This window comes from Numenius arquata, chromosome 2, assembly GCF_964106895.1.
Source record: "Numenius arquata chromosome 2, bNumArq3.hap1.1, whole genome shotgun sequence".
NCBI lineage: Eukaryota > Metazoa > Chordata > Aves > Charadriiformes > Scolopacidae > Numenius > Numenius arquata.
The window spans coordinates 95,940,812-96,012,900 of NC_133577.1; the positions used below are offsets into that span (position 1 = coordinate 95,940,812).

The 72,089-nt window shown below is 40.9% G+C and overlaps 1 protein-coding gene across 3 annotated transcripts; it reads right to left on the reverse strand.

The window, feature by feature from the left end:
* Positions 1-3,395: 3,395 nt before the first annotated feature.
* Positions 3,396-15,645, reverse strand: RXYLT1 (ribitol xylosyltransferase 1). Of its 3 annotated transcripts, none has more exons than XM_074168792.1 (6): positions 15,491-15,645; positions 14,860-15,030; positions 13,768-13,870; positions 7,852-8,166; positions 5,534-5,704; positions 3,396-4,408 (listed from the first exon to the last, which is right to left on the reverse strand). In XM_074168792.1, exons 1-6 carry the CDS (start codon positions 15,633-15,635, stop codon positions 3,991-3,993), a joined length of 1,323 nt encoding a protein of 440 aa, XP_074024893.1. In that variant the 5' UTR covers positions 15,636-15,645; the 3' UTR covers positions 3,396-3,990. The 3 variants fall into 3 exon arrangements, with proteins under 3 accessions (XP_074024893.1, XP_074024892.1, XP_074024891.1); XM_074168791.1 differs by having other exon boundaries at positions 14,860-15,033; positions 15,488-15,635; XM_074168790.1 differs by having other exon boundaries at positions 15,482-15,635.
* Between the last annotated feature and the right edge of the window lie 56,444 nt (positions 15,646-72,089).

The following is a 72,089-nucleotide window of genomic DNA, read 5'->3' on the forward strand; positions in this document are numbered from 1 at the left end:
TCAAACTATTATTTAACTTACCTTTGTGGACACAGGAAGCAAAAACCAAACAGCACGAAGTCCCGGGATCCAATGTAAACTGTACATCATCCTTTCAGGCACATTCTCATCAGGTCAGCTTTTTTTTTGGGGGGGGGGGCTGATTCATCAAACCCTTTGTGTAGGATTCACAGCACTACATAAACATTAAAATCTGTCTTAGCTACTGGAAAATGGCAGTCCCAACACGTCTTAAGGTAGCAATTTTCTTGGAAGCAACAGTTTCTTAGGGCACGGTTGGAATTGCATTTGAAATACATGTCTCTCCCAACGTCAGTCTTCATGAACGCGCCAAAGTAAGCATAATCTTGTTCAACTGTCATTCCTTTCTCCCATCCCAGTAGGAAGAATTCCTGGAAATATTTTAGGACTCCAAAGCACAGAAGCTGCTTCTGAGTTTGCCCAGCGCTCAGAGGTTATTACTAACATGCAAGGTTTGCCAAGAAGTAACTGGATTTTGTTTCTGTGGTTTTGCAAGTGTTTTGGTGAGGGCAGTAAGCCAAGAGAGAAACCGGTGATTCCAGCACATCATAGCAATCCTAATTCATACTTGCTGTGAGAAGCCTTCTAGAAAACTGTCAGTTTTACCACTCTTTATATAAGTTGCAGTCATTGAAAGACTGTATCTAAAAATACCAGAAAACCTAACTACTGAAATACACTATCACAACTTAAAATGTCCAAGAATGGTAAGCAATCAGCAGCCAGATCTTTTGCAAGGGAATTCCTTACCTACAGGATCACCAACAGTTACCAAGACGGGGTACGTTCCTTTGGAAACATCGCCCTCCAGAATCCCGTGTTATAAGCAGTTTATGCCGTGTGTTCACAGCCACTCTTAACTGGTTCACAGTTACGTAGGAGAGACAGAGTTACACTAAATTGTGAAAAGCTAGATCTGTTTCTTCTTAGAGCAAGGCAAAAAAGCTTAATTTTTGAAGTCCTCATCAGCATGAAATACTGATAACGAAACTGGTAGAGTTATAAATTCCACATACAAATCTAAGTGGGATGCAAAATACTGCGCAATTAGCAATCTGTTTGTAACATTTGATGTTACAATTTGCATTCTTGACTCGAGACAGGCTTGGTTCTGTGCAGAATTCCCTCTCCGATGGAGACAGCATGTGTGGTTGTAAGAGGCCTCAAATCCTTGTTCCGTGCCCTAGAAAGCTGTACTTCACCGTCCCAGCCTCGAACCAGAGGGCTAACGGCAAGAACAGAGCATCCATTCTCCTCTCAGGATTAAACAGCTGAATTGATTCTTCATCTTCTGACAGTAGATACTACCTACTCTCACCTGGACATGTCATGCAGGAGATAAACTACCTTTTCCACCAGCGGCTTAACTGCTTCCCTTCTTTTAAACCAGTTTCCTCTACCACTTATGAGACCTTGTCTTTGATTTCTTGCACCCCTCACTGTCTTTCTTCCCTCAGTCTCATGCTTTTTTGCTAAGGTCCCTTTCTTTGTCTTGCTTATCTCTGGATCCAAACAGGGCACCGAGCTGAAAATTTTTCCAAATGAGGAAAGATTAGGAAATAAAAACAGGAGAACTACAATTTTCCCCACAAGCCGGACAGTGGAATAAAGAAATAATTAAAATACTAGCAACCTGCCTAATGTGTTAGCGACCCTCCCTTGGCTTCAAGATGTTTTGCTCTCTTTGCTCCAGTAACACTGGAAACAGAACACAAGAAAAAACTTCTAGCACCAATTCCTGTTGGACTGAAGCAGGTGAATTTGAAGTGTCAAGAATTGGTTAAATATAGATAAAATGCAAATTTTATTTATCTCTTTGAGCTCCAAGAGCAGGCAAGCAGCGGCAATGTGAAACTCTGATAAAACTCTGGTGCATGTCTTGACCTTCCTTAAGAAACAACTGCCTAATTATTTGGAAATAAAGTCACAGGTTTCCTTAGAAACGAACACGTGAATAGCAGCACGCTGCTTCTACTTGATGACCAAGTAACACACTGAACTCTTTTTCAGGCTGCGACTTGCACACCATTAAGATTTTGTAGGAGCTACAGCCTTTTGTAAGAATCTAGGCTGACTGGTAAAGACTTCTCTCTCTCAGCTGTTTTTTGCGGTTCCTCGAAATCCTGCAGGAGCGCTGAGTGATCTGCTGACCACAGGCTGAAAAACGCTGCTCTAGATCATTGCTCCACGCTTGCCTGTGTAGAAAGATTCTACTAGATGGAAATCACAGCAATGACACTGCACTACTGCAGATACTCAAGCTTCCCTCTAAGTGCTGTGCACTGCTGTGCAGATGGCTACCTCAGCATGGAAATTTACGGTAAACTGGGTCTAAGAAGGTCCACCTCTAAGCAGGGCTCATCAGCTCAGTGCTGAACTGTCGTAGCTGCACTTCCAGTCTCAGCTGAATGGAGAACATGTGCGTTGCATTGCAACGGCATGTGTGATGCTTCAGATAAAATGGGCCGACAGTCACAGGAAATTCATGTTAGACATACAGTTCAGATTATTTGGATTTAGATTATTTGTCTTCTGAGAGCATCTGCTAAGAATATGGACTGCAAGCTTCTAAAAATCCTGGTATTCTGAAACACACCTTATTCCAGATCTAGACAGCCACTGTGAATATCATCCACTGTTAGCAAACTAAAACACAGTGGTTTTATATTTTAGGTTTGTGGGGGTTTTTTTGTCTTGGTTTTCAGGTGGTTTTTTTGTTTGTTGGGAGTCTTTTTGTTTGGTTTGTTTTTTTTTTTTTCTTTTTTTTTTACACAGAAGGGATGCAAGAAAACTGAAAAAAACCCAAAGAAGCGCTCTTGAATGATACATATTCCAGAATGAGGTAGTATCGTTACACAAATTAATATTACTGAGAAGTACAGCTGCACTGGCTTTTGAATTCCTGCATGAGAATGAACCCATATGGCATGCTGATATTTGAAGACAGAAAACTGGCTATTATACCCCCTTCAGTATGCCAATGTTGTGTACGCAGTAACTGCCCAGCCAAACATGCTGGAGACAACAGCACACGCTCACTTCCGATGTACAAGAACAGGAACAGATCCCTTTGGCTGCATTTAACAAAACCTGCTGAAACTGTTTGTTGTCCATGTAGTACCATAAACATGCAATAATATGTTTCTGCCATCTTTTGGAGTTGACAAGTTCCAGCAGATTTTGAGAAATCAGGTAAGCTACGAGCAAATTAATGTTTAAGGCCTGGTGTTCAGAATGTGCAGCTGTAACTGCAGGTAATGAATGCTCCCGCAGCAGAACTGCTAGAAAGATATGTCCCAAGACTAAATGGAAATCAAAGAAAGCAATTTTGATATCTGAAATTAAAAGGGAAAACATATTGCTATGAAATATTTCTAAGAAAGAGTTCTCTATTTTTACCTTGAAATACACATTTTTATTCCACAGTGTTTAATTAGCTTTATGGCCACTTTCTTGGAAATAAAATGTCAATCAAGTAAACAGTTCACATTTTCAAAACAAGCACTTACCAGGACGTATCTTAATGATTGTGCTAAACCTGGCAATTTTGCTATAATCATACCTGTCTTCTTTAGTCTACATAATAAATTACTCTGTACCATACAGCTTTCATTCTTTTCTTTTCTTCAAACACAACAGTCATACTCATGTTGGATTTTAACAAGTTCACATGCTCAAAGGTATTCTCATTAAAAAAAAATTTATCAGGTCACACATCAACATGGAAATTGTTAAAACAGTAATAAAATTGTTGTCATCCTTACAGACTACCATCCTGCAAAGTCAACAACCTCTCTGAAAATTGCTAAGGATGGAGGGCCAACCATAGCTCTTGGCGAAGCTAGCACAATTCTGTTGACTTCAAAAGGAATGCATCTGCCCTCTGAGACTTCTTTTGTATAAAAGCTTCCTTGGAAGGTTAATGGAAATTAAGCTTTCAATCTATTCTAGATTTTCAAAAGGGACAATTTATCCTTTATCACTGGGCAAAAATGAATTTTCCAAAGTATTAATGAATTTCTGTCTCATCCACGCTTTGAAGTTTCGATACCATTCCATAAGCTTTTTTCTCCTTTGAACCTTTTCTTGTAAGCTCATTTTTTTTTCTTTCTCTAGAACAGCGGGAAGCTCTTTCCAGTTTTTAATAAAGATAAATGGAGCCCCCATGGTTTTTAATAATTGTAATGGAGCACTGTGGTACATTGATGAATTTCCGCAATCACCCGGTGTCATTACATCTTCTATAACAGGCAGAGATCCATATGAACAAGCTTCATAAATTCTATAGCATTCTGTATTTATTCCCACTGGGCACAATGTCAAGTCACTCCGCAGCAAGGCATCTTGATAGTTTTTGAAACTTTCATTTGTTTCTTGAGGCTGCCACCTAGGAAAGCAAAGGGGTTGAAAATTAACACTTTTCCCATGGCACTGCAATGAAAAAAATAGATATATGCTTTAATTTAAATCGTTTATAAATCTGAAAATGTCGTCAATTTAAAAATTTTATATTACACACACAATCAATAGGCCTTTACTTTTAGTCTTAAATATTCTTAAAGAGTCTTCTAAAAATTTATTGAAAATGTCACCGTTAAAAATAGATTGTAACACTTTTTTGATATGGTCCTTTTAGGAAATTATTAATACTCAGAAGTGTAAGAGGCAAATTGAAACTCTATTTTAAATCTTCTGCATGACTCGGATGACGCATATGTCAATTTACTTCACAGCAGAGTTCAGAAATAGATATACAGGGAGACACTCAATGGACTTTTTAATGAATTTTTTTTGGCCTTGAATACTTTAAATCAGTAGAGGTCTGCTCTTCAAAAGTTAGGATGTAAAGCAACCTGTTAACCTGAAACCATCTACCTGAAGCGCCTCAGAACATCTGTGAGATAAGAGTTTATGTCACAGATACAATCCACATCCTGAGATTCTTCATCAGGGTAGCGGAGGTCTCCCTAAGCACTGCTGTGCCCGCTGCCAAACATTTTACAGCTGCTGCTTGACAAAATTAAGAAATACAATCAGAACCCTACTCCTGTTAGTCAAAAGATCTGTTCCACCTATTTGAAATAAAAAAGGAGACGTGCTGTACACAGATTAAACCCACTCTCTCATCCAGAACTCAACAAAAGACAGCTGTCTCTTTCTTCTGATAACACATCAGTACGCACAAGGTGCAAGACAAACATTTCTTCTCCCACCATAATCAAAGGCATACAAGAAAAAAAAGATGGTCTTTATATGTAGCATACATAGGAGATTTTTCTATGTATTAAAAAAAAAAAAAGTGCTTTACGTGAAATATAGCAACAGAAAGGCCATTATGTTATGAAGACCTATATGAAGAGCCTCGCCACTGTTCTTTGCCGAGACTCGGCAAATCTCCATGATGATTGGTTACTTTTATTTGTACTATTTCTTTATCAGTCAGGAAAGGATTGGTAATAATGAAATAGGCAAAAAAGTCTGAATATTTTCACAAAGTAAACCAAAGTCTTACTGTTCTCTGGCTGCAATCCAGCAAAGTTTATCAAGCCCATCCTGCTTCAGAATTTCCATTAGGGTTTCCCTGGAAGAGTTCTTATAAACTGTTCCTAGGAAATTACATACATATGATCTCGGATCATATAGCATTGACCAGCTGGGTTCTACAACTGGAAAATTTCTGTAGCTGTAAAAACAATGCACACGTTAGATAATGATATCTTTTATGTCAAAGGAAAAGCATTTTGCACCATTTCATCTTTGCTGCAGCAGATTCTAAGACTAAAAGCACCTATTTGTTGACAATCCACATCGACAATGACAGATGGACCCTCAAGTAAACCAGTGTAAGTCCTATCCTAAAAGTTGGGTTTTATTCCCCTTGTTCCCATCACTCTCTTCACAGATGTTCCAGAATACTTATGTCTTCTTTCGACATCAGAGATGCTATGTGTGCATGTTACAAAATGTCCTTGAGAAACAAGCTTTTTCAAAAGCAGCTGTTCTTGGTGCAACCACTAGTTTGGACTGAAATGGCCAGGTTAATGGTAACTATGGAGTTTAAGTCCCAGCTACCTTAGTCTCTGGGCACGCTTATCAACTGAAAATACCACTGGTAACCTCTCAAAGGAAAATGTCACTGACCTGGGTGGACTTCATTAATCTAATCTTTTGGCTACTAAACAGCTTGTCATACAAGCTATTTAACTTGCCTTTTTGGACTCAACAAAACCAATGTAATTGGTTTGCAATTGTCAATGTAATGACAAAAGAATATGTCATTCTTTTAGACGTGTTTTCACTACATCCAGTGTTTTTCTTTTTTTGTCCAATTCCTTAAATCTTACATCACTTATTGTGGTCAGCATGACAGCTAGTGAAACACTGCTTCAGCTGAATGGCTGGAACTAACTTTTTTCATTACATAAAGTTAGTATTTTTTCTGGAACAGATGAATGTTAGAAAAGTTTCTGCTCCTATGCATTCTCAAATTAAGACAGATATTCCTTCTAATGCTATTATTTTTGATGGACCACTGCTCTATTCCCCTGTTGCTTCTTTTTTTTTTTTTGTAAGAAAACCTATACCCTGATCCAATTCTTTACTGGTTTCAAAAGTAGTCTCTACTTTATTTCAGAATGATTTCTTCATCACTATTAATGGCTCTCTTTCTTCACCTTCCCAAATTTTGATAGAACAGTCCTTTCGTAGGTTCTTCTACATGATTAACTTTCAGTAAACCATTTTTCCTTCATGCCAAATATTTTTGCAGGATTCTACATCTTTACCTTCCCTCTTCACTGGGAAAATCTGCCCAATTGCATACCTTTAACCATAATTTTGACAACTGTTGGCGTGCAAGGGCTGCAGAACCACTTTCTGATATCTGATCTATCTTTCTCCACCCAGCTCTGCACTCCGGATTACTGTTGTTAACTGTTGTTGCTTTCTATTATCTGTTGCCTTAATCTTTGGCATCCCAAAACTCAACTTCTTTTTGCTTAGGAACTTCCAATGCCACCAATTCTCTGACACTATCAAGAATCCAAATGTAGTGTATTTCAATCACACTGTGAGCAAGTTAAAGCTGTGTATAAAAACTCCACACAGTTTGCTAACTGGCTAAATACAGGATATTGAATTCAAATTCAACCGAAGATATGAAAATAACCCTGTATTCTTTTCATCTGATATTACACCATGATAAGTAGCTAAAACACCATTAAGTCTCTTAACAAGGAGTAAGCTGGAAAAAAATGTATCTAACTAAATCAAAACTTATGTACTCCACAGAAATAGTTTGAGCAGTAAGTATAACAAAAACGTTTTTGTGAGTAAGCAGTTAAGCCGGACTACAGTACTGTGATATACTACAGGTATGCTAATTTCAAATGTCAGGCATACAATTTCCTTTTGAGAGCCACAACAGGGTTTTAAAAAAAACCAATACCAATTCCAGTAGTTGGAACCTAATTACATAGATATCTTTTAAATTCCCACATCCCTGGCACATATTACATCAGCAGTTATGATAAATCTCAAGAGTAAAATTCCTGAAGAAAAAATAAACAAACAGAAAACCGCACAAGACACAGGTTCATTTTTTTTAAAGCTCCCTAAATCTTAGCATTCTTTTTCTCTGTTATCATTTTCATTGCTAAATACAATTTCCAGAGATTCCAATGCTTGATTTAGAAAATCATTAATAGGATCATGTTCTACAATTTACTTACTATAATTGGTTTGGGTATCAGCAGTAACATTCAGACGTATTTTCCATACCTCATGCATAACAATTATGTTTCAATTGTAATTTGTGTCTATAGCACTTACGTAGCTACTCCTAAAGGCCACTGGAAAATATCTTCTTCATTTACCAACGCATAGTCATATGTAACAAAGAGCAGATTTACGAATCCTCCATGTGTTTTCAGGTATGGCTGAATCCATTCATTCTTGCAGTGCTCATTTCCAAGCAGCACAACCGCTACATGCTGGATTTTGTGAGTCTGAATTAATGTTTGTGCGTAACGCAACCACTGAGTGGCGTAAGTGATCTTTGCTTTTTCTCTTCCATTCAGAACCAGCACAACATTTTCAGCTTCAACTGAGAAGTAGCCAGGAACTACAGATGGACCAGTGACGAAGCTGCAAAAACCAAAATACAAACAGTAAACACCCTTAAGACAAATTATTGACCATAATCCCTTAAACATCCCTACTATACAGTCTGTACTCCAGAGATATTTTTTTCTTCAGTAAAGTAAATGCAATATACTGCAAAATAACTGTGCAACTGTAACCATTTATGTTGTTAGTATCTACAGCTATAACACAGGAATAAGGCTGCCTTCATCTTTACTCAGGAAAAAGGACGGTTAGACTTAAATGATAAGGTATTTTGTCAATAAATCAGAACCGCTACCATATTCAAACTGAGTAGAATCTAGAACACAAGAGCTACGTATCTAAATGTAAACTTGCTTGTGTGACTCAGGTCAAACTTGATGCTTTGATACAAGCTAGTTAGCAGAAACGTTTTAGGTAGAAAACTGCATGTCTAGATCTTGCATGCATGTATTTATTTAACAGAGGAACTTCAATCATGTAGCAAAATTACTACATCACTGATCATTTACAAGTATCTGGCAATAGCCATTTATGAACTACAATGAAACAAATCAGTGTTTGCCAGCTTCTGCTCTTCAGTTAACTGCTGTGTTAACAGACTATTGACTGAACACAAAGGATTAGTGATCACACAGCTTGGGAAAGAGTGGAGGGGAAAAAAAAAAATAGCGACTCTTTTTTTTCCCCAGGAGTCAACAAAATGTTAGTTTTCTAGGTCTTCTACATTAATGCATTTTTTCAGCCACCAGTTAAACTTAATTTAGAATGAGCATGAGTTTTAACTCACGAAGGCTGAGACTGACAGCTAGTTTCAGGGCCTCATGAGGAAAAGAAAATTCACAGAAAAAGCTGTAAAATCTACTCCAGTGAGGATATCTAAAGCAGACTGACCTCAGGCTAGCATATTCTAAATGTAGCTAAGCTGACGTACTGCTGGCTCAGTGGGAGTGGCATATTTTGGAACCAAGATTCACGAGACTCGCGGTTTGGAATTAAGACTTTTAATAGAGTGAATGTAAGTCAGGTCAAGATTTAAATCTGAAGTTTAACAAACAATGAGAAAAGATAACTGGGACTCATAAGAGACAGCACCTTGAGCATCAGAATGCCTAAAATAGTGAACAGGATATGTAGTTGATCCAATGATCACCTTGTAAAAAGAGACCTGGGGAAAAAGGTTTTTCTCTCCGGACATTGTGCTGTGAGGATATCAACTTTATAGGAATAACAGGATGTACAAATGGGGAAGAAATGACCTAGGATGTCGGAAAATATGAAGTTTAACAGCATGAAATTACAGTGGGGCAAAAAGAAACACTATGGAAATCTCACACTTGAATAATAAAAACACAGTGCTAAGGCTGTACTATTAATTCCCAGTCTGAATACAACAGGGACTGGGAAATGTAAGGGAGATTACAGAAGCTGCAAAATTAAGACAGTGGTACTAAGAGATTTTCACTACTCACAAGAAGGCTAGATCAATGCCTCATCAGGCTGACATGTGGAAGATTGTATAGTAAATGACTTGCTTCCTATAAAGTCTTTTTTTTTTTCCCCTCACTAGTCTTAGAACCAATACAAAGAGATGCTACATCAGACCGAGTCTTCCTGAGCTTATTCCAAAGGTGTTAGTCAGACAGCTACTCTGTAATAGCAATATGATTAAGTTTAACATTGCAGCAGGAGAGAACACACCAAATGCATCCAGCATACAGATACTTGATATGCAATAAAGGAATTACTTAAAAATGAAACAATAAAGAAAAGAACTCTGAAAGGAGTAGCCCAAATAATAAGAAACTTGCAAGCAGCTTATAGGCTGTTCAAAAACACTGTATAAGAAGCCCAGGCACACTGTGTGCCTCAATCCAAAAAGGAAACACCACCTCCCAACTCCCCCAAACCCAAACGGCATAATAGAAAAGTTAGAGAAGCTGTCAAAATGCAAAGGTCAGAATTGAAAACAATAAAAAACTTGCCCAAACAAGGAAAGCAGCAAAGCTCATAAAATACTGCTGATAAAATGCAAACAGAGAATGAAGGCTAAAAAGTAATCTGAAAAGCACCTTATAAAGGGATATTCTGGCTGACAGGTAAAGGTTCTTTAAATATATGAAAACCAAAATATATAAAAATATATAACGAAAGGAAAACTATAGAACTGGAGAGACTACTTGAGGACAACAGTTTAAAAAGCATTTAAAAAGAGACGACAAAGCCATAGCAGACTTCCACGCCTAACTCATTCTCTTCAGCAAGAAATACAATGTAAAACACCACAAGTATTATATCAAATAGAGAATGTGGACCTGGATGGCATTCACTTGCAAGTTCTCAAGGAACACAAATATGAAAATTGCAGAACTGCTGGCAAAGGTATGCAGCTATTGTTACGAAGTGACACTGCCTGATAGAAAGGGTCTACCAGTGTCACTCCTGTCTATAAAAACAATTTGAGAGGACTGTGGCGCAGAGAAGTATGGCTTACCTCTCTGCAAGAGTCTATAATAAATAGTAAGATCATTGGATCTTACCAAAAGGTATGATCAGTGATCACATATGGGGTAAACACTGCTGGAAATGAGTAATCCTGTCTCACCAATCTAATGGAGATCTATGAGCATGTCAATAAGAATACAGATAAAGGGGATCCAGCAGACATAGTCTACTTGGATTTTCAGAAAGCTTCATCAAAGGCTATTAAGGAAACTAAATTGCCACAGGCTATCCTTGGTGGAAATCTCTGCCAGTTAACTTTGTTGTGCAATACGCTTTCATTCTGGCATGAATCAAGATGCAGAATCAAGATCAGTTTGCGTAAGGAGGACAGGAGAATGGGACTGAAGAGCTATTGAACAACTGGGGCTAACGGGGACTGGGGGAAGGCAGCGCTGAATGTTAAAACAGAGAGGTTGTGACTCTCAGTGGAACAGAAATTTAGGAATGCTCTTAATGATAAGAGATAAGAAGTTTGGCACTCCCTGCTCCACAACATCCTCCTAGATGACAGGAGAGAAGGACGTGATTGCCTCAGGCCAAGGAAAGTGCTAAAGCCTGCTCTCCTACTTGTATGAACGTGCCAACCTGTCACTAAAATCCACAGCCAGGCAGTTTCTTCTCCACCCGTGCTTAATGTCCCTGCATTTCATGTAAAGTTGATACTTTTTGTATTCTTTAGGCAGCTTATTTAGTTAAAACTTGAAGCCATCAAAATTTGCATCAAATATGTGTATTCTCCATCCTAAATATACAAAATGGGCTTATTTATGCAACTGTGTTCAAGTGATATTTTGGCATTTTTATGTCTTTAGATTTTACATTCTTTAAAAACATTCACGAGAGCTCTATGTTTTAACAATCATTCGACTTACAACAAAAAACTGCAGAGCAGCACGTATTCTCCAAATATGTCACCTCAGCTAGTTCCCTCTAGCCTCATCTAGTTATCAAATGGAGATAATTTACCTCAGCCAGGCAATAGAGAAATCAATAATTCTAAAAATCTTATAACCAGTGAGCAGCCAAAATCATGTACTAATTCTTCCTTACAAAAAATACAAAATAGCATTTCCAGTTTGACTAAAAGTAGAACTTCAGCTATTTCATTTCAGAAACTTAATAATGAAAATAACAGTTATATTTGCATATTTTCTATACTTTGCACAAGTTCCTACTAGCCTGTCAAATTTTAGCCTCTGTTATGTTGGTACTAAACTTAAACTTTATGTTTTCATAGGACCTAGCACCCAAGTTGGTTGAAATAAAGACTCTATTATCCCTGGTTCCTCTAAACATAACAAGAAGATATTTAAATATTAGTATAGAAGTCTTTCTCTGAGAGATGCATATACTCTAAGTAACCATGAGAGGTTATTATTCATCTGAAACAGGGACACCAGAAAGAAAATAACTGTAATCAATCAAGTGACAGACTCATTAAGTGCAACAAATTATTTTCATATTATAAACATGAAAGCAAGGGCTTGAAAAAAATCCTCGTGTCCATAGCAAGAAGACAATCTATCTGGTAGAATGTCATTGATTTCTACAGCTTCTGAGATTTTAATTCCGGAAACAAAAAAGTCTCTTCCCACCATGGTAACAGTACGGGACTGCTCCCTAGTCAAAGAAAGTATTGTATCCTTTCTCCAAATCCATGAATGGAAAGCTCTATTACTCTCTCAAGGAGACTACCACAATGCAGTAGCATCATTCATAGCTGATTCCCTAATCTTGTAGGAAAAGGTTATAGTTGCAGACAAGGAATACAGTTTGGTTTTCTTTTAAAGAATATGTCATTTTGTCTCTTTCCTTAGATGCAATACAGACACTTTAATAATTGCTATGTTTAAAACAAGCCAGCATTTCTCTCTAGAAAACATTTTTTAATCACTTATGAATGTGATGCAGGCATTACTGAAAAGATTCTACGGCCTGTACTATGTACACAGTCAGATACACTGATAAACAATTCAAAGTGCTAAAAAAACTTCTGTGACCACTTAAAAAAAACACTTTTAATTCACAATCACATATTTACTTCAAACATTATCTGCAAATTTCAAATAGAACCCCTGTCTTATTGTGCGAGGAAAAATACCTTTCTGAAGCAACATATTTTTTAGAACTTAAATTCACTGAAGTGTGTCATTTATGCTTTTAAATAAAATTTTTTTAACAGGTGGGTCCTGGTGCAAGTGACTAAATGTTGTGAGAGAGCTACAACTGCAGACTGGCAAACTGGCCAAATAGATGAAAAATCCTTCAGCTTTCACTGTATCTTTACAGAAAGGCTTAAAAGTGGTATTGAATAGGACCTTGGAGAAAAGCTAAATCATTCACTATTCACTATCATTCACTAAATAATATAAATCATTTGACAACAGTTTTAGAACATGCATGATGACAGATCAGAATCCTTTTTTAAAGCAAACAATGCTTCAAGTGTCATCTTCCTTTAAAAAATTCCATAAAATTAAGCTTTGCAAGTCACGTACTTAGCCAGATGCTAGATCTCACATGCTGGTTTTGTTATAACTAGAAACAAATATGATTTTAATACAATACTACTTATGAATGAATGAGTGAAGTCCCTTTTCCCTGAATATAACAGAAACCAAATAGCAGGAGACATCTGCTTGGCTCACAACCCCAAGCTTCTTTCAGTAAACCGTCAGCCCCAAACCCCAGTTCTTAGACCTTTCTCAGGGTTCTATTTCTCCCACTCCTGAGGTCTCTTGGCTGCCTTCCCTCTCATCATTTCGAAGTCTTTCCACACTTCTTTCAAATACACAAATCTTCACAAAACAGCAGATTAAATTACTCCCTGGTTTTCTATTTTTTAATAGCGACAGGTTTGGGTTATAGTTTGCTGGTTTTATCAAGTATGTGTTTCCATGAATAAATGTGACATTCCTTGTGATAATTTTGAACGAGAAGTTGTGTGCATATTCCTCAGTTATCAAAACATAACAAAATTAAAGTATTTGCAACTGATATTTGCAACTCTGAGACAGACAAAATAACGCACCTGTGCATCTTACCATATTCCTTAACTTTCCAATGCATCATTTGTTAAAGTTAACACAACTGAAGTCAACATCATGCAGTTAGTACCTGAAATATGTTTTTCCTGCTTTTTGGCTTCCTTCTCTCCACTGTGCAGTCACATCAGCTGGCTGAAGGTGCCCTTCAAAAATATGTTGCCACAGGTAAAGACCTACATAAATGAAGATATGATGGAGAATTTAAATGCATGGACCTTGCCTACTCTACACTCCCAGCAAATAAAGTATTTCTGGGAAGTGAAAAATCATAACAACATAAGAATTTGGAGAAAAAACACATCAGAGCTTCCTATACAATGTGAACATTGTTTCTCAAATTTTGTATGACTTGGAATTAGTTAAGATGAATTTTTCACACATTGAGGCATTTAAAAACATTCTTTGGCTGTCAAAATATGAGTAGATGAAGATATACCATACTACCACTTTAGTGGTAGTCTCCCACAACTTAAAAATAAGCAAGCATTAAACAACATTTTAATGACAGGCAGAGTTCTCTGAAGCTTTTGTGAAACACACCAAATTTTTGTGATAGAATGCATCACCATGTAATATACCAATGTGTTCCACAACTGGAAATTTTTTACATTTTCAAAAAAGCTAAAATAAGAACAATGGTATGTCTTCATCGGTAGTTAAAGAGCTTGAGAGGACCTTGGCCCACAGTTTATGTAGAGACGGTGTATTCTACAATAGAAGAATTTCCAAGTTCATCAGTGGCAGTACCTCTGAAGCACAGAAGATGCCTTATTTCTCACTTTACAATACTTTATTTCACAAAGTGTAAATGTGACAAAATAAATTTTCTGTTATACCCAAGTAAGAGGCCTGTCCTTGTGTTGTACTGTAAGCAGGACTGGATTCAAAAAGTAACTGTGTTTCTCTGCCATTTGAACCATTTTCTTTGACAGATGAGAAAAACAGCCTTGAAAAGAACTGATACAAAGAAACTGGAAACTAATTACTCTTATCTGGTATTAACAAAATTTTGAGTAACAGCTACCACTTCCTTAATGCTCTTCATGTACAGATACCCATATTATCTTACCATACACATAAATTTCAGTTATTAAAACCATAGCAGAGAAGTGCTGTATCAGAAAGGCTGAGGGATTAACAGACATTGACTGCACCTGCTTACCAATTGCTGCTTTGCCCCAAATCTGTACTCTAAGACTGGTTTGTTCTAGGTGAGATCGTGCATTTTTTATCATCTTAAGATTAGCTTCGTATCTCTGCTGAGAAGCAACCAGCTCGCTCTTCTCGTCCCCTTCCCATGGATTCCACTCTTCGTTTCCCACGGCAACATGATCTAGGAAACCCCAAAGGCGTAATCGGCATGAAAAGAACAGATTTACAAGTTTAGAAAGCGACGGATTTTCTTCAGAATGTCAAGCAGCACCTGACAAACCCCTCCCGCCGCCGCCGGGCCCGGTGCCTCACAACGCACCCGCGAAATGGCCGCCGCCAGCGGAGGCGGGGAGGGGAAACCTCAGCTCCGGCCCCGCTCTCCCCTGAGGGGCTGCCTCCGCCGCCTCCCCCCACCCCCCGACCGCTGCCCTCGGCCTGGCCCAGGCTTTCCAGGCCGGGGACAAGCAACGCGGGGAAGGAGGGCGCCGAGGCCTCCCTGGCGCAGGCAGGAGCTGACAGACCGCGCCGGCCCCGCACGAAACCTGCCGCGCCCCGTCCCTGCGGTGGGGGCCGGGCCGGGCCGGGCCGGGCCGGCCTGCCCGCGGCAGGGCTTCTCGGAGCGGCCCCTCCGCCCCTCTCACCTCGGGGGCCGCGGCGGTCGCGGTGGGGCGGGCGGGGGGCGGCCGTGCGGCGGGGCCGGAGGAAGACGCTGTAGGCCGCGTAGAGGGAGAAGAGGCCGTAAGCGACGATCAAGGCGGAGCACAGCCGCTTGCGAGTGCCCCGCATGCCGCCCGGCGCGGGCGGAGGCCCTGGCGGGGAGCGCCGTGAGGCGGCGGCGGGAGGGGCCTCCGCCCGTCGCCCTGGGCTTCGTCTTCTGGTAAAGAGGTTCCGAGGTCTCCCTATCGTGACCTGCCTCTGTCCGAGCAGCTCTCCCCGAGCATTGCTGTTACATCCTCACGGTGAATGCGTGAAGACACTTGTCCCGTGGTGGCTTGAACCCTGGAGCCGAGAGCTGAGTCCCGGCCTCGTCCCCTTCATGGGGTGCCCTGGCAGGGTCTGGGCATCTCCTGCCTGTGGCTCGGAACAGCCACTTCCGTGCTGTGCTCTCATCCTCCTCCCAAGGACTTCCAAAGTCTTTCAGAAATACAGAGTCGATATACCCTGAAGATTGTTTCATGAGCATCGGACAACTTCAGGCTGTCAAATGTACATCAATACACATCACCTTTTGATATATGCAGTCCTGGTGTGGGCCAGAGCTGCCTGCTTCTGCGATGAGCTGCAAGGTGGTGTGGTGTAGACCGGATTGTAAACGGACAGATGAGCAGCACTGTCAAGTTATGGGAATTATATGTAACGGGGAAAGTTGTGCACCAGCGGAACTGAGCTACGTTACATGGTGTTAGAAAGTTGTACCTCTCTTTAGGCTATTCATGAGTCCTTGCTAAGGCTAGATGTTACAACTTCTGTAAAGCCTCTACCAGCATGGTTTCAAACACCGTGATCCTAACGGTAGCCAAAAGCACAGTGACCTTCACCTACCCAAAGCAGAGAGAGAGTCTAGCAAGAGTATAGATTATAACACAACGCACGACCCTGCAGCCTGCTAGGGATCTGAGTGGTTCTTTTCTTGATCAGGTTTTTTACCCTTATGAACACTAAACTTTGCTCTAAACCTGACCTAAAATTTATTTGATGGACCTCTGCTTGCTCCAAACCAAAAGGTAATTAGTTGCCTTAGCAGGCCTTCTGAAATTGGCTTACAATCAGTCCGCTGCCGGATCCTAAATCTAATTTAATAACCTCTACACTCACTGAACTAGAATCTAGTCTGATGACCCACAGTGGCAGCATTGAGTCCTTTATTTTGACATCCCTTTCTGATTGCATGCATTAGCCTGACTCATCACTTTCTTCCAGCCCAGCTCTTGATCCGAAATGTAAACCCAATTTAATAGAATCATGGAATCACAGAATGGTTTGGGTTGGCAGAGTTGGAAGGGACCTTCAAAGACCATCTAGTCCGCTCCCCTGGCCATGGGTAGGGACATTTTTCACTAGATCGGGTTGTTCAAAGCCCTGTCCACCTCAACCTTGAACACTTCCAGGGATGGGGTATCCACAACCTCTCTGGGCAACCTGTTCAACCTGTCTCACTGCCCTCATCGTAAAAAATTTCTTCCTTATGTCCAATCTCTTTCAGTTTAAAACTGTTGCCCCATGTCCTGTCCCTACAGCCCTTGGTAAAGAGTTTCTCTCTGTCTTTCTTACAAGACTCCTTTATATATTGAAATCCTACCCACTTAAAACTTGCATATAATGCAAATCACTCTACTAGCGGTAATCTGTTGCAGAATTGCAGGTCAATACACTTATTCCTGTTAGGCATTACGGCCACTTGGCTTTGGTTATAGTGATTTATAATTCTATGGAAAAACTGCACCAGATGAACGCTTTCAAAATGAAGAGTTGAGCTTCTCTCTTGCCTTTTTAGCTTAGTGTATCTGTGTGAATGCACAGTGAAGTGGTACAGTCACAAACTTCGGGAAGATCCGAGACATGATGTCTGTAGTGGTTGATACTAAAAGAAACTATTTTCAGCTTTAATTGCAGTCTGTTTTCTAGACTGTATCAGTAACTGGATCTGTGTGCTGGGTTGCAAAAATTCATAGAAAACCTATGTACAAAGACTCTGCTATTTAATTTGAAACAGAATGTGATAATGAAAGTACGATAAACAAAGAGCCAAAAGGAAAGAAGAGAGTAATAGGAATGAATTAAGAAGGGCAAAGAAGAAAGTAAAATGTTAAATCCATTGGGAACACAGGTTTCCCATTGCACAGCTTCACTGCTTTGAATGATGATTAGAAAGTGTTCTCTTCTCCCCACACAGGTGCAGTTAATTTCTTATAAAAATGACAAAAGAGGGTTGAAAAGAAAAAGTCAAGAAGAATTAATCTAAGAAGAGTTTGGATTATAGACCATTTCATAAATGGAGTGTCTTCAAAGTCTGCATTTGAGTGTGTGCACTTCAATAAAAATGCAGAAAGCGAATGTGATTTGGAACAATAGTGATCATTGCTCAGCAGGTCTTTCACAATAGGGATGATATAGTCATCTTATTAACAGCAGAGGAGAAAGGCATACCAACCAAAGTGAGGTAAACAGGCAATAGCAATCAAAGTCTTGGAACAGCTGTAATAGATGGCAATGTTTGATCATTTGGAAAGAAATTCAAATGCAGAAGTGTGAGAAGGAAGAGCGTATACTTCCTGAGCATAACATCTTAGTCTTACATTTCCTACCCATATTAATTCATTGTACATTTTGCAAGTTGCATTGGCCAAAACAGGATGGAAAAAACTATATATAATGTAAAAAGGGCATTCATTTTATAAAAAGAACATTGGCTCCTGTTCAAAATATCCATCCGATTCAGGACAGACTCAAGTAAATGATTTTCCTATAATGAAAATTCAAATCACATAGAAACTAGTGGGACGTAAGAATATATTTCATGTTAAGAATGTACTAAGGTGGGGGCAGGCGCTTAGGGGATGGACTTAACAGAATACCTACATGAATCGAAATGTTAGAGTAGGAGCTTTGTCTAGGGACTATAGAGGTAAAACTCATAGCAACATAAAAATGGAAGGAACCATCTTAACCATGGAGTTCCCTGAAATCATGGGAAACCATGCAGCAGCCACCAAATTTAGGGAGTGCCTGTACTTCATTCACAGTGTCTGTGGGGACGTACAAAGGCTTAGCTTGGAATGAAGGCAGTAGTTGCCAGAATCCCTGCAGAAATTTTTTTAGGTGTGTAATTGCTGCTCTATTAGTCCCATTTTCATTAATTAAGAAGTTTGCAGGGTTTCCTACTGCCACCTGCAGAATGTAGTAGGAAGATGCTGTTACTTTTTCTTTCTACAAAAGAAAAATGTCTCCTGTTAGGCTGCACCATACAAGGCTGAATGAAAGGGAGAAATCTGCAGGAGGCAATTAAAGACATGAAGCCAGAGAGAGGCCTCTCTGCTGGCTGCAGATGACAGTGCCCATTCCTGGGCTTTCACAGAGGTTCTCCTCTGGATAGCTCTCTTGTAACAAGAGAGGTAACAGGACTTGGTGCTCGTTACTGCTCTATTAATGGAAATACTTCTTTGAGTACACCCTGACATCATCCTTCAGGCGGAATCAGGCTCAGGTTAACTTCACTTTTACTTGAAACTAATTACGGTGACTGAGCTGTGACCTCAATGGGGTGACTGCCTGGGGCAGAGAGGTGGTGGTAGGGAACTGTCGATAGTGATGTAAAATTAAGGGTATTCACCTCTTTTTTTGGTACAGCTGGCTCAATAGGAGGGTGTCCACCTGAGGCCTTGTAGCTTCTTAGTTTAAATGAGAACAGCCACTTCCTGAGAAACTAATGCACTGCAGGAGCATCCAAATAAAGTGGTTTTTTTTTTCAGCCTGATGAAATGACAAAACCACCTGCTGTATTTAGGTCTTCTGTGTTTTTCTCAGGTACAAGACATACCTATCTGAAGACATTTTTAGATATCAAAGGGTTCTCTTTCCGTATGGCACGTATTAAGTTTAGAGTATCTACAGGCTGTTGTTTGTGTAGACTCCTCCCCTCCCCTCCCTTCACCTCTTCAACAGTCAAAACATAAATGCATTCAGAACATTGTGGCTCCTCCTGTAACACAAGGAAGGGATTCATAGATGCTGTTTCCAGGACTGTTTCACGTCTTTCACATTTCTGAACATCTATGTCAGGACCAGGTTAGACCTTTCCAACAACCCAAAGGAGTTTGATGTTTGCCATGCCTGCTTTCAACTGTTATTCCCCTTGTTCCTGTAACTGTTGCGTCTCCAGTATTTCATTAATTCAATATATAATGAAGGAAGGCAGTAAAATCAATTCCCTGCTCCTTTAAGATTTTTTTGGGTGTTCCCACCCAGACAAAAGCTTTATGGATTATTTGCTATTGCAATGGGCTAATTACACTTTCTTTCACATTCTTTTACAATTTTAAGTATGAATCAAAGGTAGAAAATGTGTTAAAATATTTATAAACACAACACATTCCAATACATTGGCCATTTGCATAAATCTTCAAGGTTTTTCAGTAGTATAAAGATTGCTTTGTGAATGGAAGGGATTTTAGTATCTCCTCCCCCCGTTTTTGCTTTGAGTAGGATGAAGACACATATTTGTATATCACATTCATCTAACAGGTTCCAAGGGAAAGAATTTATTCTTATAGGAAGAACTGTAGTAAGTTTTATACTAGCAGGAATTTTGGCCGTATTTTAAAATAAAACTATATTAGCATATCACTCTGTGGAGTGAGTCACTCTGAGTTTCTGTATCATATGGCTTACATGGGAAAGAAGGATCATTTAAAGTCTACAGTGTTAATTGAGGTGGTTACAGTGCCATTTAAAAATCACTCAAACCTGCAATTTCTTTAAAAATTAATTTCCGGAGGGCAAGCAATGTAATCTCTCACAGAGGAATTCTCGAGCTGTAGTTTATGGTTCTCTCTGACACAGGAAGAGTTGTGCTTCTGGCACTTGATCAGACTTTCTCCTATGATATTCATGTATGGACCCCATTTACATGGCAGTTACACAGGTGATACAAGAAGGAACATGGAGCACTTGGCAAAGGGTGGCCGTGTGTGACCTGCCTGAGCAATTTAGATGAGCTGCAGTTTATTCACTGCCTGTATCTGGGGACTTATAGGAGACAGGGCAGCTCTGTGGGAAAGTTACTCTATCTCAAAGACTTATAGGCTGACTATCGTGGATTTGCAGTAAGCTTCATTCAGTGTAGGTTTGGAAATTTCAGTGAGCTATATGTGGAGAAATATTTCATGGAATAGATACATTTGTGAAATTGCATTCATATCTGGCCTGGCACTTGATCAAAGTTTCTGGATTTTGGGACCCAATACTTCTTTGTTTGGTGACCTCAATACTGAAGAGGTTAGCCTATTCTTAAGTTCTTTTTAAAATGGCTTTTTAAAATTATTTAGAGCAATTTTTAAAAGCTGGAGGGAGGCTAGAATGGTAAGCAGTGGAGTTTAGACTCTGGTCTTCAGGAGAGCAGACTTCTGTTTGTGTAGGTTATTGCTAGACAGAATCACCTGGGAAACTGCCATAATGTGGAAAGGTACCTCACTGTGGCAGGCTAAATTTTCAGGAAAACATACTGAGCTCTCAGAAGCAAACTATCCTGTTGTGCAGAAAGACTGTAAAATTCAGCAGAAGGTCTTCTTGCCTACAAAGTAAATTCTTAATGAACTGAAAACCAAAGAAGGAGCATTCAAGAAGTAATCAATGATTCTGTGCCCAGTTAGTGTTTGGTAATGAGCAAAATGACCCAGGGATCCATGACAAGGACTATACTGTTCAATTTCTTCATTACTGACATGAATGATGAGACTGGACAGCCAGTTTCTCCAGGAGAATGCTGTGGAAAACATTGTCAAAGGTTTTACTAAAGTCCAGGTAAGCAATGTCCACAGCTTTTCCCTCATTCACTAATCTCATGATCCAGTATTCAGTGATGCCCCACCTTGAATACTGTGTTCAGTTTTGGGCCCCTCACTACAAAAAGGACATCAAGGTGCTGGAGCCCATCCAGAGAAGGACAACGAAGCTGGTGAAGGGTCTAGAGCACAAGTCTTATGAGGAGTGGCTAAGGGAGCTGAGGTTGTTTAGCCTGGAGAAAAGGAGGCTGAGGGGAGACCTTATCATGCTCCTCAACTACCTGGAAGGAGGTTGTAGAGAGGCAGGGATTGGTCTCTTCTCCCAAGTCACAGGTGATAGGACAAGAGGAAATGGCCTCAAGTTGCGCCAGGGGAGGTTCAGATTTTTACACTGAAAGGGTTATTAAGCCTTGGAATGGGTTGCCCAGGGAAGTGGTTGAGGCACCATCCCTGGAGGTATTCAAAAAGATGGGTTGACATAGTGCTTAGAGACATGGTTTAGTGGTAAACTTGGCAGTGTTAGGTTAATGGTTGGACTTGGTGATTGTAAAGGTCTAAATAATTCTAACGTTCTATGATTAGCTGTTGCTAATTGGTCAGAGTCTGCTGTTGCTGGGATGTGATTTCACTTCCATGAAAACAGACACAGGGGTTGCACTGTGTCTTACCCCACACTTCGTTGCCAGAAGCTGACTCAATTGAAGGTCTGTTGGGACCTAAACGCAGGCTAACAGAAGTTGTGTTTTTGCTAGTCTCAACCCTGAGCACAGGGCTCTGTTGTAAAGATTTCATTTCACTCATCCTGATTTCAGTATGCCTGGTCTCTGACTTGGAAAAAAGTAAAATGGAAAAAGTTAGGTGTTCAAGGTCTTCCTGCCTCCTTGTTTTAAGCATTCTCCTGAAGTTGCTGTCTTTACATTTAAATAAAAATCTTCTGAACCTGATCTGATCTGAACCATACCTCCCTTAGGCTTCTTCCAAGTCTTGCTTACTTGTCCAGAAACTCAGATTACTGTTTGGCTCATCTGGGTTTTCTCCAAAGGCCATGAGTAGCAGAGGCTGGAGACCTTTCATGGGGTGTTAGCAGTCCCATGAATTTTGCTACTTCTGCTCCATCTCTCCTCCAGTGTGTTCAAAGATCAGAACTATTATTTTAAGTTCTTCATGCTGGACAGTTTGAGTAATGTTTTATGTGGTTGCGCATAAATCCAAACCCACAATGTATAATCTTTTCAGGAGATAATCCTTTATCAGCGGATGTGGAAGTGCTCAGTCAGCCATCACAGCTCTAAAACATGACAAAGAGCACATCATCAAGGAGTGCTGTCATGCTGCTATGGTTTGAGGGATGATGTGCTATAACAAATGCATATTATCCCTGATTGATATGAAATATATAAAAGAGATCTGCTTTTAAAGACCAGGTTGGTGAATTAGTCTCAGGAAGAAAGATTATCCTTGAAATGACCTTTCCTGTATCTGAAAGCATATAGTTTCAGATGTAACTATAGGTGTGTTTGAATGCAACCACATTCTCAAAATGAAGTGTCATTATTCCCCAACACTGATGTTCTCACCAGTGCCTGTTCACTGTGCAATGAACCTTTCAACGGATGCAATGAGAATAAAGGCCTTGTGGAGCATTGAGCATTTAGAGACCTTGGACTGGATCTGCAGCAGAGATCAAGCTGCACTTTCTTCATCAGGGAGGGTGGGGAAGTGATGATTTGGTTCATGTTTGAGCAAGGAATTAAAAAGATGTCTAAGCATCAGCTTGTCTCCATGTGATTAACAGCAACTTTTAAGATAAGGCAATCACCTTAGAGTTGAAGGGCAATTCTGGTACCGAGCTCTGGTACATCCGTTCTGCCACTGCTAACAAGTAATTCTTTACAGAGCCAGCTCTGAGTGTAGGCAAAACTGAGTTTTGCTGACCCCAGGAAGAGGACAAATTAACAACACAGTTCAATTTTGTATTGGCAGGAGAATAGCTCCTATACCAGTCTCCCAAAACAGATCCAAGTAGCAACCCAAACACATTATTTAGCCACAGTAATGACCCTACTTTTTATGTGCCTTGCCATTGCCAATACTGAGTATTCTGCAAAAGGGTGGCATCCTGCCAGCTGGTGGGAGAGGAAATGAAAAAAAGAATGATCAGGCACCTTTTTCCTGTGCAGGGAATATTCCTTCTTCAGCTCTGGAGCAGGTTACTGTCTGCACAGTCTCTCCCCAGGCTGGAGCACAGCCTGGTGCAGATGGATACCGTAGCTGTCCGTGCTTCCTCTCATCAGCTGGTTAGAAATCATGGTATCAGAAGAAGGTGCTCTTGTGCTAAGTTAATATTAGGCAGGCACATAGCCATTAAATGACATGTCAGTGTTGCTGGCATGTTGAGACTTGGTTGCTGCTGCTGGTTGAGTGTGCTTGGTAGCACACTGAAGAAAGTGACTTTGCCACCTGGGTGTCAGCTTTGGTTATGCTGGTTTGGTCCTCTGCTCCCACGCTGTTAAGTGGATGGATATGTAAAGTGCAGCTCCACTGTCATCAATATTCTAGCTGAAGTGCAGAAGTCCTCATGGACAAGGTGTATCACATGTTCAGTGTATTTACACTACTGCTGTATCATAAAGTGCATGGAAACCATTTTATGCCCGCTTTCTTAGGAGGTTAGAAAATGTTTCTTGTAAATGCCCATATAGAATTATCAATATAAGGTACTTCTCCTTTTTGGGTGAAAGCAGTCGCAATCTTATTATTTTTAAAATATGACACTGAATTGTTAATTCATAAGTTAATTCATAAGTAACTTTCATGACAAGCAGAAAGGAATCTTTACACTATACCAAAGAAAATACTAATACATCATATAGTTAGAAACAGAATGGAAGAAGACCAAACTGTGTGATCTGAACATAGAGGTAATGACTTATAACTTGTAGATCAATGAAGAAGGAAGTTTATATGCTTAGTAAGGAGCAGACACCCATCAAAGGATTGTAAAGGATAGATCTAGATGTTATGATTCAACAGGATGAAACTTCACCTATTACAATTATGTCAAAGGCTCAGGAAGCGTAGTGCCTCCATGACTGCCTGTGATCATAATGCTCCTGCTGTTCCCTTTGGCCTTTTCTGCCAGCGTCGTTCATGGTCTCTCTCTTCTCAGGGTACAAAGGCTCATGTTCCTCTTTAAAGCCTAGGAGACTGTGCTTCTCACCTGTGAACATCTCCTTAGTCCCTGACCTCTTTCTCAGAATGATTTCCCCTGCAAGAAGGAGACAGGAACCATATTCTTTTCCAACTTGTAGACTTTTGTATTGAATAGGAAGAACTGGTCTTTCCTATCATTTATGATTTCTCTGTATGGTTCCATACAACAGCTGTTTATCAGGTTTCATCCCCTCTTTCATCTTCTGCTGCCTACCATAGCATGAATTATTGTTGTGCATGCACTCTTCCAACCCTCTTTTGTGCCATGTGAACAATCAAGAAGATATTGTACATGGATGATCTTTCACTCAAATGTTTTATTAATTGAGAACGGCACATGTCAATTAATTAAATCTGTTCATGAATCTGACACTATCTATGAGTACTTTAACAACTTTTAAAAAGGTGGAATAGTGTGAACTTTTTAACGTGTTTTAAATGAACAGTTATAATTTAAAAATAACAGTGCAAAGAAATAAAATAAATTACCTTCTGGAATGAGATTGCTTAATTCTGGGCTTAACAAAAAATCAATTTTGAAGAGAAGCTATTTGTGTGGTTTTTTTGTTTGTTTGTTTGTTTGTTTTTTCAATCTGCAGTGATAAACCAGAAGAAAATGCTCTGAGATAAACCAAAATAAACTTCTTCCTTAAGCCTGGTAGCTTCACTCCTCATGTGCTAGTTGGGTTAGATACCAAGAAGAGTTACTGTCACAGGTTTGCTTGGGTTTCATGTTAGTGGTCAGCCTGAAGGTGGTTTAAATGAATCTTGTTTAGTTCCCACTGTATAAGTCTTAAGAAGACACACAAAATCAGTTAGTTACTGCTTCTTAGCTGAGAAGCAGCAACTTTCAGCGGAAGAAAGATCATTTTTTGAAACACTAACTCATCTTTTTTGTGATTGTGAGCATTGCTCTCAGTTATTTATACCAGAATTACCTAAGGAAATGCAGCTGTGCCCTTCTTCTTATGTATGCAGTCTAAATCAAATCCTTTGTGTTTGTTTTTTCTTCCTAATTTTTATATTTTTTTTTCCTACTAGACATGGAAATAATGGAAGCCCTAGGCTTTCTGAATATATCCCAGTAGGAAGTGAGTTAGAAGAACTAAAATAGAAGCTAATTATGAAAGCTGTAACAAGTAGTATGGTTTTATATTTAGAAGACACCTTTTTATTTCTAAGCATCTGATTTTTCCTGTTGAGCCCTTTCATCCCACTGAAAGGTTTTAATTATATGGCAAATTCTTTTAGAGTCCTCAGATAGATAATAAACAGAAGACTATTAAAACTGCTCTTTAGCTTCAGAACTTCTACTCTTCTGAAACTTTGAAAATGAATCTGTAACGGAATTAATTTGCTATTTTCACAGATTTGTATGATACTCTTATTATTGACCCTTTACATGACCTGTTTTACATCTACGGTTGCTTCAGAAGTGGTTTACTTGTCCTCAAGACAGCCTATGTGCTGGGCTGAGAAACTGTGTGAATTGTACTTTGAAGGCCTGCTTTAAGCAGGGTAATTTATTGTTTGTTAGGAGGGAATTTCAAGAGATGTTATCTTTGCTTATCATCCTTTCAGATGTACTCTGCCAAAAGGAAACAAATCAAAGTGACTCCAGTGTTTATATTCTGAATGGCTTCTATTTATGCAATCTCATAGTTCCCTAATGATTAAGTGAGTTATGGGGGAAGTGGAACTGTTTAAATCGGAACAGAATGTTTGTCTTTTAGTATGGGGGCTCTGCCTGTCTTCTCTGTCCATCAGGTGGGGCCAAATCCATTCTCCTTTTGAAGCTGCTTAGGCATCCTGGTGTTATGAAGGTGCTGATTTTTTAACGCTGCATCTTTTGTACCAACCAGAGGTAACAGGATATTTTCTTTGCAAGGACCTCATGGGTGCTGCTGCAGAACTTGTCCCTTAGGCTCCGTTGACACCAAGAAGAAGATCTGATTGAATGAAGTCACCTGACACATTTCTAGCAGTTCAAGGAGAAGTTTTTGCTACATCTCTGTGGCAGCCTCCTCACAGGCTCTAGGAAGTGGTTAAACTGCCTGTGTACATACATCAATGTCTTCAGTTTTCCTAAATCTGAAGTCCAGTTCTGGTCCTCTGTGAATATTATGATTATCTCACTCTCTCCAGAGTGAGACCCTAACCCACCACCAACTGTGGTGTGCTTAGACATGTCGATAGTGCTGTTCCACTTTTTACAGGCAGCGAGATACACAGCCGGCACATAGCATCCTCCAGAACAGGAATAGGATGAGAGTGAAAGAATATGTACACTGATTTCTAATCCATTAAAATGAGTTTATGTGTCAATATTGCATACTTTAACATATGTTTGATCTACTCATTTTGTATTTTTTATTGTACATATTTGATCCACCTGTATATATTTGCTCCATTTTAAAAAGCCATCAGATGGGTGTGTCCACAGCTCACTGTGCAGGGAAGTAGGCTGTTAACATAAGGATATTACCTGTTGCCTTAATGGACCTAATACATATTAAAATACCCACATTTGAATACAAACTTATAATTATTGGTTACAGAATTTTCAATTGCATATGGGGGTTGCCACATCAATATGGCTGACATTGGGGGTGCTTGCACTAATTCAGAAAGGATGTTTGCCATTTTCTGAGAGATTAATTCAACCAGAGGCTGTACCACTCTTGGTGGGAATATCCATAAGCTCTGCTGGCTTGAGCAAATACTTAAGGAGAGTTAAATTGCATGATGTAAGGTTCCTGATGTCAGTGCCTCTAGTCTGAGGCCTCTACAGGGAAGTGGTCCAGAGAGGAGACGCAGGGCCAGCACTATTGTCAAGGGAGAAGCAGATGAATCTCATATGGTATTTAGGGAAATTTCCTATTCCTTCCTGATTTGGAAGTCCTTGGGACTTCTGAGAACAGCATAGTTGCAAATTTGGTAAAAGAGCTGCTCGATGGTCATCATAAAAAATTAAACGATCAAAACCCAAGAAAATGGGATAGCAAATATACAAGCTACCCAGCCAAGATAGAAAGCAGAGGGAAAGAGACTGTGTTAGCACTGAGTCTTCTAACACATTGTGTTGAGGGTGATCAGGAATTTATTCTAACCTTTTTAAAACTTTGTTTTTCTCTATATTCAAATGTCATTCAATAAAAGAAGAAGAAAATCCCATTATCTCAGTCACTGTCTTGATCTTGACTGTGTATCTGGTCTGCCTGCTAGGGCACCATGACCTGCATAAGAGAAATCAGCAGTGTTAAGCATTGCTGCAACAAGAATAGTAGTTGACTTTTTCTCAGGATATCCCAGAAAGTGATATCTGGCATATTTTTTTCTTTTTTTTATAAAAGTCATATGGTACTTTGTACATATGGTACATACTCATTTACTAGGATTGAGAATAGTGTGGCCGCATAAACATAAAAAATTTCAGCTTGAAGCTGACAGAGAAGTGACATGGGCCCAGCTGACAGTGTCCTTCAGTCATTGCTGGGACTTACTGTTTTAAATCCCTTCTTATTTTCCCATTAATTTTATAGCAACTTCTGTTTTCAAGATAGCAGTTTCTTGCAAAAATTCATGCAACCAATAAAATAACTTTTTGAACATTTCCATTATGATTAACGCTTTATTTTTATCAATATTCAATAAGATACAGTTTTCTGAGAACTCTCTAGAGTTGTTCATTAACAAATGCGGTATAGCATGAACACCATTTCTTATGTTCTAACAGTAAAATGAATAGAGGTGGTTTTGTTTCTAATTTTTGTTCATATGAAGAAACTGAAGCAATACAGCTTACTCAATTTGGAATGTTTGGTGATACAGAGTACAAGTTGGTGATGTTTTTGAATATGATATCCTCTGCTGGAATATTCTGTGAAAGAGAGAAATCTACTGGGTAATAAGAGAAACAGAGAGAAAGAAAGATAGAAAACGAGAGATATATTTTTTTTTCTTTGGTTTACATCATGTTTCAGTTCAGTCCCTTGAATGGCTATAAAGTGTGTTGGGACTGCAAATTCTTGCCTTTGGTTCTATTGTGTTTTACATAGTATGATGTTTCGTAGTATTGGCTTGTTTGCTGTATGTGTTACAATATGCTTCATTTGAGGTAGAGAAGACCTCTTCTGAATAACTGTACAGCAATATGGCAGATGAATTTCAGTGCCAATAAGGGCAGTTAATGCTTTTGGTTTGAAAAAGAAAGAATCTCTGACAAGGGATGCATAGTGCTTGTCTCTGAATTAGTTGTTATGATTCATGGAGAAAAGATCTGGAGTTATTGCAGTAGTACTCTAAAAACATCAATGTAATGCTCAGAGAAAGTCAAAAAGGCCTCACATTAGAGATGATTAGGGAAGAAGTAGAAAACAGAACAATAGCGTCATTATGCCACTGAGTAAATAAACGGTACACTCACAGGAATGAATCTGTGCAATTCAACTGTTAATGATAAAAAATATGGGACTAGGAATCTACCATGATTCCTCTCGGGGTATCCGCTGGCCTTTTTATCAACATCATTTTCAGGCTCTTGTTTAGTGGTGCCCCCCTGCCGTGGCAGCAGGAATCATAGTACGGCAGGGATAACGTGCATGCAGAGGGAGTGCTGCAGGAAGCTCTGTGGAGACGCAGAAGCCAAATAGATATTGGCTGCCTCTGACTGCTACAGGAGCCTGGCTGACTAATTTCAGAGTAGCAAGCTGTCTGTTTTGGCTGCTGGTGGCTGTCTGCAGCGTAACTTTTGAAGTGGATTCTGAACCTCTGAAATACATTGATTTTAATCTGGTAGTGCTCCCAAGTAGTCAACCGAGGGTGTCTGCAGAAAACTTCTGCAGAATTTTTTTTTTGTTTAATGCTGAGACCACTTGCATAGACAAACATGACTAGGTAAAGATTTGTTTGTTCTGTTTGATGCTTCTCTTAAAGGAAATTTCTGTTTGCTAAAAAGCATTTTTAAATGTTACCTGTGACAAGAGTAGCTTTTTAGACTGTGACCTGCCTAACTTGCTCATTCCAAAAAAAAGGGGAGACTGATTTGAGGCAGTCTATTTTGTAAGAGACCCCGGAAGCAGATCAGAGCATTGAGGTTTCCCTCAGGCGCTCCTATCTAGGGGCTGACCTGTTTTTTCAGACTTGCTTCATGCGAGGAAGGCTGAGGACAGAGTCCACAGCAGCAAGAGCTGCTAGTCTTGGGAGGAAAGACGGAGACCTTATGCCTGTTGATGGCTTTCTTAATCAGATGCTGAAGTCCCACCACAGGCATTCACTTCCCTTCTGTAATAGTCCTACAGTGAACTCCCCAAAATAGTTACCTTACTGCTCATTTATTTATTCTACTTAAAATTAGTCTTTGTGGTGTCTAGTTGCTATTCTAAGCAGATTGCAAAGGTAATTTTATGTAATGAACAGGATTTAAAACTTGGCTTCCCAACATCTCCCTTATCCACATGTCCCACCCTTACACTGATGGCATCTACTTTAATATATGACCTCTAATTCAAAATTTAATTCACACATTCCTCCATTCCTGTATAAAATTTTGGGAAGACCTCTCTTGCAGTACATTGTAAGGGTCAAGATTGCCTAGGTATGGATCAGACAAAGGAAAGAAAGAAAGGAAGAAAGGAAACGTCACACCCATTTTTAAAAAGGGAAGAAAGGAGGACCCTGGGAACTACCGACCTGTCAGCCTCACCTCTGTGCCTGGGAAGATCATGGAACAGATCTTTCTGGACGCCATGCTTGGGCACATGGAGGACAGGGGGATGATTCAGGACAGCCAACATGGCTTTACTAGGGGCAAGTCCTGCCTGACTAACCTAGTGGCCTTCTATGATAAAGTGACTAGGTCAGTAGGCAAGGGGCGACCTATGGATGTAATCTATCTGGACTTCTGTAAGGCCTTTGACACAGTTCCTCACAACATTCTACTTGCCAAATTGGAGGGATACGGATTTGATGGGTGGACGGTTCGGTGGATAAGGAATTGGCTGAATGGTCGCACCCAGAGGGTGGTACTCAATGGCTTTAAGTCCAGATGGAGAGCAGTGACTAGTGGTGTCCCTCAAGGGTCCGTCCTGGGACCAGTACTGTTTAACATTTTTATCAAAGACATAGACAGAGGGATTGAGAGCACCATCAGCAAGTTTGCAGATGACACCAAGCTGTGTGGTGTTGTCGATACACCGGAGGGACGGGATGTCATTCAGAGGGACCTGGACAGGCTGGAGAGGTGGGCCCAGATGAACCTCATGAGGTTCAACAAAAGCAAGTGCAGGATTCTGCACCTGGGAAGAAACAATCCTCAGTATAAATACAGACTGGGGGATGAGGTATTAGAAAGCAGCCCTGAGGAGAGGGACTTGGGGGTGCTGATGGACGAGAAGCTGGACATGAGCAGGCAGTGTGCTCTTGCAGCCCAGAAGGCCAATCACATCCTGGGCTGCATCAAAAGAAGTGTTGCCAGCAGATCCAGAGAGGTGATTCTGCCACTTTACTCTGCTCTGGTGAGACCTCACCTGGAGTACTGTGTGCAGGTCTGAAGCCCTCAATATAGAAAGGACATGGACCTGATGGAGCGGGTCCAGAGGAGGGCCACCAAAATGATCAGGGGGCTGGAGCACCTCTCCTATGAGGACAGACTGAGGGAGCTGGGGTTGTTTAGCTTGGAGAAAAGGAGGCTCCAGGGAGACCTCATAGTGGCCTTCCAGTACCTGAAGGGGGCCTACAGGAAGGCTGGGGAGGGTCAGTTTACAAAGGCCTGCAGCGACAGGACGAGGGGCAATGGTTTTAAGTTGGAGAAGGGGAGATTTAGATTGGATATTAGGAAAAAATTCTTTACCATGAGGGTGGTGGAACACTGGAACAGGTTGCCCAGGGAGGTGGTTGAGGCCCCTTCCCTTGAGATATTCAAGGTGAAGCTTGACGAGGCCCTGGGCAACCTGGTCTAGTTGGGGGTGTCCCTGCTGACTGCGGGGAGGTCAGACTAGATGACCTTTGGAGGTCCCTTCCGGCCTGGACCAATCTATGAATCTATGAAAAGATTCACCTTGTCAAGTATCCTGCCAGTGGTGAAGATCACTGTGATGAGACATCGTAAGACCCTGCAGTGGGTAAGACCCTATCAAGTTGTCTGCAGTACTCCACAGGCCACCCTGAAGAACAGCATGCAGCTTAGCTTCTTCCTGAGCACAAAAGCATACAAGTTCTTCCTGAATTCAGCCTCAGCCCAGACTGCCTGTAAAATACAGCCCTTGCAGCAGGAGTGGCCAGGGACTTTCGTGGACGGACCCTCTATCACCAGACTATCTGATGTTGTCACCTCCAGGACAGGTAGGCTCTGCATCGAGCATCAGACACATAGAATCATCGAATCATAGAATCATAGAATGGTTAGAGTTGGAAGGGACCTTAAAGATCATCGAGTTCCAACCCCCCTGCCATGGGCAGGGACACCTCCCACTAGAGCAGGTTGCTCAAAGCCCCATCCTGGGGTTAAGCCTGGCCTTAAACACTTCCAGGGATGGGGCATCCACAACTTCCCTGGGCAACCTGTTCCAGTGCTTCACCACCCTCACAGTAAAGAATTTCCTCCTAATATCTAATCTAAATCTCCCCTCTTCCAATTTAAAACCATTACCCCTTGTCCTGTCACTACACTTCCTGACAAAGAGTCCCTCTCCGGCTCTCCTGTAGGCTTCCTTCAGATATTGGAAGGCTGCTATGAGGTCTCCCCGGAGCCTTCTCTTCTCCAGGCTGAACAACCCCAGCTCTCTCAGCCTGTCTTCATAGGGGAGGTGCTCCATCCCTCTGATCATCTTTGCGGCCCTCCGCTGGACCCGTTCCAACAGGTCCATGTCCTTCCTGTGTTGAAGACTCCAAAGCTGGACACAGTATTCCAGGTGGGCTCTCAGGAGCGCAGAGTAGAGGGGTAGAATCACCTCCCACGACCTGCTGGCCACACTTCTCTTGATGCAGCCCAGGATTCGGCTGGCTTTCTGGGCTGCCAGCGCACACTGCCGGCTCATGTTGAGCTTCTCATCCACCAACACCCCCAAGTCCTTCTCCTCAGGGCTGCTCTCCAGCCATTCTCCGCCCAACCTGTATTTGTGCCTGGGATTGCCACGTCCCAGGTGCAGGACCCTGCACTTAGCTTGGTTGAACTTTATGCGATTTGCACGAGCCCATCTCTCAAGCCTGTCCAGGTCCCTCTGGATGGCATCCCTTCCCTCCAGCGTGTCGACCGCGCCACTGAGCTTGGTGTCGTCAGCAAACTTGCTGAGGGTGCACTCTATCCCACTGTCCATGTCTCCAACAAAGATGTTGAACAGCACTGGTCCCAGTACCGACCCCTGAGGAACTCCACTCGTCACTGGCCGCCAATTGGACATTGAACCATTGACCACAACCCTTTGAGTGCGGCCATCCAGCCAGTTCCTTATCCACTGAGTGGTCCATCCATCGAACCCATGACTTTCCAATTTTGAGACCAGGATGTCGTGCGGGACAGTGTCAAACACTTTGCATAAGTCCAGGTAGATGACGTCTGTTGCTCTGGCCTTGTCCACCAAGCCTGTGGCAGTATTGTAAAAGGCCACCAAATTTGTCAGGCACGATTTGCCCTTGGTGAAGCCATGCTGGCTGTCTCCAATCATCTCCTTATTTTCCGTGTGCCTTAGCAGAGATTCCAGGAGGATCTGCTCCATGATCTTGCTGGGCACAGAGGCGAGGCTGACTGGCTTATAGTTCCCTGGGTCTTCCTTTTTTCCTTTTTGAATACTGGGGTTATGTTCCCCTTTTTGCAGTCAGCGGGAACTTCGCCAGATTGCCAGGATTTCTCAAATATGATGGAAAGCGACTTAGCAACTTTGTCCACCAGCTCCCTCAGGACCCATGGGTGGATTTCATCAGGTCCCATGGACTTATGCACCTTCAGGTTCCTTAAGAGGTCTCGAACCTGATCTTCTCCTACTGTGGGCAGTTCTTCATTCACAGAGCCCTTGTTTTTGCCTTCCGTGACTTGGGCAGTGTAGTTAGAGCCCTTGCCGGTGAAGACTGAGGCAAAAAAGTTGTTCAGTAGCTCAGCCTTATCCATATCCTAGGAGAATATGTATGGGACAATACAAGAGAATATATATGGGACAATATATATGGGACAAGTAAGGAAATGCTAGAAGTGCTGTAGAGTGTATTCTCAAATCGCCTCTGCATTGTCACCATGTCATGACGTACCCTGTGACAGACAAGAGGCAGCAGCAGCTAATTTTTCTCCGAGGCCACGCACAGGGCTGGTGGTTCTGTACAGCAGAGTGGATGTAGCTGCATGATCCAAGGTGGCAAACCTCATTAACCTTTTAGCATAAAATGCCCATGTGCCACCTTCTTTGTTGCTGTACCAGAGGCAGGTGCCTTCAGCAGCCGTGGTGGCTGCAGCTGCCAGCACGCCCTGTGAAGACTCAGGCAGATGTGCACCACCAGCCTGTCATCAAGGATAAATGCAGGTAAGCAGAATTTATCTGCATCTAACTTAGCAATGTAGAGTTTACAGCTTTTCCTGTACATCAGGCACGTCAGCCTCTCTCCTTTGTGTACCACCAAGCTGTGGAAGTTGCGGGCTGGTTTAAATGTTAAAACCACCATCTTTCATTATATCCAGAATCCAAGTGGCAGCTGGCCCAGCTGACAGGGCACAGGGGCCATGCACTTCCAGTGGGGAGCATCTGTTAATATATAAGACAAGACAGACAAAGTCTTCGCCAATAAAAGCTATATACTAATTTCAAATCATTATGCTGATCATGAGGAGACTCTCTGTGGAGATATTGCAGCAGCACGACACCAAAAGCTTCCAAATTGCTTTTCATTTTTGCTCGTGGTGTTAATAAACTGTAGGAGCACTACCATAGGCTACTGGGTGAGAAACAGGTAGCGTTAGTATTTTTAAATAGATTTTCACAATTGTATACTTTAAGGTCTAATTATGGAGGGCTTGTTTTATTTACAGGTATCAACATCTGCTAGCCTGTCTAGCCTGTCAGCTGTGGTCTATACTTTCTGTTTTCCAAATAGACATTGAATATATAAAGAATACCAGCAGGATCCTCTGCAATACCATTTTGACCTTTCCACAAATTAGATGAAGAAACATTATCTTTTTGAGAGCCTTTATGTAGAGAACAAGAAGCTTTTGATAATAAATTTTGAGACTAATATTCACACAGTCATTAAGTGTTGATTGAAGTACAAATTTCTAGAAATACTGAACATGTAAGGACCTAAATGGCATACTAATTAGATGGCGAATGTCACGGGAATGTTTCTGGGGTGGAGAATCTGCCCCTGTATTTCATGATACAGGCTGCTGTGTGCCTGCTTCTCTATTGCAAACAACCCAGACCCAAGCCATCCCCATGACTCTCTCATCGATACTGTCCACTCGAAAGGTCCTTGGAGATCACCAAGCTGGCTGCAGAGACAGCACCTCTGCACATGAGGTGACGGTGAAGGACAAGGCAGGTGTGGCAAATCCAGGCCCCCAGTCTGCGAGGCTGGGTGTTGATGGAGCAGAAGCATCGCTGGTTACCAGCAGCTGTTCCTCTGGCTGCTGGGTGGGTGAACCACAGCCAGTGCTTCAGCCTCAGAAATGCTGCCTGCCATTTCTGTTATTGCCATCTGAGAACCCCCACTGTCAAAGAGGTAGACTTCCCTTGCTTTTGTCAAGGATTTTGAACCAAATTTCTATTCTCTGTTTTCTGTCTCCCCACCCTCTGTATCCTCCAACCTGCCACATGTGTTTAGCATCATCAGACAAAAAGGGAAATGGCAAATACACACAGCAGCCCAACACAAGATGTCTTGAAGGAGCAGGCTTGCAATGCTATCAGCAATTTCAGGGCCACACTTCTTCTAGGAAGACTTATGAAAGTCCCCCTTGCAGGTGGGCCTTTGCTAATGTATTACAGTGATGCAGAGTCCCTTAATTAATCTTGGCTGTGAAGGCATTGGCTGCTGATTACAGTTCCTTGCTGAAAATAGACTTGCCAGGACAGCCTGCCAACTCCACATCCCTCACAGTTTGCAAGTAGGCTTAACTGCTGTAGTTGCAAATCATCAGCACTCATTCACATCCTCTCATTCAGGAGAGGTAAGAGGATTATTATAAGATGGAAAGATCAAGTTACTGTGGTTGGGAAAAGCGTCCCATGTGCCTACAGTGTGAGGCACCACAGCGCACACAAGGCACCGAAGGAGGGAAAGGTGTCTCAGAGGAATACCACAGACAGTAGATATTTGGGACTGAGACTGCTGGAAATGTGTTCACATTTTGGTTTTACACCTTACATTGGATTTTATACTGTTACAAAGGCACTTCCTAATTCTTAACTGGCAGCTTGTGTAGGCTTTGGCTCACCTTGATATAGCAGTTGATTCAACAATCTGTTATTTCTATACTGTGTTGTCTGTCACCCGTTAATTATGAGGAAATGAATTACTGCATCTTACCAAAAGATTTCATTGCGCTATCATAAAACACAGAATCATTCATCAAACTAAATTATATGGGTCCCCATGAGTCAAAACCCACAAATTGAGAGATTTATAGTTAAATGGATAGAAAGCACAGATAAAGCCTTTTGTCAATAGGGACCCATAAAATTAGTCAGGAACGTTATACTCCCTGCATATTAGAACAAGTCTCTTCCCCCCAGGCACCTCTACACTATTAAAAGAATAACGTGCTATGCAAAGTAGTTAAGTTAAGGCATATCTGGTGAGTCAGGCCAGGATGGCAGAGCAGCCTGGTCTCCCCAGCCTTGTCACAGTGCTGCTGATGCATGGTGTGACCCTGCACACTGATACAGCAGACATGTCCACAGCACCTTTGGGAAGCATTTTCTGATTGCCTCGCAGACACTATGCAGAGCCCAGCTTGCAGTGGCCTCGTGAGGGTGGCTACCAGCCAGTGGCCACCTGCCAGCTCTGCCTGACCTTCAGCTTGCTCCACGCACCCAGTGCATCCCTAAGTGCTGAGCAACAAAAGGAAATTTTATGGATGCAGAGCTCTGGGGGCTGGTCCCTGGGTCAGTTCCCAGGCCTGTCTTTCCAGCAGGCATGGTGTCCAGAGAAGCTGTTTTTCCAGATTCCTCTCTCTGCTCAGCTCCTCCAGCTTTCTGTGGATTTCACCTCGGTTTCCTACCTTTCTTGCACACAGACACATGCATGCCAAGAAGATCATGAAGTCCATCCAAGATGGACATGAGCAGGCAATGTGCACTTGCAGCCCAGAAGGCCAATCACATCCTGGGCTGCATCAAAAGAAGTGTTGCCAGCAGATCCAGAGAGGTGATTCTGCCACTTTACTCTGCTCTGGTGAGACCTCACCTGGAGTACTGTGTGCAGGTCTGGAGCCCTCAATATAGAAAGGACATGGACCTGATGGAGCAGGTCCAGAAGAGGGCCACGAAAATGATCAGGGGGTTGGAGCACCTCTGCTATGAGGACAGGCTGAGGGAGCTGGGGTTGTTCAACCTGGAGAAGAGGAGGCTCCGGGGAGACCTCATAGCGGCCTTCCAGTACCCGAAGGGGGCCTACAGGAAGGTTGGGAGGGTCAGTTTACAAAGGCCTGCAGTGACAGGACGAGGGGCAATGGTTTTAAGTTGGAGAAGGGGAGATTTAGATTGGATATTAGGAACAAGTTCTTTACTATGAGGGTGGTGGAACACTGGAACAGGTTGCCCAGGGAGGTGGTTGAGGCCCCTTCCCTTGAGATATTCAAGGTGAGGCTCAACGAGGCCCTGGGCAACCTCATCTAGTTGGAGGTGGCCCTGCTGACTGCAGGGAGGTCAGACTAGATGACCTTTGGAGGTCCCTTCTGTCCTGGACCAATCTATGAATCTATGAATCCTTCCCTTAGTTTCTGCACCTGCAAGAGCTCACGGTTACAACTCTGCCTCTGTGCACACACAGGGATGTGCATCATGAAAGTCATGGGTGAAAGCAGGAAAGGTGTAGGCCAGTGATACACTGGGAGGGACTGGACCATGCTGAGGTATGATGAGGGAGAGTGATCTGTGGTAGCAAAGCACTCTTCCTCCGCTCCAGTGATCACGTAGGAAATCCAGTGAGAAACTGCGTGATGACAGAGAAGGATGGCAGCTGCCCAACGTGAGTTCATTCCTGCACTAGCTTGCATGGCACAATGCTGCATGCTGGGTCTGAATATTTTTACTCCATCAAGGAACTAGCTGGTAAAATGGCAATGCTACTTTTTCTGTTTAAAAGATAATAGAAGAACCCAGGAATCGACACATTTAAAACTGAAACTGTTAGATTACAAATTCAGACTCTTGATAACTAGGGAATACCAGAATTTCAGAAAAATTTCCTACAACCTCATGGATTTGTGATACATACTGTACCTTTATTTCCTCATTGTGCATCATTTTCTCATAGAACCTTTAGAGGACTGACTGCATTGGCAGGGTATATTCTAAGGATGAACTGGGGTTGCGTACTGAAGGGGACTGTTATTTATTATCCCTGCCTCCTATGCTACAGAAGCACAAAGGTCTCTACTGATCGAAGGAGGAGATTTCAGAATAGGAAAGATTGATCTCACAATTAAATCTTTGAACGTTGCCATGTAGAACTGGGTTTGGATGCTGAGTTCCTGCAGTTCTCTATTGCAGGAATCGTTTGAAATAATTTTTCATCTGCAAGTGGTCATTAACTGTGTGATCTTCATTTCTGAGCTTCCATGTGAATTGCTAGGGTTGGATTTGTGAAAGTACTGAGCTTTGAAAGCCATGACTGATGCTGGTAGGAGCTGTGCTTTAAATATGTGAAGTGCTCAGAAGTGCAAGGTATTTTGAAAGATCAGGTACAAGCCTTTCAAATGGTGCATTCACAATTAACAGGCACTTTCAAATTTAATGTCACATTGATGCTTTTACCCTAAAATGTCAGCAATTTCACTCCTCCATCTTGAACTGACCTGCTGTACAGATTAGTGTCAGAGCAGCACCCTAACAATACAGGAAAAGAAATTCTGTGAGAAAAAGAATATTTTATAACCATATGAGGTTTTGAATAATGTACCATAAATAAAACACAGGGTCTCCACTCAGCAATGCAATGAAGCAACGTAGTCCTAGATCCTAAGTTCAGAGACGATAGTATAGCACTCTGACCTCCGGTGTAGCACAGGTCAGGTCTTCCCTGAATTAGTTTTTGTTTGACTAGAGCATGTCTTTTTAAAAGATAGAAAATCTCATTTTAAATATTTGCAGTATGGACAAGCTATCATTATTTTTGTTAAATTATTGAAGCAATTAATTTGCATAATACTAATGCATGTAATTTCTATTTCTGAATGTCTCTACTTTCAACTTCCAGGCACTCGATCTTGTTATGTTTGTGCTTTTGAGACTGAAGAGCCCTCAATTATTGAATTTCTATTCCCCCTAGAGGTAATTAGAAACTGTGATCGAGGCACACTTTAGCCTTTTTGTCAAGGTAAACAGACTGAACTTCAGTTTTCCACTAAGGCAGGTTTTCCAATCCTTTAATCTTTCTCCTGGTTCATCTCTGAACCAGAGAGATCAAATTTATTCCTTCTTGAGCTGTGGGTGCTGGGACCGTGCACGGCATCTCAGAAGAAGACTTGCTAGTGCCAGGTTGTGTAACCTTTCTAACCCTTTTTGGTATTATTTTGCTCGTTTATCCCAGGACTGGCTTTTCGTTTTGCTGTTATTCCCTTTGCATGCTGCACAAGGAGTTGATCTCCAGCTGACTGACATGATACCCCAATCATTTCAGTGACTGTTCCCAAGATAGTGTCTCATTATGTCTATAATTCCTGAATATTGTTGAATTACAATTATCTGTATTGATTCACATGTCATTTGCTTGCTGCAGCTTATCAACTCATTTGTTTCAGCGTACCCTCTTCATGTGTCACATGTAGACTTTAATCAGCAAGGATTCTCTCAATTCTTCCACACCATTAATAAAAATGTGAAGGCCAAGAACTGACCCCAGTGTGGCCTTAAGAATACAAGCCCTTAATGAGGCCTAAGTGTTTAAAAATGCATTTTGACACCTGTCAACAGCTTTCTAAAATTAATTTTCTGTATACCACATTGCTTTTGTTTTAATTATCAAAATGTTGTAGAGTGCCAAGTTTAAAGGATTCTGAGTATCCCATATAACCTTTCTTCCCTATATCAGTCACTGAATGAGAGCTCGTTAATTGCACATGGAGTGAAGGAGGTATCTGATGGGAAAAAAGGATGTGATCCGGTAATTAAAGACTGTATCAGAATGCATTGATGCAAGACAGGTGAACTAAAGATGCTCAAGCCATCATAATCCCCATATATCTACATTTTTGGATGCTGGATTTTAGGTCCTAATTTTTCTAATAAAAAGGGCTTCTGTGTGTGAGTGTGTGTGTCTGTGAGTGTTTTGATACACACAAAAAAAGGGGGAGGTGCATCTCACCAGCTTTAAATATTTACAGATAATCTAGTCATGCCATCTCCCACTTTACCTAATTGAGGGAAATAGGCATTTCCAGAATCTTGCCTACTCATCCAAATGTAAAAGTATAAAATAGATTGCATGAGCTGCATTCCCTAAATGCATATTTCTTGCCGCTCTCTAGAGAGAGGGACTGTATAACCAACTCAGATGTAAATGCTGATGTGAGATAGCCACGGTTAAATGAGGTGAATTCCCAGCAAAGCACATGGACTGCCATCATGACTCTTAGGTTTCCGTTTTGATAATGAAGTCTATAAACAAATTCAATTTTACGGAAACTAAAAAAGAATTCGGAATGTTTTGCTTTACTAAACAGCATTTTATTTGTTAATCCAGCAGCTAATTTTTTTAATAACTGGATTAGCTAATTAATCACTATTAATTTTAACTACAGAGTTAGGATGTTTCTGATAACCTCCTTTGCACGCGATATAGCCCCAGGGCACACAGCAAACGGAGGTGTGCTCATAAAGCTCCAGCTCTCTGCGATCATGCGGCAACTTAGGCCAAAGAAAAGAATGACCGGGTTAAAAGAAAGTTTAGGAAAAAAATCTGAAGGCCATAGGATATGTGCTTTCCTAACTTTTGCAAAATAACTCATAAGAATTCTTGATTGAGAGGTGTAAAAAAAAAAAAGAAATTTGAAATTGAAAATATCACTCTCTGTCTTATCTGTGGGTATAATTTCCTTTCTCTAGCAGGGTTTCTGTTTTCAGTAGCTTGATTAAGGAACAATATCTCATTTGATTAAATGATCTGGGCATATTTGCATATGAATGCTAGATGATATGGCATAGAAACTGATTATGCCTCATCTGTCTCACATGCCTGGAGGTTAATGCTAATAGCACTTAATACATTAAGATTTGGATTAAACTTGACCAGAGAAAATGAGAGAAAAAGAACTTTGCTAAACTTCCTGGAGCTTCATGGATTTTTTTTCTCTTTCACTTTGGATAGGAAAGTTTCTTCATCTCAGCTATTGCTAGTTTACACATTCTTAGAAATAATAATCTTCTAACCACATACACAGTTTAGAAATGACATGAGGGAGATAACTGTTTATGATAGGAAAGTCTGTGAACATATCTCCAACTTTTCCATTCCTGTGCTTAGATAAGGCAAGCAGTAGGAGTGAGGGACTTGCTTTCAACAAGCTTCTCATTTTCATAAACACAAGAGAAAGCAAACTGTAATTTTCAAGCCTTGACAAGGAATGCTGATGAGTTACATTGAATATTTGTTATCATGATCATTTCTTTCTGAGTTAAACTCTCGGTGTTTTGCTTATGCTAGAGTATCCTGAGATGCTTACAGTGGTATGTACTATATGCCACCAGGATGTCCTAAGTTTGCTATTTGAAAATTCACTGGACAGGCTTCAGAAGAAAGAGCTCAAATCACTAATAAGGTCAAAATAGAAACAGGTTTAAATTAAAATTAATCAAATAAATGTAATTGCACATGACTCTCACCAGTGTCACAACTTTACTTCTGCAGACTGCCTCATGGTAGGGACAACCTGTCTTCACTGACATGAGTAGCTCCTCTGTGACCTCTGAGGCTCATCTTCTACAGCCTGATATTGTATAAAAGATCTGGTGGCCACTCATTAATTAAACTTGGCTTGAGGTCAAAACACTGGATCTCATCACTCCTGAATACTCAAGCAGTTGAGGTACACGTCTGGCATTTGTCCCTCTCTCTGGATGAGCTGAAATCGAACACGTGGATGCAAACATTGTACATGTGAAAAGTTCAGATACAGGCAAAACTCAGCTGCACATTAATTCTGAGATTTTCTCACGTTCTAGCAGAAGTGGTTTTTGCGTTGCAGCGTATGTGAACCCCATGTAATGCCCCAGTGCAGAAATGCAGTGGTCTCATCGGGTTCTCCCACAGAAGTTAAGACAGCTTGTGGGGAAAGTTTTTTTACATTTTAAGTAGCTGATACAGTGAAGAAGAAAATGGATGAAAAATCTTTAAGTAAAACTTTGGTTGTTTTGTGAAACATAAAGCACTAACAATATTTTTATAGCAGCAATTTGATTATTTTGGGTATAGAAGGCTCAAAATGTTATTTATTTATTTTGTTCAGCTTCTGCAAGTAATAACAGCTATAATAGTGTTTTTGGTTTTGTTTACTTTTGAAGTTTTTAGGGTTTTTTTTCCTTAAAAAAATTATTAATTTAATTATTATTAAACCTCAGTAACTTTTTAATAAAAATGCAGTGTCCTCTGTTAATGTAACAGGAATTAATATGGTATCCATTACTATGTAATAAATATCCTTTTTAATACCTTAAAAGGTAACAAAGATAGAAGTGAATGTAGTTTATGAACATTCTTCTCATTTGAAAGTATTACCCAACCAATGCATTTTATAACATAAATGAGGATTTGATCTTGTCATGTCACCAGCTGCCAAAAAGTAGAAAGTTCTTGCTGCGCTTACAGAGTTATAGAAGGGCAGCGCTCCCTCAGACACTCGTCTCTTCTTTTGAAACTCATCTGGTGCTCTTCTGGCCATGAACAAATTTACAAATATTCCACTGGAGTGGGGGAACCCTTTCAAGACCATCTTGGCTCCCACCCATTAGTCTTTCTATGGGTTACTCACTGAAAGCCTGTGGGCTGCTCAGATGAGTGGAGCAAAGTCCTCCTGTACTATCTGCTGGTGCTGTGTTCCACAAGACCACACTCTTCCTTGGACCACTGCAGTATTGTAACTGTGTTAGCAGATGACACAAGCAAGGGCTCTGGGTAGACTTCCCCTTCCTTGCTCACTCTTGTGAACAGGATGATGGGGAACAGAAAAAGCTACTATTGTGTAAATTTGTGATTGAGGTTTTGGATATGCAGCTGACGTGCTACTCGCTGAGTGACAGAACACACGCTACATCTGTATTCTGCTGTTGTCAGCATAGTTCTGACGATACTGTCTCCCTTGTGGGCCTACAACAATATATTTTTATTTCATTTTGTAATTTGAATTCAGTGCTGGATTAAGAAGTAAGAAGTCAGAATGTGATAGCTGCATGATAGGAATATTTTATAATACTATTCCATCATAAAAAGATGTAGGTAACAGTGACACCTGATCTACTTCAGAAATCCTTATGAACTCAGATAAAACTAAAAAGAATTAATAAAATAATCAAAACTGAAGATCCCCCTTCAAGGAGAGTTGCAGTCATGCAAAGGGAGACATTTTTACACTCCATAAAAACTGCCAAAGCGGAGTTTGGTTTGAGACTCCTAAATATAGGAGATGGTATGTGGGTATGGAAGCTGCCAGCAGAGTCCGTGGGATCCAGCCAACAGCTGGTAGTGAGCCCCCCAGCTAAGCAGCCACTGGTGTCCTCTCATGAGCATCTAATGCCCCCAGGAGGGCGCAAGGTCACCTGGCTGACCACTAGCAGCCACTCCACAGCTGCACAGGTCTTGTGCAGATTGTGCCTTAGATTTGCTGGGCCTTGGTACGTGTCTCAGACACCTCCAGGCATCTCAAAGAGAGGTGGATCTCCATGGGCAGCACAGTCGAGCCCCCAGGCAGGGTTAAATCACCTTCTGGCCTCCACTGACAACAGCCTCATGGAGTATGTTGGACATTTTAAGACCTGTAAGTTAACATTTACATTTGTATGCCTTAACTGAAGGCTAATTCTACCTCCAAGTTCCCATAATGTGATGGACAAAAATAAAAGACGCCACTGAAATAAACTTCACAGTAGGGCTTCTTTACTCTACTTAAATACGCCCAAACTTGAGGGCTCTGCTCCTCAGCATTAAATTGCTATTTATAGTCCTAATTATATTGCTGGAAAATACACAAGGAGCTATGAGGCTGTGCTGCCTCTCCCCCAGATGCTACCTTCTAAGACTACTACAAATAGAGAACCACATATGGCTCACGGCTTCGACCAGTGAGGATGTGTACTGCAGTGACTAGACCTTGTTCCTCCTGAATAGAAATTCATCTAGGGATTCAATAGGAACTAATCTAGGCATTTAAATGCAAAGAAAAGCAAGCTCTGTCCTGTGAGGTGGCTTTTACAAAGTCAGGCTTGGAAAATGACAGCAACCTGTGTGAAGCTGTTCTTTGTGACAGGGATTGTCTTCTGCACGTTGGCTCCTTGGATTCTGCTGTTGCACACTGAAACCCCATCTGGGAACGTGAATTCATGCAGTAGCTGGGAGAGTGGTGGAGCCAGGTGAGACCTGGTGTCTTGTTCAGCCTGGCCAGTGATTCATTTCCCTTAGCAAAGAGGCACTCAATCCCTGAGGAATTTCATGTGGTTGCCCAAGGAAAAGACAGGTTACATTTGGGGAGAAAGCTCTGTTTCTTTCAGTCACTGAATTCAAACAAGTGTCAGTCACAGTATGTCATGTATGGAGGGGAAATGCCTTCAGATACAGTGGTTGCCTTAAAATGGACTGAATTAAAAAATAGTCTTTTTTCTTTGCTCTGAAAATCTCACTCTCAGGTTGCAAAACTTTCATATTTATTTGGATGACATACAGGATGCTAACATTTGGAAATGCTCTAGCTGAGCGCTAGTGCAGCCCTGACCCACAGCCCTGGAAGATGAGGGGCCCATTAGCCTCTGGGCTCTTGTGTGTGGCTGTACACAGTCCTGATGTGAGATACGCTGTTCCCTTTGTCTCTTTGGCTTGTAGCAGCACTCAAATTTTGCAGTGCTTCATGCCATGGTGCTGCCATGGTCCCTGAGGGCTCCTTTATGATCTCCATACCTTCTTTTGTACCAAGGGGTGAAGGGCTGGAGAAGAAGCAGAGATCTTAGCGTGAAACTATGAAGTTCAAATTTTTCCTGTGTGATTTGACTAAAATTGTAGCATGACCAGAACACTGCAGACCGATGGTGGAGTAACGAAGCTGAAGCAATCATTCTCAAAGCTTAGTGGCAGGGCTTGAACTCAGATGTAGTCCTCAAATGGCTAACAGCAATGATGCAGGCTCATGGAGTCAGTGTATTTCTCTAAAGTCTGAGAAGGGTTGAGCATCCAGAAATGTATCATGTTTAACCCAAACACAGCAATTTCTACATTTTCCTGAAAACTTGAGGTTTGGGATGAACTAGTAGTGACTGATGGGAGATCATATATATTCTGTTTATCCTTTTATATAACTGCTTTTGTACACTTGTATGTAACTCCTCTAACTGCAGCTCTAATCAAATGAGAATACTCCACTAAAGCTTCTGAAATAAACATACATATAGAAATACTGGAAAAGACAGTTTCTGGTAGGTAGATAAAAAAGAAATGAGAAGGTTTCACAATGGAAGTGCAGACAGTGTGTTTCTGTGTGCCACCTTTCCATGACCCTTCTTTCTCTTTCCTCCCTGTCTTCTCTCCTCCCCCTCCCTGTCAAGGAAAGTCATTTGAACAAGCAATAGCAGGGAATTGCAACTTGTCAGGGATAATGAAGAAACTCCGAACAAGAAAACTTGCTCACTTTTTCCAACTCTACCAACTGGTTTAAAAAACACAATGTCTCTCCCTGTAAAACCTGCTTAAATGACAAGAAGCAATTTAAAAAAAATATGTAGTATAATCTATGAATAAAACATGTCATGTGGTAAAACTGGAACTCAATTACATTTGTGTATGCTATGTTCGGTCTCTCATCATAACTACTGTGGTGTTTAGGGGATGCCTGCCCACCTCATAAAAGTCTTTCTGGTGTCTCCAGTGTCTACTGCCTACCCCTGTCATTTCTGGCACTTGAATGACAGAGAGAGAGAGAGATGGAATCATTTCTTCATAGGAGGCTGGAAATATGTAGGCATTTATGAGAGAGATTCCCATCTGTCTTAACACCAGCAACTCCCGATGGTCTCATCCTTTTCTCCCAGAGGCAAAATTGCAAAACAATGTAAGCTCTTGGAAGCTTCAAGAGTTGTGCAGAATCAGAAAAAAAAAAAAAAAAAAAAGAGAAAGTTTTGCCAATTTTCACATCTGCGTCTTTACACTTGAGCAAGTCTGGTAGTGAACTGAGTGAAATTACCCTTCTATACAGTCTAGGGTGATAATATTTTTCTTTGCTGGAAGGAATTTCAGAACTTACCTGCATATTTAAGATCTCTGTGTGAATCAGTTTCAAAAGCAATTATGTAAATTTTTGGTGGTATAATGAAATATTCCAAATCATCTGTATTTAAAGCAGTAAGTTTTTGGGCTCATAAAAGTAAAATAGTATTTTCTGGCTTGTTTAACTCTGCACTATACCAGAAGTAAGCTATGAAGTAAATGTTTACTCACCACCATTGAACTGGGTGCTTAGGGGGGTGATGTTAAGAAGACCTGGCTTCAGGCTGTGAGTTACATGGGCTTTCCATAAGCCCTGTGATTGACTGAGGGAACAGACCTCAGAGCCAGAGCCCTGATTACATCAAAACAACTTTACATGGATCTAGCCACAAAAAGTGGCCTCAGAATATTCATCCTTATTGATTGAACATATTGTATTCACTAGGAAGCAAAGCCAATTACAAAATACATCAGGCAAAAGTTAGTGAAGAGCAGCAAGAATCCTTCTAAAATAATTCTTGTATCAAAGGTATGTGTTGGAAACAGGTTCAATATTTTTTATCGATGTAGACAAGAGCAGAGAAGAGCCACACACTTCCTCAGGCTGACTTTCTCTCTCTGGTCCTGCCCAATCCCTCTCTGGGGTGCTCCTCCGGCGCTGGCGAGCGCTCATGAAGAGGCACCAGGATTCACAGCAAGATTCGCCAGCTCCACATGCCCGCCCCATCTCCCCATGCCAGCCTCTTCTCGCAGCCTCTCTGAGACAACCCCTTCCTCCTGCCTGCACCATGCAGTGGATCTGCGTGGTGGGGACTGTCTGTAGCTACACGATAACGGTAATGAAGGAAAACTCGCTTGTGGGAAGCTCGTAACCGACCTCTGTAAATCACCATATTAGATGTGGAATGAGCTGCTTGTAGGCAATGGAGCTGTTTCTTTAGCAAGCACCAAACACAAACAGGATGTAATTTGTACAACATGTCCCCACTCATCCTAATAGTAATGCAGATGTTGGGAATGGGGAACAAAAATAAAAAGCTTGATCCATACCTTTATATTTAAGAAAGACATGGAGGATTTTGCCTGGAAAAGCAGGCTGGTGTCTGCCTCCAAATCTTCAGCAACATACTCAAAGGCTTCAACTACCACGGGCTGCTGTCTGCACTTGAGATTGACATGCATCCTTATCAGTCCCTGTCCCTTGTTTGAGAAACACTGTTTTAGATAATGCAGGCATGAACGATACACCACCCCTTTCAACTGGAGGATAAAAAAATTCTTGCCTGCCTTCAGGAAACAAATAGTGATCCTTAAGGTACACCCAAGAAGTCAGAGAATAATATGCGCAAGAGAGGAAAGGCAAGTAACGATAGTCTGGGGACATAATGGAAATGGAGTGATTCACAGATGCAGCTTTCCTCAGAACAAATCAGAACATTGTATAGATTTTCCCATCTTTTTTAAATAGTTCTGTTGAATTTCATTATTCCCATGGCAGTAGAAAATGTGCATTCTGAAATTCAACAGTAAATAAAATCAGGAAAATTGAGCCTATAATTCTGTGACCTCGTTGCACTTTGGCATCTCATTATGCATTTCAAAACTGCGTACAGAAAAAGAATGCATAAAAAATATGTACAAAGAAAAGGAAAAAAAAAGTAAACAAAGAAACAAATGCCATAGAAGAAACAGTGTAGCATTTTATGTAGGCTACATAAAGCATTAAGCATCATATGCTGCTGCAATCATTTTCAGAATTCAGCTTTAAATGAGTAAGGAATATAATTAGGGGATGAAGTGGGAGAATTCGTGGCACTTAACACGTTTAATTTCTACTGGAACAAAGCATGGACTGCCTGCTCTCCTAAAGTTCAGGATTCAGTCTCCAGCTCTGTGCTCAGCTGACTCCCATTTTCCTCACTGTATCTAGTGATGTGCTGTTTGTAACATCACCGTTATTCGTACCGTTGTATGTCATTCGTACACCAGCAGTTCCACGTCACTAGGAACATTGACCAAAAAAGCTGATACTGACTCCCATAAGCAGATTTTAAATATGACAGATCTGGGCTTGACTGACATTCATCATGAGGGTGGACTACTGAAAGGGTTGCCTCTTGTATTGGCTTTGCATGGCAAGGTTTTGGTATCAGGGAGGGGAGCTGCAGGAGTGGCTTCTGTGAGAAGAGACCAGGAGCTGCCCCCATGTTGGACAGAGTCAGTTCCAGCCAGCTCCATGATGGACCTGCTGCTGGCCAAAGCTGAGACCATCAGCAACGTTGGTAGCACCTCTGGGATAAGATATTTAAGAAAGGGTAAAAAAAGTGCTGAGCAGCAGCTGCGAGGGAGAGGAGTGAGAAAGACATGAGAGAAAAAACCCTGCAGACACCAAGGTCAATGAGGAAGGAGGGGCAGGAGGTGCTTCAGCTGCTGGAGAGATTCCCCTGCAGCCCGTGGTGAAGACCATGGTGAGGCAGGTTGTCCCCCTGCAGCCCATGGAGGTTAATGGCGGAGCAGATATCCACCTGCAGCCCACAGGAAGGAACTCCCCCCCCTGGAGCAGGTGGATGCGCCCAAAGGAGGCTGTGACACTGCGGGAAGCCCATGATGGAGCAGGGTCCTGGCAGGACCTGTGGACCCGTTGACAGAAGAGCCCATGCTGAAACAGGTTTGCTGGCAGGATCTGTGGCCCTGTGAGGGACACATGCTGGAGCAATCCGTTCCTGAAGGGCTGTGTCCCATGAGAAGGACCCACGCTGGAGCAGTTCATGAAGAACTGCAGCCTGTGGCAAGGACTCACAGGCTGCAGTGAAGCTGAGCCTGGGAAGAAGGGAGGAGTGGGGGGAAGATGGTTTTAGTTTAGTTTTTATTTTTCGTTATCCTATTCTGTTATTAATTGGCAATAAATTAAATTAATCTTCTCTATGTTGAGTCTGTTTTGCCCTTGATGGTAGCTGGTGAGTGATCTCCCTGTCCTTACCTCGACCCATGAGCTTTTCATTGTATTTTCTCCCCTTGTCCCAGTGAGGAGGAGTTAGAAAGTGGCTTGATGGGCACCTGGCAGTCTGTCAAGGTCAACCCACCATGCCTGGAGAGCCTTTCTCCCCTCACTTCACCACTAGCACCGTCTGTGCAGGGCATAGCCTGAATGGTGTGCAAGGAGGTGTGCTACCCCAGTGTCCTCAGACATAGCCTTGCTGAGGCCAGCCCTGCCACCGTTTCCAGAAAGTCATGAAAGGGTGGAGCCACTTGCCACCGCCTTAGGCAACAATTAAAGTTGGAAGTTAGAGGAACATAGTAGTCATGTACAATACCCTCATGGGTGATATCATAAAGCTGCGTAGGGGGTGAAGTTAATGAAAATTTTGCCTCTGTAAAGTTGAGAGGATTTGGTTCCCAGTGGCTCATTTGCCGTTTTAAAAGCAGGCACATCTAAGGCTGGTCTGATTGCGAAATGTTATCAATCTCTTGCCTCCGTTTAGCCTTATGCCCAAGTTATTTTAACAAAATAATGGTTTTGGCAAAATTATTTCTACAAATATTAGTTATATGAAATAGTATTTTGTAACTTGGTTGTGCATAAGTGCTATCCTCCAAAAAAAAGGAGAAAAGATAAAAAAGTAGAATATGGTGACTCATTCCCATGCTTTTTTCATGTTTCAATAGGAATGATGCAGCAGAAAATGCTGCATGGCCTGATAAAAGGTACCAGAACCTGATCAAAATGGTTTGTTGAAGTATTTGTTAATGGTCACTTTACTGCATTGCAAAATGCCTGAAATCTGGACATACTTAACTGCCACAATGTTCCTCAATGGATACTGAGACCACTGGGCAGAGTAACCTGTCATTTATTACAGATGCAGGAAAGCTGCTACATTTGAAATCTTGTTCTCGTGTACCTCATTTACATTGAAATTGCCTTTCAACATCACACCATCGGTTATATTTATGTCACCCATTGACAGGCAAAATATTCTTTGGGGAGAACAGATGCCTGGCAACATAGTGAAAACAGCACCTCTTGACAGAAAATTAAAATTTTTTGTATCCACAACTGTGTGAAAAATGTGTGATGTTAAAGGAGACTGTGAGAAGGACAGGGCAAAATGAAAGTTGCATCAAATGTCTTTAAGTCCTACGTGTCTAAGTCCCCGGCCTTTGAAAATGTCAGATCCATGTGGAGTATTATCTACTGTGACAAGGAATTGTTATTCCTGTTGGTAGTGGTATTTTTTTAAGAGACGGGATTAGATGCATCACCACTGCAAAGCAGGAAATTTCCATTGACTTCGGGGAGAGTAGGAAGCCAAGGAGAGACCTCTTAGAATATTGTACAGGAGGAACTGGAAGGATTTTCCTGGCTATGACAATGACAGATAAAAAGAGAGAAACTCACATCACAAGGTTTGTGATGCAGGGATCTGGTATTTCCTTGACATGCTTTGCCTTTTGGACTGATGATCAAATATTAAGTGTAAATAATGACTGTGATGAACGCTGACTTTTCTCAATACCTCCTCTCATACTGCGCTGTGAGTCATCATTAATAATACATACCTTGGAATAAAAAAATCTCTCTCTTCAATAATTAAAAATAATAGGCACAGATTTTACATCAGGTGATCTCCACTTTCTTGTATGCCAGGTTGTCGTACTCATTTCACAGCAAATGCTGGCATTGCCTTTGCAGATCACCTCAAGGTTTAACCTTCATCCTACCTTCCAGGTGTGTTTTATGTAAAACTGTTTTTGAACTGTAGTATTTGTGAGTAAAGTTGGCTCTCACTTTTCGTACAAGGATTGTCGTTAGAGTGCTTGGCCCAAATTCTATGCTCTGCTGTGATTACTTTTTTGAAGTTGGTCAGCCTTTGCACCAAGGCTCCTCAGGGAAACGCAGCAATCCCTAGGCTGGTAGCCAGATTTGGGTCTGTGACCTGAACTTTTTGCTGTTTATGTGTCTTTGAGTAGCGTGTAGGTGATAAATACATGAAAGGATTCTCCCATTCTTTTCATTCAGTTGAGATAAAACCCCAAACAGAATGCATTTCAAAATTATTTGGTGAATGAGGGCTAGTGAGGGCATACTTATACTAAAGGTCAGTATTTCCAGCATGTCTGGGCAGAGCTAGGGGTGCTGGTGAGATGGAGCCTATAGGGGAAGGTGGTAGAGGTCTGGAAAGTTGTACATCCTGGAGGAGCCATTCCACTCCCCACATCTGAAGTGAATTCCCCGGCGACCTTGCCCTAGAAAAGGAAAAACATAGCGAAACACCTCTCTGCAATATTCTAACGTGTGCCTTTTCATCTCTGTATTTTCTTTGAGGATGAAAAGGCTGACACCCCACCGACCTCCCAGGTATATTTTATTCAATGCAGAGGAAGTTAGGGAGATACAGCAACTAGTCCAAGGCTAAGGCAGAAGAGAAGTCCCTTCCCACCTAGACACACTGCTCCAATGACAAACAGGAATATCCTGTGTGGTCAAAGGATTTTCATTTCATCTCAAGGAATCAAGTTTGAAGCTACACAGAGCAGCATATATTATCATTAAAGTTTGGTAATGTTTGCGCTACTTCAGAAATAAAGGATAACATACACTTTTATCCCAACAAATCAGTACCTCTCCAGTACATCAATAATGTCCTTATTTCCTAGGTGTTTTGAAAATGAGCTGTTTCCCTGTGCTGTACAGTATCTTCCTAAAACCAGGAGATGGAGCCCTACAGCCAAAGGCTACCATCAATTGCCTTCCCTACACCCAGAAGAACTAATGCTTCGTTTTAATTGCGTTTGAGGAGAACATGTATTGTGTCTGCTTCCCCGTGATAAGATTTTATGTGTGTCTTTGCTCAGAACGATTTGTGAGCACTTGGTAAGGAAACGGGCTGATGGGCATCTATCCTCAGAAGAGAGCCAGCAACTGGGAGAGCAAAGGTAGCAAATAGTCTGTTCAGTTTTACACAGGTGGCTACCGATGCTTCTAATGAATGCTTCAGGTAACATTAACAGGGCTGAGATGAAGTTATCTGCTGGGTGAGAGAGGGGAGCAGAGCAATCCCCCAGTGCAGGGGCAGTGGTGGTCCCTGGGCTACCCTCCTTGGCCCCTGCCCCTCTGGGGCTCCGGCATGGGATGCCCGAGGGGGGATCACTCAGCACCAGGGGGGTGGCACAGCTGGGCTCAGTGGCTTCCTTGACCCCCCTTCTAGGGCTTCAGGGGCTCTAAACACCGGGGCACCGGCTGTTTAAAGCCCTGCCGTTCTCACGGTGTTTATATTTGGCCACGCGGTGACAGTTTAATCCATTAGCAGGGCAATCAGGCTGGGGGGACCTGGCTGCCAGCATCTGGCGTGGCCTAAAAGCCCTCTGTGTACTCAGCACTCGATTTACCCAGCTCGTCAAAGTCTGGCAAAACTTGCCGCTTCCCTTTTCGCGTTACTAGTCAGTTATTAACGAGGACAGTGCTTAGCAACTTAATTTAGCAGCTTTAGCCTGGAATATAGGTGTCTAAGTCCCACTGGCTGCCTACGCTGCTTGATTTCAGTGCGAGTGATGCCCCTCGGTAGGAATCTGATGCTTAAATGGTGGGACCAGCAGGGACTTTTCATGGCATATATATACATATACATATACATATACATATACATATACATATACATACACACACAGTATTTCAAGGAAAACTATTCACTTCATTGAATATATGCATGCAAAAGAATATGAATCTTGCAAAATTGTTTTCTCCCCAGACTACATTTATATACAAAAAAATTACGAAGCCAAGAAAACGGTTCACTCCAGTTATTTTGCTTTGTTTTGGCAACACAAAAAGCGGGATGCTAGCTGGCTCTCGTGCCAGTTCGGACGAGCTCAGGGCTGCCGGAGCAGTGCAGAGCAGCATTTGCTGTGCCAGTGACGCTCAGCTAATCCTGCAGGGGTGATTTGGGGGCAAAGGAGGCAAAGGACAGCCCCATTGTCAGTCTCTGAACCAAAGGGGAAGATTTCAGCTACTGATTTCTTCTGTTTGAGTAAGGTCTTCAGATTCAGAGCAATTTACAAGTACGCTTTCAAGATTATACTGCTACTGGTGTTCAATTAATTGATTCCTCGATCATACTAAGACACTGTATGGCAGCTTCCATTGTGGTATGAATAGAAAACAATGAAAAGTGAATTTAAAAATGGAAGTTTGAATTGTGGTGCTTGCAAGAGCCACAAAAGTGGGGTCTCCTGAGCCTGATGGCAACAGGCGCATTTTGAAGCCTTTCTAGCACAGTAAGAAGTGCTCACCGCTGCCCTAACTGCGCTTGGGTTTCCAGCTCCTGCAGTGCTGATCAGCACAGCACAGAGACAGGGTGTACGGTGCAGAGACTGTTCCCAAAATCTCTCTTTTAAAATACAATGAAATGTTACGTCCTGGCTGCCGGTGCTCACGCAGGACATGGAAGGCATCAGACAGCACCGAGTGGCTGCACTTCCCCACACTCTGCTTCCCCCTTCTGCAGCTGGTGGAGAAACATGGCACAGGGAAAAGAGAAAGGATGTCGTTCATCCACGATTATTAATTAATATATCCATTTCTTGCCTCTATCTCAGTGAAAAATGTTTTAGAACTGAACCATTGCCAGTTGTGCACAGAAACAGACTTGATTTAATTGCTTGGGTTTGATGATTTTACTTAACTTTGCAGCTTGTAAAGGGCACTTTCTTTGCAGACTCACTGTCAAATCCACTGTAAACATTTGAAATGATGCTTCAAATGAATTTGGGAGTGGGGAAGTGTCTCAAAAAGCAATGCTTAAAAGTGAGCGGTGCAACAACCTTCACATACCAGCCTGTACCGTCTGGCTGTTGAATAATTAACTCCATAATCAGCTCATGGCTGTGTAGGCCAGACTGACATCCAGAAATGACAAGGTGTTTGCAGTGCTCCCTAGATGACTGTTAGGAGCCGGCAGGAGTTTGTCCTCCTCTTCCCTGTTTATTTTGGCTGTTACAGAGACCAGCCAGAAGGATAAAAGTACCCTTCACAAATAACCCTAACATACGCTATTATGCATACACTGTAAAGATTTATTGCAGGTAGAGGTTGGGAAGGTCTTTCAAAAAGTGAGTTTATCATATGTTTACTGAAGTTTGGGTTGTGAGGAGAAGGAATATCTTTTATTAGGTCATCTTACGCATCTGGCAAAAAAAGATGAACTTTTGGCATACAAGCCCTTTTTCACTTGGCTGTTTTTAAGTTTTGATGTGGCCTGAAGGAAAAAACAATAGCGACATCTAATCTTTAAAAAATAGATATATAATGCATGAAATACGTACTTTAACATATTTAAAGAAGATAGCCTCATGCTCCACTGCTGGACGTATTTCATAGGAGTGTTAGAAGTGAGCGGATGCTTTCTCCATTGGTTTGCTGGATTTGCGTCAGATGACTTAAAGCAGCCTTATCAACTGTGGGGTGTTTCTATCAGAAATAATTGGTCCATAAATGCAGCTTCACAGCATATGGATTTCTTTGGAGAGTGTCAGGAGAAATTCAGTAAAATTGACTGTTTTGCAACTGAATAATTAAAACTTGTGCTTTGAAAAGGATGATCTTGTCATCAGCCAAGACAAATAAACCGGCATTTTCGTTAGTTGATACCATGATCAAATGCTTTTCTGTTGCTATTTATAAAGTGACTCTAACCCTCATTTGATTGTTATCTGAGAGGACGAAAAGAAAGACCTGCCAACCCCCTTGCAATCCCCATAAATCCCAAACAAACAAAAACTTCCCTTTGCCTGCCTTGCTGTATTTTTGGTAAGAGCACATTAAATTTTAGTGAATGGCTTTGGGCTGAAAGTTGTGGATTTAATATACTTAGCTGCAATGAATTCTGTTCAAACAAACATATGCAGTGAATAATGTCATGCTGTAAGGTGTTCAGGATTACCCCAGATTTAATGAGAGCAAACCTCTCCTCCTTTTGCTAGGTGGTCCCTGGACATCAATTAACAGCTGTTTCTTCGGAAAGAACCGAGTGGAGTTCTTCACCACCTCTTTTTGAAAGTCTCATAAAATATCAGTCACTGAAATGACTTTCTATTCATGATCATATTTAAAATGGATACATTTTAGAGCATATAGGATATGTTTTCAGTCCTGAACTATAAATTGGTTCTAACTTTCTTGGCCAAATTCCTCCATACCTCTTTCTGAATTACTAATGCCTTTATTTACATCCAGGATTGAAAGTACTTTCACATGGTATTTTTGAGAGAATCATGATAAGAAACAAAAGGAAAACTAATGCAACTAGTATGTGATGCTTACCGCAGAGCTCTGTGACTTTTCAGAGCACTCTGTCACTTTACACTGAAGGAAGATGCAGGCCTCCAGCTGAGTTCACGGTGAGAGCAGGTAATATTGAACTATATGGGATTTTCAGCTTTGGGGCTCATCTTTATGGCACTACATTAATTTTTCTGAGAGAAGGAGGAAGGCGTATTCTTGTCAATATTAATTCTGCACAATGAAATGGATTCTATATGGGAAGACACTGCTGGGAGCTGAAGGAGGGTGAAGAAAGGTAACATGAAGAGTGAATGATCACAGATGTGTCCCTGGGTTGCTATATATGTGGTCCCATTATGGAAAGATAAGTATATTTGTTTCATGCTGGATGAAAGTTCGTCCGGGGTTGATAATAATTCATTACATTTATTTAAAAAGTCTTTCCTTTATTATTCCATTCATGGCAAAGGTCAGTCTAAAGTTTCCCCAGACACAAACCTGAGCAGAAGACATTTACAAAAAAAGATTTGTTAAATTTTCTTCAGCTTCTTTGTTCTTAAAAACCTCTCTCCCACCCACACCCCACCTCCTTTCTGGATGCCACTGTAGCTACCTGGGCAGGCAGTTGCTGTTCTCAAGGGCCTTGTCCTGGGCATCATTTTCTTGGATGAGTGAAGTTGTACCTGAGACCAGGTTAGACAAGTTGCCTGGGTAGCTCTGAGAAAAACAATTAGAACAGAAATCCCCCTCAGAGCTCGTGAGGCTGAATGTCCTGCCCATCAGCTGAGAAAGAGATGATGATGCTGCTGCCTCACTGATTTCTCCTGCCAACATGTCCGTGCCTGTGCATATTTGTGATAAAACTCTGATAGCTGGTCTTCCAAGTGTGTTACTCCTTCACCATTAAGGATAATGACACAGTGCTCTTCCCTCCCTTTTTTGGCTCTAATTTCTAGGGTGATATTTTTGATTCTGTGGGGTAGTAGGGACTATGAGAATCCAGGATGAAGGCTGGTCCCTCCATACGGCAGATGTTTCAGACTGTTTTGTCTCCATGAAGTCTTAAAAGCCCAAGAGAGTGTTTTTCTGGTGCCCGGATACTGCGCAAGGGATGTGATGTTTAGCAGCTCTTGCTAAAAATTTCTGTGTACATTGAGGAATAACGTACACTGTTTTCGAAAACTTCTGACAGTGGAAATGTTATTTTATCTTTTTCTTTTTCCCTAATTGTAAGAATAGAAGAACAATTTATCTACTGTGCTCTAGATGACATGGTTCAGAATAGTGTTTTTTGGTGATAACCGATGTAGTACACATGGTGTCATTGTTATCAGTAATTATGTTGATATATTGGCTCTACTTATGTTGATTTCCTTCTTACTTTCATTTGATTTCTTAACATTGCTCAGGCACTGACTACAGCATGAAGAAAAATGTGCAAAGCAGTGATATGTGCTTAGGATTGAAATTTAGCTTTAAAAATGGAGGAAAGGAAAGAAATGTCTTTTCTTCCTTTGCTTGTCATAATCTGCAGCGCTAACCCTCTGAGTTTGGGAGAACACATAAATAACAAACTCTGCCAGTTACACATTTACAAATCTACTGGCAAATTATAAAGACACAATAGTGCATGTAGAGACTAGGGTGGTTTAGTTAGTTGCCGTTAACATACATTTTATTTTCCCTACTTTTTATTGAGTTTGGTAGGTGTTAGATCAGAGATTTCATATTTGGAATTATTTCCTTCAGTCTCTCTGGGATATTTCTTTAGGAGCTTCTTTCTTATAGTGATATTTTTCTGTATATATTCTGGAAATATTCTTAGTACATTAAGGTAGGACCTAAAGGTCTCAGTGATGATGAGGATGGCACTGAAGAGTTTACATGCATTGATTTCAAAGCCCCAGAAGATCACTTTGTCATCCAGCGAGCGTAAGTGTTAAGGGACAACAAAATTTCCAAGAGGAGCATGTGCAACAGTTGGACTCATTCTGCTGTGCTCTGAAAGTAAATGACATGAGCCTAATAGCCTGAGGTTGAAACAAATTAAATATATTATTGCCTGATAAAATATGCTAATGGCATCCTTCACAAATTAAAATTATCTTTCTCATTTCCACTTGAATGTCCTGTTTCATTTTCTTGTGGTTGGATTCTTCTTTGTATCATATCATGATCAATAAGGCTACAGAAAAAGAAGTATCCCTGTGGATGACATGAAAATAGAAAGATAAAATTTCAAAATACAGCTCCTGCTATGCTTCTCATCTTTTGTGATGGGTTTGTGATAGACTAGACAGTGTATAGACTAGAGATTATATGTATGCTTTTTATAGAGAAGAGATTATGCATACAAATTTCCATATTAGTCCACAAAACACTACGCAGAAAAAAAATATACATTTCATATCTTCTACCTTGTGAAAATGTACCTGAATAATGAAACGTGAAGTTATTTTCTTCAGTTTGGTGCATTTTTCTGTAACTTTTATAAAAAGTTAGTATGAAACATTTTACAAGGACAAAGTATGAAAACCAAGCATATATTAATATTTTTGGGTTTATATATATGTAAGACAGCATAGCAATATTTTAAAAGCATAAAAATATTTACTTTAACAGTAAAGCTCTGTCCAGTCTTACAGCCCATTTCGTAAATGACCTCCCCCAAAGAGAACGTACGGCATGCCTGGATTTGCTCTAAAGTTACCATCTGACTTTCTCAAAGCTAACGTTGGCAAAAGGTTGATAAGGAAACACACTGGCTTCAGGAACCACAGGTTAGAATTTATTCTAGAGGTCAATGGTAAAAGTAATTAGATTTTAAAATACTGAAAGTCTTGTACTGAGTAGAAAACAGTGAAAAAAGGTCTTGCACATATGAATTAGGATGTTGTAAATTTTAAGCACCCCATGATTAAATGCTTAAAATCCCATGTAAATATAGAGCTGGTGTTGGACCACCAATTTTAAGTGACCTTTCCTGAAACACTCAAAATGGCATTTAAAGTGCAGATGGTATAAATAAATCCCTTCTGTTTACTAAACTTGCTTAGGTTTTTTGTAAACCTGGAGTTCGTGTCCAGCCTGCAGCTGAAGCCCCGAGAGGCTCCCTGATAACTCAATAACTGTACAGAGAAGGAAAAGGAGAGAAGAGATGAAACTGTGGCATTTCAGGTTCTCTGCCATGGACATGGCCTGAAAGGGAAAGAGACTATAGAAAAGGAGAAACATCTTTGGTCAGAGGGCTTTGTTAGGGCTGGGCAGCACTGGAAATGTCCCGGTCACTGGCACTCTCCACACAGAGTAAGCAGCTGGAGGGGCCTTGCAAGTCACCAGGGCAGACACCCAAGACTTTCGTCAGTCACAACCCACATATTTTTCCAACTTTGACTGTTTTGACCAATTCCCTCTAACTATCCCTGGGTCTGGCTGGTTAATCTAGGAGATGTTTCTCAATTAGAGACTCTGTTTCCAGCAACAAAATAACTTTCCCCATCTCCCCAACCTCAATTCCAAGGGACTTTTAGTGAAGAAGCACAAAAAATGTACCATGGGTGTCTTTTAAATACAATAAAAAAACAACAAACCACCAAACTCACAACTGTACACAGCTGTCACATGTTGCCATTCTGTTTATAAGAAATATTGAACATATGCATGCTTGAAGACACTGTCCTGTTTTTGGAGTTGTCATTCACGTTGTAACAGCTCCCTGACACTGAGAAATGCTGTCCTGGAGCAGGATTAGATGTATAATGTAGATAATCCATGGGGGTACTTATCTCCAGATGTTTTTGGCTGGGAAGAAAGAGCTGATCAAAGGTCAAACAGGCAGGAGCTGTTACTGTGGCCTGCCAAGGAGCTGGCCCAGTGGTGGACATCAACCTCTTTTGGAGTCCAAGTTGCAGCCAGTTTGTGGTCTGGCATAGCAAGCGAGCGTTGGGACATCCTAATTAACACTTTCCTTGCTTATGAGAGCCTTAGTTAGGGAAGAGACATGGCTTTTCCTTCATGCTATAGTTGTTAGCATTTAATTACCTATTCTGAATGATGAGATTTTCAACTTCAGTTGAATGGTCTTTTCAATGAAACAAGTGAAATAAATGGACATGCTAGGGGAGGTGCCAAGCTAATCAAATTAAGCCTGATGACTTTCCTCCTTTATAAAAAGTTGTAACTGTTGCTTCCACAAAAAAAGTCTGCAAATCCTTCCTCCAACTAGCAATGGTGTTGTTGATGTGAAGCAGTAGTTCTAAGTAGAAGAAAGCTATCCATTTTCTTAGAATATTCTTTTTATATTTTTATGGAGCAAATCCAGTCACACACATAAATAATACTAAAAAGAGAGGAATCAAACACTATGATGTGTTATAAATCAGTCTTGCACTTGTGAAGTTTAAAGAAGTTTAGCTACAGATTTAAATGGAGCATGAATTAGGTCTTATGCACCCTACTGAGATGTGGGTAATTTCTAATGTAACGGTTATGTTCAAATATATCTAAATTTCTTCACAAAGGAAAACAGATTGTATTTAATTAGTATCTTTGAGAATCAACTGACTTCAAACAGTGATGTATTGTTTAATTGTTATTACTCAAACACATTTCAGAGCTAATGAGGCATTTTGATGTTCAAAGAAATTTTAAATAATATTTTTCAAGCATAGCCTGCTATTTGTTTTCTTAAAGGCATAATTCGATCAAATTAAGAAGCTGAAAGAAAGTGTACAAAATTTGTTTAATGCAGAATTAAATAAACATGGTATATTATTAAGCTCAAAAGACACAGATACAGATGCACATTGTGGTACGAGTGTCATCTGTCTTCTCAATAACAGAAGGGAACTTTAAAGCCAGACTAAACAGTGAGGTGTAGAGTCATGTTTTATAGGGCTTTTTAACCCTTGAAGTTGAAAAATCATAAATAAAGGCCCTAAATCAAGATTTCTACATAAAAATTTAGAGTCTGAAACAGCAAAAAACTGCTGGACTCATTTTGTTTGCTTGGGTTTCTGAGACAATATGGTACAATAGGATAATATTTGCAAACTACCCTATTCAAATACTAAGATCTTCACGGAATAGATCTGGTAATCTTTTCTGGATACTCTGAAAACTGATATCCTCAAGTCGTATCTTTATTCAACAGCTGAGGCTTTATGAAGACTATATGATATTGTTGAAAGAGTAAAGCTGCTACCTCCAGTAATGAGTCATTCAAAATAATAATTAAAAACCCATGATAGTAATTGGTTGTGATCTGTTTTTGCTTAGTTCTATGTTTATGCATTTTTGTACTAGAAATAAAATCCTGCAACTCTCCACTGTAGTTCTCACGTATGCTAAAGCTGATTAGAAGTCCAATGCATCACAAAATTATATTTGCTCATTTGCAAAAAACCAATAATCAGTGTTTGGTCTGCTCTGATACTTAGCTTGGGATTGTCAATAACCCTTAAAGACTTTAATCAGAACTTACACTTCTATCAGTCCAAGTTTACTTTGACAATCCTGGCTGTAAAAAATACATTCTCTTCAAAATACTGATCGACAAACCAGGAAATGAGTAAACTAGAAATGTATGTATTTCTTTTGAAGTCAAGAGAAAAAAGTATATTTTTGCCACATGAAAAGATTACAGATTCTAGAAAAAGACAGAATAATTGCAAGTTTGAGAAGAGAAATTAAGGAGAATTGAGATGGGTCAAAAAATAGAAAACAGTATTTAGCAACACAGATTTGCAGGAATGTTTCCTGACAGCCTGTATTCTTGTTTTTCCTATTAAAAGGTAGTACCTTCCTAGTAAAAGTAGAATTGTACCTAAACAGTTAAAAAACTGTGATTTTTAGTTAGTGGCATGAACTAGTGCTATTTAGTACTACTTCAAAGGCATTGAACTTCAAAGTTATAGGTCCTTCAGCCCACATTCTGGCATCCTTCTTCTGTACCACATTCTTCTGTTTGCTTTTTCTGTTTTTGAAATGAAAAACAATTTAAAAGTAAAAGAAAGGTGAAAAAAAAGTCTTCAAAATATTGCTGTTTGGATGAATTTGAAGTTCTCTTGACAGCCCAAATGCAGTGTCTAAAGACAGTACTTTGCAGTTTTAAGGCAGTATTTTGTAGCTCTTTGAAGTTACTCGGTCCAATCTGATTAGTAGGGTTAATTATACAGGATGAAAACCTAGCATGCATGAGTACTGAGAGACCTTTATTTTCCTCGATGAGCACGTAAACTGTTCTTGCTGTAGGCTGGAAATTCTTGCATAACTTTTCCTTTGCAGATTGTGGTCCTTATACAGCAGATGGAATGGGATACAGATGCAAAGATGCTATCAGATACAAAGAGATAATAAGAGGATAAAACAGGAAAAACAAAACAGAGACGACCATAAAATTGAGATTTCTGTGACTAAAGACAAGTGTCTTCTGTTAGTTAATACAGATGAGAAACCCAGGATATCTGCTCTGTCTTACTAATACAATGTAAAGGGTGTTGCAGCAAGACAACTATTCAGGTACACTAGGAGTTATCTAAGCACCAGGGTGGCTGTCAGTTTCTGAGTGAACGTTAAGATCTTGGCCTTGAAATCACATATGAATAATAATCCCACCAATTTGAATGGGATTTTGAAAAAAACTCAACTGAAGTTGGATAGGAAAAAAATTGTTTGAGGTATTTTTGAGCTTAGATGATTATAATGAAGAGGAATATTTTAGTGACTGAGAGATTATCAGTTTGATTTGTGCTAAGGTCCAGAAGGCCATTATTTGGGATATTTCAACCTATTTGCAGCTTGGGACGAAAACCAAACCTGCCAGTCATTGTAACTGAGCCTTTGCCTCCTGCCTCCACTGTGACTACCAGCTTCACCAACCTCCACTGCTACAAAGGCTGAGGAATGTGAGAAACATTTTTACTAATATTTAGATTAATATTGAGTTCAAGATTTTGCCTAATGCTAAGGCAAACCCTGAAACATTTTAGGACATTTTAAAAACAGTTATCACCACAGACTTTTCTTTGCTTCTTTTCTATGAGGGCCTTATGCTGGCAAAGGCTGTAAAAGGTCTAGGAAGAGAGCCAGGCTGATGATAGCTTAAGGCAAAAGAGGAAAGGCTTTGCAACTCCCTCACAGATGGAAAGAGGGTAGTTCAGGTGCTGTAGATCTCCACAGTCCACCTCCAAAGGTTTCCCTTTTCCAGCAAATCTGGCAGAGACCAGTTTTGGTACGCAAGGATAGATCCATCTGCATTGGTGGGTACAAACCCACCCAGCAAGGGAAAAACAACACTGGGACAGGCAGCTCTGTTTCCCTAAGGGTGGTAAAGCAAAAACAGATGGTTGGGAACATCATACTTGAGGTCAAATGCTGTGGCCACATCTTACTGTGCAGATGCTCAACATCTGGCAGTCAGCTGAAGGAGACCATTAGGTCCTGGAAGGTCCTGCCCGTGGCAGGGAATACAACGAAGGTGTTGAGTTGAGCCCCATTCTCCTACTGCCGTCTGCGTCATAGTCATTGCTGTCTCTGGAGCTTCCTTGCTTTTACATTGTGATGCCACTTCTGGGAAAGTTCAGTCTATTTTTCTCCTCATGAGGGAAGACTCAGCAACTCAGAATTGGAGACACAAATCATTAGATGTACAAGATAAATAAAACAAGAACAGCAGGACAAAATCAAAGACAGAATATACTCTTTCAAACAGCCCAGTGGTTGAGAAACTCTGCTTAGTAAATCTGTGGAGACTGTAATCAAGCTGTGGCTATATATTCTTCCAGGTGGACAAATTGCTTTAGAGGAATAGGGGTTTCTGTTTTAATTTTCTCAAATATTAGGAAAGTTGTTTTGCTGTTGTCCTAGTTCCTGCAACAGATTGCTACGTACTTAATGCTCCTGGCATTGGAAATTGTCCAGGCATAAATAAAATAACACTCAGTAAGCGATATTATAGACCATTTCTCTTTTTCTGACCCTCTCTAGGCCCTCATTTTGTAAGACCAAAAGGTTTCTCAGTGTGCATTAGCTGAACTGTATCTTGAAATCATGAAGTACCCATCTTCCTTGTGCTCACGGCTTGCTGTTTCTAAGGGGAGAACTTGTCTCCTAACTGTAGAGGCTTTTCGTAGGTATCCAGTCGTAATGTCCCTCTTGAAAGGGAAAAAGAAGTAAGGAAATGGAAGCTTTTTACTTTTAAGCTGAATGTTCTTGCATGTTTTCACAAGTGAAATAAATTTGAGTAGACAGTAGTGAAAGCTTGATCCCTCCCATCCAAAAAAAAAATCATGACTGAGTGCTTTCTCAAGAGAAAAAAAAAAAAAAAGAAGGAGGAAAAGAGGATAATTTGTATTTTGGGTGCAGTTATGGGGACAGAAACTGGCTCTAAGCAGCTTTAGCGGAGTAAAGGAGACAGCGGAAAGTTCAGACACTTTGTCAGCAATCCTTCCCAGCTCCTGACAGGTACCATAGGTTGTAACATAGGTCAGATGGCAATATAGAGCAACCCATGAGGTGAAATGTAGAAAATACCTCCAGCAGCACCATTAATGTTTGTTCTTCATTGCATTCCATCTAACAGCAAATCTCCCAGCTACCCCTGGCTGCACCATGCCAGGCACTGCCAAAGAAGAACCAGAAAGGCCAACTCTACTTTTGAACAGAGCTCACTGATCATTTCTGAGCTTGTCAAACAATACTGGGAGGCAAGAACTCTGGAAATTTCAGAAACTGCCACAAGATATGCAAAATCATCTAAGGTTCATTTGCTGTTGGGACTTTACGGCCTGCTCCATATGCTTTCTCCAGCTACAGAAAATTGAGGGCAAAGGGAGCAAACTGTACCTGAACATTCAAGAGGAAGCTTGTTAATTGATACACCAAATCAATCAAATACTGCCGTGAAGCCCTTTAGCTGGCCCATGCTGTGGGTTTAGAGCAGCTTCCAATTAAAACTATGAAGTGGATGCTGACAGCCCATTCCCCACAGCAAACACGGTGCTATGCAGGTTTAGGTTCTCTGGAGAGAAGCAGAAGGTGGGGGCTGGCAGCTGAAGGTTCAGGTGAATTGTTGATATGCAGAATTTGTAAAACTCTGCCCCATGAAAATGAGCACCTTTCCACTAAACATTTTCATTGTTACCTCTAGGCAGGGTGCAGCTCCGGACATTCCCACCTGTGGGCATCCTCTCCACTGGAAGGACCTTTCTTGTGAGGAGCACTCCTGGGCGGACTGACTGATATAGTACTGTCTCTCCAGTTGCAAGAAACGATGATTGTAATTAACCTTAGACTTTAATTACTCAAAGAAAAAATATAGTTTTGGAATAGTTTAGTTTATACATTCATAAAAACCTTCTGTAATGATTTATTTCTGCCATGACGTTTTAAATTGGTTCCTAAGGCAGCAAGAGTCTCAGCTTTATGTGGACTACCATGAATGCCCAGCAGCCTAGTGGAGCTCCTGGGCGTATTCATCTTTGGGAGATGTGTTTTGCTCTGACATTCACGGAAAGGTCAAGAGGCCGTCCCGCCAGCACAGCCCCACTGGATACAAAATTTTGGAATACAAATTGCAGTTCGATTTGATCGAAGCACGGACACAAGCAAGTCGGAGTATTGATGAGGAGAGACAGCATGTCATTTGGCTATTTGCTGCATTTATTTTTGACATTCAAAGGGTGATAGCTTATCTTCCCACAAGGACCTACTAATATGCTAAATCAATAAAAAAAAGGGAAAGTTCCAACCTCGCTATTTGTGTTTACTATAAATAGCTTGGCCCAGAGTAACAAACCAGTCAGTTAGATATCCAGTATCAATTTCTCAAATATTAATATTTACTCACAATGGTAGGGTTTCTCTCTGTAGTTAGGCAAGAAAACAACCATAATAGCTGACATATCAATATAGGTAGGAATAATTAGGAAATACTGTCCTTTTAAATATTATACAGCTAAGTCATTAAATTGAATAGAATTAATGGGCTACTGGTTATAAAAATCAGTGAGGCTTAAATTTTGAGTTATCTTACAGAATAACTGTGTGCTGTCAGGATTTGGTGACTTGTATAGTCACTGAAAACCTAAGCCTCTACAGCTACAGCTACTAGAGAAATAAAGGCAGTTTCTGAAGAGTTCAACAAGTTGCACACAGTATCAAAGGTTCAGGAAAAGCACCTCAGGCTCTACAAAAGGTTTTAGTTACCTTGTGGACCACAGAAGGAAAAAAGGACTCTGAATATGACTGTCAGCACCTGTCTTTATCACCACGACCAAGAAAAAGAGGGACAATGCCCACAATTGAAACTCAGCTGAATCACAACCAAGGGCGCTGCAAAGATCATCCATCCCACCACTGCCGTGGTACCCTGAAAAGATGTAAGTTACAGTCTCTAAGAAACAATGTCGCCTAGTTCCCATTAATTTCAGTTGGATACTTGGGCAGAATATAGGCTGTGTAATTAAGGGAAAAGAAGAATATATGCTTTTAAATGCCTTCCATTGCACAATGCCGCAAGATACAATGATCTTGCTGCTCAGTGTGACCCGTTTCATAATTTTTTTAGACAAATCAATGAGCGAAAAGAAAATGTTAGCCCTTTTAGTAGTATTTACTGCCTTTTTAAAAAGAAAAGGTGCTATATTAACCAACTGCCTGTGTGTTGGCTTTTTAGTAGTACACAGCTTTTTGGTAATTGATGGCACAGGGAGTAGCTACTTTGGGCCTGTCACTGGTGGGGAACTTAGGAAAATTTTCGTGTGTCAAGTAACAGCAATAATTTATAGTGAATGGGTTAAACTACACTATGTTTTGTATGTCATACAGAAATGAAAGAGCTATGTTCTATTTCCAAAGCAAAAGCCAAATTAATTCAATTCAGCTTAATTCCCATTAAAAGCATGGTCTTCCAAGAAGATCCGGTCCAGTTTAATCAGTCCATTCTAAAAATAAATTCTGATCAATTTCATTGAATGTCTTCATGTGAAGAAGCCCTTTCTTCTTAATGAATAACTATATAAAAATATAAAAGAAAATAAAATAAATGGAAATTGGTAATTAAATTTACAGAAGTAATTAAAAGCAAGAAGTGTTTATCTGAAAATAGCATTGGATGTAGGACTATATTGGTAGCAAAATGTTGTAACAGTTCAGTGACTGGCTTCCATAGTGACTGAATGTGGAAGAACCTTGATTTGCAAACAAAATCTATAGTGTGACTATGACACTGAGAGTCTTGATGTCCTTGTTGTGACCCTGTGGAATGAAACTGATTTTTCATTTGCTCCCTGCAGGTGATATCTGGAGAGATGGGCTATGGTGGGAATGCTTGATCTCTGCCCATGGCCTGGAGAGGAGCAGACAGTGACCTCTTCACTGACTGCCAACTACTTCATTAGGTCTGTTCAGGGAAGTTACCTTCATAGAAGCGATAATACTATTTTTTTTTTCATTTCCTCTAAGGTTTCTTTAGACACTTGCTAATGTTGCTTCATATGTCACTGTGTGTCTACACCAGCAAACACCTTGCCAGCTTGACCTGCCCTTTGCTTGTATGGCCCCAACAGGAGAGGGATGTGTTTTGCCATGGGGGCTGCTGCTCTGCCAGCCAGCAAGCCAAACAGGCTGCACCACTCTACTGTATCATCTTATTGATGAAAGTATTTGCTTTGGTGCTCTGCACATGATCTGGGATCAACAACAGAAAACACTTATTTAATATCACTTTTACTGCTGCTTTCTTGAGCGGAACTTAACGAAAGTTTCCTAAGAACTACTTTAGCCAAGTTAATTCAGACAAAGTCCCTGTAATCATTTTGCTCAGCGTTCACTTCATGACTCACAATCTGATTGATATTCTTGCTCTATGAACTTACTCATAAGGACAAATTACTATTGCATAACATTTTGCTCACGGAAAAATAATACATCACCTGCTTTTAAAAATAGCTGGTGGTTTTGTTCTTGCTGCTTAAAATTCTCCTTTGGGTGTAATATTTCCAAACTAAACAGAGTAACCTTTTCTTAGTTTCAATACAGTTTGAAAATAAAGAAAAATGGCTTATACCTAGGAGTTCACAAGTGTTTTCCTTCTAATGCCAGGGCTGAGGCCATTATAGCCGTCAACCTGTGAGATTAACAGCACTGTAATGACATTATTAGTTTTCTAAAAGATCTATTTATAAAACAAATGATCCACTGAAAAAAAGGTAACTTATCTGTTATAGTTATGGATACGAATATGAAACCCTTTGATCAAAAATAACAGTTTCAACCTCAGACTTAAATATTTTTTCCACAGTTTGATCAGGAAAAAATTGTATTGGGAAATGTACTGGCATGCTTGTCTTTTAACTGATTTTGGATTCTAAAAAATTCTGGCCAAATTGCAGAGGTCTCGTATCAATTTCTGCTGAGGTAAGGAAACCTTCCAGAGACATCTGCCCCAGTTTTTTAATTCTCCAAGACACACACATCCTGACATGGTCTTTAGAAGTACCACCACGTCAACCAGTTTGACTTGCATTCAGTAAATGAGATGACATTTACGCCAATAAAGGAAAAGTTCACACTTTTTATTAAAGCAAAACATTGAGCAAGAGAATGACAAAGTTTAAGGAATTGCTGTTATCAGGGTTTTCTGAAGTTGACCTGTTTGGGATTGTTGGGGGAACTGCAACCCATGGTGGCAGTTGGAGAACAAGGCAGGGCGAGTCCTCACCTGTGTGGCTCAGGAAGATGCTTCAAATACCTTGTCTCAGCTCAGCAAAAGCTCTTTGGTTTAACGGTGAATGATCTCTACTGTTTACTTGTGTTACTGAGCTATAAGCAGTAGAGAAGCCTGCAGATACAGAGAAAATCACTGGATTTTAATTTTTTAGAATGTTTTCTCAGTCATTTCCACTCCTCTTGGGACCCATGCATTGCCAGGCTTTCTGTAGCCCTGTGTTGCAACCCTGTGTGAAGAAGACACCTACTCACAGGCCATGGTGGAAATGCTTGACCCTTCACTGGGCAGTGCACCACCCCGACTCAGCTGACACTGCAGAGAGATTAAATCAGCCCAAGTCAGGAAGGAAGTGAGTGAAGTCCTCCCTCATTCTGAGTGGGGTTTTCACCCAAATGGCTCCTTAATTTTCTCAGAGGACAGTAAGCTTGCTCTAGAAAAACCCTACACTATTGCCATCGGTGCATGGCCCTGGGGCGCAGCTTTGCTGGGCGGTGGGCTCTGCTCCCCGTTCCCCAGAATCCGGGTGGCTGTGGGGGTGTCTGGCTGTCGACTGCAGCACCCCCACGTACGGCACCAACGCTGCAGAGATGTTCATTTGCAGTGTCAGACGTGGAGCTGTTACACTGGCAGCAACCCCAGGCAGATTCTTTTTCAGCAAAATTATACCCAGTCTGATATGTATTTTTGTTTGCTGCTGCTTTTTCATTTGTTCTTTATTTGTTATTTTTTACCCCCTCAGAAGAATACTTCAGAGCATCATAGGCAGCAGGTTAGCAGGTATTTCTCATCGATTCTGTCCAAACTCAGAAGCAATCAGTATGTAGTAATCAAATTTATTGACTATCACACAACATAGAATTCAGCAGTGAAAAAAAGGTTATGACACTCCCTATATACAATAAGTACTTTAATACTGTTATTTCTTTTATAACTTCTGGATGAACTGAGCTTCAAGAACTTGTTTAAAAGTAATGAATGGTTGATTCCTTTGGGTATTACACTGCGGCACAATTGGTCCAAATGATGGTTCCAAAAAATTGTGTTATTTTTCTTTTTAGTGTATTTTAATGCAAGATATTCTGTTGTTGCAGAAAGCTGAGAAGGTTTATTTGTGCATGTCTGTGAATCAAAAGAATAACACTGCATGCTGTTTCGTAAGAGGCTGAACCAGAGTTAAAGCTAGTTATAAGGAGATTAATTTGGTGGTAGGATTGAAGGTAATCTGACTGAAATCTCATTGTGAAAACTAAACAGGTGATACAGAAATTAAGGAGGGGACATGGAAGGTTTTATGGCTTTACCATTACTTTCAGGAACTGCTCAGGGTATATACAACTCCACTTACACAAAACAAACCAGGGTTATTTGAATTTAAAGAGACATATTTTTGTTTATTACAAACAGAACTGACCAGATGTTTTACATGAGTGTTTTACATGAGAAGGCTCATGTTGAGCATTGAAAGTCTTTCCTAACATTATTTTTAATGAAGCATAGAACAGTATAAGAAATACTCATATTTATACACAGCAAATCTTAAGAACAGTATCTGTGCTTCAGGGCTGATTGAAGGAGAATTGAATAACATTACAAATTTCTGTTTCTAAAAATAGTCATTGATCTTAGTGATACATCTTGCAAACTACCTTCACCCTCCCTTACAAGGTCTTCAAACATTTTAACTCATAAATTATAATATCTATTCCTATTTTGTTGCAAGGATGGTTCAATAAAACAACCTGTGGAATCTCACAGGGATGGTCATCCACAGTAACTTTTATAATGGAAAGATTTCCCATTTGTCTAAACATCTTCCCTTCCTATTTCATATGTTTTACCTCCCCTCCAAATAAGAGGTGTACTAGAGTAGTGGCATTGTAGCAACACCATGTAGTTGGTAACAGCCTGTACGCATATTGACTTTGTAAACATTATTGAAAAGACAGTCTGGCGCCAGCACGAATAGGATAATGATGATGATGATGATGATGATGATGTCCAAGTTTACCAAGTTCTAGGTAGGGCTTCACTTTTTTTTCTCTTGTGCATTACAGCCAAAGCAGATTCTCCTCCTTTGGTGCCGTGGATTTGGAGTTAGAATAACAGGCTATTAAGGTTATAAAGAGGAGACAATCAATGATTAATAATCGTTGATAACAACCTGTGAATTTCAGCAGCATATTTTACATGCATCAGCGGAAAATGCTCAAGGTCTGTGGTAGCCAGCCATTTGGCCAGGAAAGTATCAATGCTTTTGAGTGGCAGAAAAGACCCATGTGCCCCTCTGCGGTCCCCTCTGTGGCACAAGCAGGGCCCCCACACAGGGCGGTCGCTGGCTCCAGCGGAGCAAGGCTGCCACCCTTCCCTGGGGCTCTGGGCGGCTGCACGGTCTGGCCTGGGAGCCCTGTGCCAGTGCAGCAGCACAGAGGCTACCCAGAAGAGCAGCCCAGGCTGACACACCACCTTTTCATGGATCCTTTGGGATTTGCAGTGGATTCTATTGCTGCTGGTTACCCCCTAAGCAAAACATATTAATTAGTTACTACTCTTTAGACTCAATTTTAAATACACATAAAAATATAAACTTAAATGTGACCCTTTGCAATCTGTTACATTATGATCAATAAAAGCATGTCAAAATGAACAAAGAGAACATTCTTTTTGCATATTACACTTGGGTTTTTTTAATTCTTTTTTCTTCATTGATTACACGGCTCAGTTAATTACAGTGGGCCTCCTTGTCCTTGCTGATAATTATACTAAGATCTTACTGTTCTTTTCCTTAAAGAGGTTTCTCAGGGTGGGTTGTCAAAATAGCCTTAAGTGGTATTTCCATATATGAGGAGGAGCAGCCACAAAAACCTTTTCAGAGTAGCCCCTGAAACAGTGCCATGAATAATCCAATGAAAACTGTAGCATAAAATAAAGCGGTATCCGTACTACCTTGTGAATTATTGATTTGATTGCAAAAAGAACTACTTTGCTATAAATCAGGATGAGAATGTCAGTGCTGTAAAATTTAATTTCGAAATAAACATCTGGTTTTTAGCTGTGCCTTTGCACAGAGGCTCCAGCTAGCACAGGTCACTTTTGTGGCAGCATCGAGCTCGGTCCTGGGGATGCGAATTACAGCACAGGATTCTTATCAAAGAGCTGGATTCTGCACTGAGTGTCTAGACAGGAGACCCATTAGCTGTATTTCAAAGAAAGAGAAAACATTAAGTTGCAATATCTAGAAGCTTAGGCATGATAATATTTTTATATAAGTGTCTGAAGTTTAACTTTCATATAGAAAAAGTCACCATTCCGGCACATCCAGAAATATATTAGAGAATATGCCTAAACTTAAGCACTTGCATAGCCCCACTTAAGCATATGCAACCAAGAACTTATTTACGTTCTCTTCTGAACAAGTGTCTCCATTACTATTCTATATCAGTGTTTTTCTGCCCTTTTATAGGCCATCTACAGTTTCTTAAAACCTTTACCTGTTTCTTTGCCTCTTGATGGTATTTATATCCAAACATGGAGCTGACTACAAAACCACCTCTGTGGTTATTACGCGTATAAACAAAACTGGTTATTTCAGATTTAACTGCGGATTAGTTTGGAACAACTGTGGCACAGGTGTCAGCATACAGATGGGCTTGAATGCTTAAATTTCCCAAACTAGAAGCTGCAGGACAAAATATGAATCCAAACAGCCACAACACAGCAAAGTATTAAAGTATGTGCTTAAGTGTAAGAATGAATTTGATTCTTTGCTGAACCGGAATCAAAAAAGAGCTGTACTAGGTACTTGCTAGATCAATTCCTTTTACGGTGACTGTCTGGCTAAGCATCATAAAGACAGTCTGATCCTTATATTATCTTCTTGCTGACCTAGTAGTGCCACCTTCTCTTCCACATTA

Bases quoted from the DNA above. Each gene is read 5' to 3' on its own strand.
- RXYLT1 (XM_074168790.1), bottom strand. From the start codon at position 15,635: ATGCGGGGCACTCGCAAGCGGCTGTGCTCCGCCTTGATCGTCGCTTAC. The intron at 8,167-13,767 runs GTACTAACTGCA...TGGTTTTTGCAG, and splicing joins GCAGGAAAAACATATTTCAG to CTTCGTCACTGGTCCATCTG. The intron at 4,409-5,533 runs GTAAGACTTTGG...TTGCTTTCCTAG, and splicing joins TGGATTGCAGCCAGAGAACA to GTGGCAGCCTCAAGAAACAA.